A 72,089-nucleotide genomic window follows, 5' to 3' on the forward strand; every position below is an offset into this window, starting at 1 on the left:
TAACAAAATAATTATAAGAGAATAAAACAATCAAGCAAGAGACGTGCACTTTAAACACAACGTGCATAGAAAAAAAATTAATTGCATAAATCCAACAAGAAGCTATAGGATAAATTACCAAAGAAATGGAGAACGCTCAAATGGAAATTCATACCAAGACTCACCAATAAACTGAACATTAAAAATGTCATAGAATCAAATGCATAATCAAAATGAGTACACCCAAATAATGCAAGGACCAAGTAAATTTATCCAAATTGAAATATTAGGCACTTCCCACATAAAGTACTCTAAAGTCTCTTTCAGGCTTAAAATCACTTTTCAAAAAGTAAATGGGGTCTAAAGGTTTCTAAAGAGAAACTGTCTAAAAACATGAGCTTATAAACACAACCCCTCACATGGAAATAATGAGCCCAAAACATAAGATCATAAAATGATCACTCAACAACGTTTAAACAATGAGAAATACCATAAATAAAATTACGTACTTGTGAGGGGGTCGAAAAATAGGACGAGCGTGCTTTTCCGAAGAAAATGGCTCGAACGACTTTCCCTCGGGATGTGGCAATCGTATTAAGTAAAACTAGTTTTTGGGCCCGTTCGACGAACGACCTGGTTATATGTTGGTCGGGTAATGGAATTTAGAAGTTACGTTGTTCTTAAGTAGGTGTTAGAAGGTATTTAAACTAAAATGACAATAATTAAAACTTTAATATATGAAGTCTTGTATTTTTAATCATTACATTTTTCTGCTTATGTTCATCTTCTCTGAAAAAATAGATCCACTTTAAATCACTTATTACCACCAATAACATATTATTTGTACAAAGACCAAAAAATTTGCAACTGTTACAGTTTACGACTATACTCATGTTATCCAATTATGGGACCGACTTAACAAAGTCTAACTATTGAACTATACTGACAAAAATTTTCTTATAGGAGAACTAAAACTAATTGTAAGTTCCCCTAACAACAAAAATATACAAATAAAATCCACCTAAAAGTCTCAAAATGTCGATGCTGATTTACCCACCAGGCCCGGTCCTGACATTTTGAGGGCCATAGGCAAATATGGGATTTGGGCCCCTTCCAATAATTTTTTTTTTTTGTGAAATCTATTATATTGTTGAATTCAAATCAATAAAAACTTACTATATCTCCTTTGCAGGATCCTAGAATTTCAAAATCCGGATCTAGTCGATTCTTGAAATATTTCAATAAAATAAATACTCATTTAATTACAAGATAATTAATATGTGTAAAGAGATATTTTTTAAAAATAAAGGTTCATTTTGAGCATATAAAAATATTAATTTTGTCTTCATTAAAATGCTTATCTATTTTAAAACTTATAAATCCATAGTCCATCAAATAAGCATTTTTTTGCGACAAAGTTTAAAAAGAAAAGAAAAGAGTTAGTAAGAGGAGACGAACCCTAGACCTCTAGTAGATATCAAAACTTTAAAACCTACTTTCTACCAATGAGCCAAAGAAATAACATGGGTATTTAATGCGTTGTTTATTACTAATACTAAATTACTGGATAGATAATATTTTGGGCCCCTTTCCATCTTGGGCCCTAGGCGGTCGCACCCCTCGCCTACCCCCTAGGGCCGGGCCTGTTACCCACCTTTAATCATTTGCATGGAAACCATACATTATAAGATTATCCTTCTCTGCAAAATGAATTGCAACTAATTAAGCAAGAAAAATAAACAACATATATACTTCCAATGTGCTTGAGAAAAATCAAGAACAAAGTTCTTAGAGAGAGATAGAGGGGGGGGGGGGGAGGGGGAGGTGGTATTACAGCTTGAATTGCATACATGAAAATAAACAATAGAAATGTTGAATTAAAGCACCATATAATCTCCTGCCGTTTTAAAACGGATCAGTCAAAAAGTCTATTAGTGAGGTTAAATTTTGAATTAATTCTACCAGAGAAGGGCAGAAGATTTGGGGATTGAATTAAATTGACATTGAAAATAATTAAGCTCGGAGAGTTAATGGGAAGGTGAAGAAGAATGGGAAAGATGAAGTAGGGGACGGTAGTTTAGGCATAATCAAGTTGAGTATCGATGCTAATTTTTGGTAATCCCTCCATCCCGTTTTTGTAGTCCTGATTCTATTTTAAGCGTCCCAAAATTATAATCATGTTTCTATTTCTGGCCATTCAGTTTTCCACTTTCCCTTGTACTATATTAATTAAAAATGCACTGAAAACCCAACACACCTTCTCCATGTACTATATTACTTTATCCATGTATTATATTTTACTTTCTCATACAAATCAATTATCAATGTACTGTATTCTAAAATTCCGTGTACTATATTACACTTTTCTTAAAACCCGTGTTTTTAGTCAAATAATACTATAAATAAGGGATGGATGCAGTACAATTCTAGTAAATTAAAGAGACAGAGATTAGTAGTATACTACGTAATAACTAATGACAATAAAGTAGATTAATGAATGACCATTATATTTTTATAAAAAAAAGTAAATAGAAAGATTAATAAGATTGAGACATGTGTCATCAAAATAGTATTGCTTATGTGCCATTGAAATGGTGATGGTTATGCTTTTTAAATACTAGGTATTGATATTACACTTTTCTTAAAACCCGTGTTTTTAGTCAAATAATACTATAAATATGGAATGGATGCAGTACAATTCTAGTAAATTAAAGAGACACAGATTAGTAGTATACTACGTAATAACTAATGACAATAAAGTAGATTAATGAATGACCATTATTCTTTTATAACAAAAATTAAATAGAAAGATTAATAAGATTGAGACATGTTTCATCAAAATAGTATTGCTTATGTGTCATTGAAATGGCGATGCTTATCCTTTTTAAATACTAGGTATTGATTGGAACTAACTGTGGGCATTAGCTTCTTTTTACTAGTCTTTAAGAGTCGCCATTCTGTTTTACAACTACAATGAACAAAACTGACAAAACCCGATTATTGTGATATAACCGAAGGGCAGACATATTTGATTCACAACGGCTATAGGCTCCCTTGTGATCCATGACATGCGTTAGCCTACATTAGTAATATGAGTTGATTTTAATGCACAGATAATTAAGTAAAACAATGTCAAGAGGTGATTTAGATAAATGAAAGGTACCTAGATGTAATAGATTTGTCCAAGAATATCTGATTAGTCGTGAGCTATATAACAGATTATGTGAACAGTTTTATAGAGTGATGAAAGTAATAAAATGTAGATTTCAGGGAACACTAACCATTTGTCTCTACTAGCCTTCCTTTTATGCATGCTTTGAACTTCCCGATAACCGACTGACTGTAAGATGAGATTCTTCTGGAGTTTAGGCTTATGATTTGGACATAACTTTGGTAGGATCCACGCTGGCAGAGTCTGCTTAACAGTGTGTTAATACGACAGACCGTTAACAAATACATGACAGAATATTGCTTTGTTTAATACTCAAGTGTGGGGTGTATGGCGTTAATGGATGGTATTTAGTGGTAACTATGTTAATGAATGGTAAATGATTTTAATTGATGGTAATTTTGGATTTTAGGGGGTCATATTTATAGTGTAAGAAGTCCAAATAAGATAAACACTTGAAGAGTTTAAGTTTCTATGAAAATCAAATGGATGCGCCAGAATAAAGTGGCGTGTGAGGGGGTCGAAAAAGCGCGAGGCTAATGCGTGACCTCGTCCCTCATGGGTGTGACGATTCTTTTTATTCAATCAAGTGTAATTGGATTTCCTGTGAGTATACACCCAATTGACTAGTAATATAGGAGTCGCCATTCAGTTTTTAACGACAATGAGAAAAACTGACAAAACCCGGTTATCTTGACATAAAGGGAGTGCAATTATGTTTGACCACGACGGCCGTAGGTTCCCTTGTGATCCCTGGTGTGGGGATCTCTCAATATACACCCGCAAGGTAGAGATTGAGGGTTCGGGGGACTGTAACTACCGAGAGGAGTACTTCGCTCGTCGATAACTCCAGAGGCAGGATATCCTTACTAGCTCATCATAAATAATTGAAGGGACATGCGTTAACTATGAAACTAATCTGAATTGATTTTAGCAATATGCAACATATAATACTAATTCGATCGTGGTTATCTGATTTAAATAGCATTAAGGGACCTAGCATGATAATCCGATTTCCCAAAAAATATTATATTTGTTAGGCGTGATAGAACAATCAGATTAGGTTAGTTTAACAGTTCATAAAAAGGGCGAGGAAAGCAGTTAAATCATCGAAAAGGGACACATTACGACGCACCCTTGAGAGGTGCGTCACAGTTCTCAGAAAATTAACCACTTTGACTTTGCTATTTCTCCTTTTTATTTAACGAATCTCAATTATGGGACAGGATACGTTCTGTTCGATTTATGGATCGATTGCGACAGAACGCGTGAACAGTTTCGCAGCGAGAGGCTTAGGCTAAGGGTTGGAGTCAATACTCAGAATATAATTGTGTGTTGTTGTGTGTTCTTTCACGTCGAATTTAGGGGCCTATTTATAGGGAAGAGTTCGTGGAAAGATAGAATTGCAGAGTTCTAATCCATAAAGAATTAGGAAAAAACACGTCCCAAGTAATTTCGGCGCCCAGCTCTGGGCGTCAAAGATTTCGGCGCCCAGGGCTGGGCGTTGAAAATAGAGATCCATGCAACTTCAGCGCCCAGGGCTGGGCGTCAAAGATTTCGGCGCCAAGCTCTGGGCGTTGAAAGTGATGTCTGGGCCGAATTCTTTGTCAGATTTGGACTCTTAAAATCCGGAGTGTTTGAGACTTGATCGAGTCTTTTAGTGCGTATTAATTTTATGACGGGATGCGTATGGGCCCGTTACGAACTCTAGGCTCGTTAGGATTTTAATTAATACGTAACTCTTATTTGCGAATCATACTAGGAACAGGATTCTTATTGCAAATTCTATCTCTTTTAGAAGCTACCTTTTACGGCAGTTACTATTTTTAGCAGGTCTCCATAAATAGCAGGTTTCGGGTGAAATGAAATGGGGAATCGAGATTCGTTTATTTTATAGGAGATGCGTTGTCAAGTGGAGATTTACGTTTTCATCATCGAACCTTTCCCTTTCGGGAATGGGGAGAAAAGTAGGTGTCTACATGGCGCATGCATTCTTTGTGCTCGAATATTTGTAGTGCGCCTGGAGTGTGCCAGATTTATCAGTGATGAGTCACTAACAGCTCCTCTATTGTGCCGTGATTGGTTGAGATTCAAACACTTGCGCCATAATTTTATGACGCTGCAGTTTGAGCGCTGGAATGTTGCGGCGCGTGCCTGCCATGCGCTAGAATTTTCTAGCGCTGGTGTTCTGGCAGCGGCTAAGCAGGGCTTTTACTATAAATATCAGTTACTAAAAAAGGGGAATGTGGGTTTCGGGATTGCGTCAATCAACCACAAGTCGTTCGTTGCATACTTAGGAAAGCTTTGACACGCAGTGTTTGGTTTCATCATTGAACTCACCGCTTCGGGCCTAGGGACAAATGTAGGCTTCTACAGTTAGGCCCCACTTTGATTGAGTCTGAGTAAGACAATAGTCAAAGTATTGGTAAACGGAATGCGTCTAGAAACTTAATTGAATTAGGTCAATTTTAGGCGAGGGTCTCACGAGCCACCGAGTGATAACATTTGACTTTAAGGGTCATCCTAGGAATGTCAACAGTTCCCTCACGAGTCATTGGGAATTTTATTGACTTGAACCGATTCTTCTCAAGGAGTTATTGAAGATGTTCAGAGTGCGAATGAAGTTTTTCCAAAAAAAACAGATACTTAACTTAATTTTTAAATGGGGGTAAGAACAATTTACTAGAGGAATGAATGAACCTGAAAACGGGAACGAAAATTGGAGTAATGACACTTTATTAATGAGGAACGAATAAACTTCGAGAGAATATATTTTTTTTGTCGAGGATCGAATAAACCTCAAAGGGAATATATATTTTTTAACGAGGACCGAATAAAACCTCAAAGCGATATATTTTTTAACGAGGATCGAATAAAACCTCAAAGAGTATGTATTTTTTTTAAAGAGGATCGGATAAAACCTCAAAGCGATATATATATGTATTTTATTTGCGAGGATCAAATAAAACCTCAAAGTGAATTTTTTTTTTATAAGGAGGATCGGATAAAACCTCAAAGCGAATATATATTTGTAAAGAGGATCAGATAAAATCTCAAAGCGAATTTTTTTTAACGACGATAGAATAAACCTCAAAGCGAATATTTTTTTTACGAGGATCGAATAAAACTTAAAGCGAGTATTTTTTAACGAGGATCGAATAAAACCTCAAAGGGATATAGTTTTTTAAAGAGGTTCGAATAAAACCTCAAAGCGAATTTTTTTTAACGAGAATAGAATAAACCTCAAAGAGAATATTTTTGAACGAGGATCGAATAAAACCTCAAAGCAATATATTTTTTTAACGAGGATCAAATAAAACCTCAAAGCGATTTTTTCTGACGAGGGTCGAATAAACCTAAAAGCGAATATGTTTTAACGAGGATCGAATAAAACCTTAAAGTGATATTTTTTTAACGAGGATCGAATAAAACCTCAAAGAGAATATTTTTTTTAACGAGGATCGAATAAACTTCAAAGAAAATATTTTTTAACGAGGATCGAATAAAACCTCAAAGCGATATTTTTTTAATGAGGATCGAATAAAACCTCAAAGCGTATATTTTATTAACGAGGATCGAATAAACCTCAAGATGGAATGTTTATTTTTTTACTTCGAAAATTTAATAATAAGAAAAGAATTTTTAGAGAACCTTTACTTGAATGGGTCTCGGGGAAGGTCACGGTTATTCCCCGAGACTTCGCTGCCAGTAAGTGGGCTAACGCAACTTATTATTTATTTTTTTGGATAAATAATTTTTTGAAATACCGTTACTTTTCCCGCGGGAAGGGGGTAGTGAGTAACTGTTATTTGCAGAGTACGTAGGACTAGGTGGCGCGACAACTTCCCTTTTTTTTGTTTGTCTGCAAAATCGGTGTGCGCTAGAATTTTCTAACGCGCGTGTTAGCAATGCCAGAAAATTCTAGCGATGTCGTGTCAAGTGCTAAAATTTTATAGTGTTGGGTTTCTTTAAAACTCAGATTCCTTGAGCAATTCGCCATTTCTGCTGCGCGATTTTGAGTTCGCTCTTTCGTTTTCTCTCAAATCGATTGCTCGTTATGCTCGGTTTTTGCCGATTTCGTCACCAAATTTGTTCCCAAGTTATCCTAGATCATAAATATGTTAGTAATTTCAGATTTCACTTGAGTTTTGGCTTGATTTTGAGTAAAATTCGTATGAAAAATCATGCTCTAATTGAATTGGGGGTTTTTGATTTCGGTCCCATTTCTTAAAATTGTTTGCTTGTATGTGATGATTACAACATGTATAAGTATTCTAGCATGTTGAAATTTGCAAGTATGTTGATTTTGGGTAATTTTGAGCTTCCTCAAAATTAACCCCCAAGTGTGCCTACGAATTTGATGTTGGGACAAAATGTAGGTGTCCTTAGCTTGTTGCTTGCGGTTTACATGATCTATAAGTGATAGAAAATGTATTTCGTATTCGGAATTCTTTGTGGTCAATTTTGCATGTATGAGTTTATTACAAATTTTTAATTTAGAAGCATATTCATATTTAGGGAACAAAAATTGTTTGACTCCACTGAAACGAGTTCGTTGTAAATTTGTGTGCTCGGAACATTAGAATAGTATATGCTATCTACTAGGTTAAGGTATGATGCCTTATAGATGTTTTTTTATGTTTTTTGAAATTATATGTCAGATGGACACAATTCTTCTTCCGAGGAGCTCGATGTTTCGAATTATAGGGGAATACAGTTAAACATAATAACATGTGCGGAACAATCCCCAAAGCCAGGAAACATGTATAAAGCACAAATTAAGCAAACTTACATTCGAAGTGTGTTTTCCACAATAATTTGTCAACGAACACGAACAAAGAACTCCACTTGTCGTTCCTCTACTTGGTTCACCGACACGTTCAGATCCGTCTTGATTATCGTAGCTTAGACAATTGATCAAGATACTTTGCCTTTTGCGATGAACACACTATGGAGGCACAGAGAGAATTAGGGTTCTCTGTTTTCTCCTAGGGTTGTGTGTATTGTGTTATGATTGTGCTAAGTTGGAAAATTAGGTTATAAGGTTATTTACATAACCTTACTAACCGACCAAGCCAAGAGGCAAGGCCGGCTAGCAAGCTTGCACGCCAAGTCACACGGACACGCACAGCGAAGGGCCGTGGGCCGCGCTGCTGCTTGTGTCGTGGTCTCGGCCCGCTCGCACGCGCACATCCCTCGCCTCTTGGGCCTCGCTGCTACCACGCTTTGCTTGCTCGCCTATGCGCGCGCCCATGAGCCTCGAGTGCTTCATGCACTCGGCTCGTGGGCCGCTCCTCGTATTCGCGATTAAATATATTTCCGATATATTTATTTATCGTTTCGTATACGACGAATCACCGTCGTACGATATGATTTATTCGTCTCGCCTAGCTTACGAATATTCGCGATACGATATACGATTCTGATGCAAGGTCGTATCGTATAATACGTTTCCAACTTAAATCCCGAAAAGCTATTAAATGAATTTCCGATTCATTTAATCCGGTGATTTGTTACGTGTCATTGGTGTGACCTTGTAGGTTCAGTCAAGAGTAAGTTGTGAGTTCAATATCCATTAGAACTCACTGATCGGAAGCATTGCTCCAGCTAGCTGTTCCGATCACTTGATCTCACTGAATTAATTGTTCGCAATTAATCTGAACCTTGGTATTAGACTTAATGTACCTTGGGAGAAGGACATATTTCCTTCAATCTCCCACTTGTCAATTCAGACAAGTGTGCATCCACATTCCTTTGTCACTTAGTGTTACTTACTGAACATAAGGTAAGATCCAAGCCATCCTTATTAGGTCCAGAAGTGTTTCTCGGATTACAGAGTTCAACTGTCAAACTTTTGCAGAAGGTTAAGCCTAACCATTCTGAGCACGGCCATGCATTTTACAGTATCTATCCGAGAGGCCTTGTTACACAACAAACACCATATCCTATCAAAGATAGGAGGACAATCCATTCTTGCAATCTATGAACACTCACTTTGATTCATAGTACGCCCAATATCTTCTTTTATAGCCTCCTTTTACGGTGCGACGTTTAGCTAGTATCAAAGCGAACTAATTCTCAAACGAGCAGACATAATCGCGTAACGCTTTCGCTAGTACACGGAAGTGCATACCACGATTCTTTCGAATAGGCCCTGAAAGTAGAAGGAAGGCTGGAATGCCAACAGGTGTCTATTATTGAATTCATCCGACCCGTTAGTGCCCATTTTGGGAACGAATTCCATTGGACCAAGAAATGATACATTGGAAAAATCCCGCTAATCGCTTTTGGTTTCAAATCTTTGGGGTTGCTAAGTTCACGACCCGTGGGCCTTCTGCCTCCACGCGGCATTGCTCCGTCAGGCTTTCGCCCATTGCGGAGGTATAAAAGTTTAACTATAAAAAAGTAAGACCCATTCCACGCTCATGTTCTGAGGAACGGTTTCTAATCACCATTAATGAGAACTACCTATGACATGACTTTAATCTCTTAAAGCGTTCTCATGGTCAATCCGATACAAGATCCAATAAGTATCTATGCAAAAGATTCTGACATCCAGTCACTCTAGTTCAAGAAACAGAACTAAGTAATCTACTTGCAATCTAATCTTCATTAGTCATTGGTCGTCCACCTTTCAATGACCTGGATTAGGGATCCTTTGTGACTTCAATATTCAAGTTCACTTATGGGTATTTCTTTGTCGAAGAATCCATCTTGACATCCCATTTGAATGATTTAAATCACATGGACTTATCATTTAATTCTAAACCACAATTAAATGAATATGAAATAAATAAATTTCATAAATATGAAATGGTTAAACCAATTGTTTTAAACATAGATCTAACAGATGTTCTAAAACAATACTTAGAAAATCAAAGCCATTCTCCAACATACTTGATTCCCATGGTTGCTACATGTGCGTTGTGTTTCACTTGTGGCAACGGTTTAGTCAATGGATCCGCGACGTTGTCGTCAGTTCCAACCTTGAAAATCTCGATTTCCTTTCTTTCAACGATCGCTCGAAGTATATGAAATCGCCGCAGTACGTGCTTCGACTTCTGGTGGCTCCTAGGATCCTTTGCCTGGGCAATGGCTCCGCTATTGTCGCAATACAAAGCCATTGGTCCTTTAATCGAGGGGACAACACCAAGTTCTTCGATGAACTTCCGAATCCAAACAGCTTCCTTTGTTGCTTCTGAGGCAGCAATGTACTCGGCTTCAGTTGTAGAATCCGCAATAGTGCTTTGCTTAGCACTTTTCCAGCTTACTGCTCCGCCGTTGAGGCAAAACACAAACCCAGACTGTGATCTGAAATCATCTCTGTCGGTTTGAAAGCTTGCGTCCGTATAGCCCTTAACAATCAACTCATCTGTACCACCATAAACCAGAAACTGATCCTTAGTCCTTTTCAGGTACTTTAGGATGTTCTTGGCAGCAGTCCAATGCGCCTCACCTGGTTCTGACTGGTACCTGCTCGTTGCACTGAGTGCGAACGAAACATCCGGCCTTGTACAAATCATAGCATACATGATGGATCCAATAGCCGAAGCGTATGGAATTCCACTCATCTTTCTACGCTCATCAGATGTTTTGGGACACTGATTCTTGCTTAGATATATGCCATGTGACATGGGTAGATGGCCTCTCTTGGCTTCCATCATATTGAACCTAGCTAGCACTTTGTCAATGTAAGTGCTTTGGCTTAGTCCAATCATCTTCTTAGATCTATCCCTATAGATCTTGATGCCCAATATGTACCGTGCCTCTCCTAAGTCTTTCATTGAGAAACACTTCCCGAGCCAAGTCTTTACAGACTCCAACATAGGAATGTCGTTTCCAATAAGTAGTATGTCGTCAACATACAAGACTAGGAATGCAATTTTACTCCCACTGACCTTCTTGTATACACAAGATTCGTCCTGATTCTTGATGAAGCCAAACTTATTGGCTGCTTCATCAAATCGTTTATTCCAACTCCTTGATGCCTGCTTTAGTCCGTTGATGGACTTCTTAAGCTTGCATACCTTTCCTTGGTTCTTTTGATCGACAAAACCCTTCGGCTGTGTCATGAACAAAGTCTCTTTAAGAACGCCGTTCAAGAAGGCAGTTTTGACATCCATTTTCCATATTTCATAGTCATGAAAAGCGGCAATGGCAAGGATTATCCGAATAGACTTAAGCATCGCGACTGGAGAAAAGGTTTCATCGTAGTCAACGCCGTGAACTTGCCTGTAACCTTTTGCTACCAATCTAGTCTTATATATGTATACAATTCCCTCTTTGTCTTTCTTCAATTTGAAGACCCATTTGCATCCGATATGTGTGAACCCATCCGGCAAATCAACCAAATCCCAGACTTGATTTTCAGACATGGAGTCTATTTCAGATTGCATGGCCTCTAACCATTTAATGGAGCTTGGGCTTGTCATAGCTTTCTTATAAGTCATAGGTTCATCACTATCCAATATGAGAACGTCAAATTAAGTTTTCAGTCAAGAGGACGCCTGTCCATCTGTTCGGCTGAAAAATAGTTTTATTTGACCTACGAGGGGCAACAACGTTTTGAGGAACTACTCCCAATGGCTCTTCTAAAGACCTTGGAGGTTCATCAACTTGAACTGCTTCTAAAGAGTTCTGAGTTCGTTGTTCGTCTCGAATCTCTTCGAGGTCTATTATTCTCCCACTTGTCAATTTGGAAATATGATTTCTTTCCAAAAAGACACCGTCACGAGCAACGAATACCTTGTTGTCTGACTTGTTGTAGAAATAATACCCCATAGTTTCCTTTGGATACCCAACGAAGAAACATTTTTCAGATTTAGGTTGTACCTTGTCCGAAATTAATCGCTTGACATATGCTTCGCAACCCCAAATCTTCAGAAAAGACAACTTTGGAAGTTTCCCAGTCCATAATTCGTATGGAGTCTTTTCAACAGCTTTTGACGGAGCACGATTCAGTGTGAGTGCTGCAGTTTGCAACGCATGTCCCCAGAACTGTAAAGGAAGTTCGGCCTGACCCATCATTGACCTGACCATATCGAGAAAGGTCCTATTTCTCCGTTCCGACACTCCATTCCATTGAGGTGTCCCCGGAGCAGTCAATTCAGAAAGAATACCGCATTCTTTTAGATGGTCATCAAACTCGTGGCTAAGATATTCACCTCCTCGATCCGATCTTAGAGCTTTGATTTTCTTGCCATGTTGATTCTCTACTTCATTTTGAAATTCTCTGAATTTCTCAAACGATTCATACTTGTGCTTCATTAAGTAAATATAGTCATATCTACTGAAGTCGTCCGTAAACGTTATGAAATAGCTGAACTCACCTCTAGCTTTCGTACTCATAGGCCCACATACGTCCGTATGTATTAGCCCTAGTAGTTCGCTTGCTCTTTCTCCCACCTTTGAGAAAGGTTGATTTGTCATTTTGCCAAGTAAACAAGATTCGCATTGATCAATCTTCTCTAAGTCGAATGATTCTAGAATTCCTTTCCGTTGAAGTAATTCCATGCGCTTTATGTTTATATGGCCTAATCGACAATGCCACGGAAATGTGAGATCCGAATCACCAGTTTTAGCCTTTTTGGTATTTATGTTATAAATGTGTTTGCTCGTATCTAGCACATAAAGACCGTTTTCTTGTTGTGCTGAACCATAAAACATTCCATTCAAAGAAAAAGAACAACTATTGTCTTTAAATTAAAAACTAAAACCTTTAGAATCCAAACTTGAAACGAAAATAATGTTTCTGGTGATACTAGGAACATAGTAACAGTTTTCTAGTTCCAAAACAAACCCACTAGGAAAAGAAATAAAATAAGATCCTACAGCTAATGCAGCAATCCGTGCTCCATTTCCCACGCATAGATCCATCTCGCCTTTATCAAGCCTTCTACTTCTCCTTAGTCCCTGTGAATTGGAACATAAGTGTGAGCCACAACCAGTATCTAATACCCAAGAAGTAGAATTAGCAAGATTACAATGTATAACATATATACCTGAAGTAGAAGCAACGTTCCCGTTCTTCTTCAAGCAATCCCTCTTCCAATGCCCCTCCTTCTTGCAGTAGAAGCATTCAGAGTCGGCAGGAGAACGAGTCGCCCTTTTCTGTTTACCAGAACTGGCACCGTTGGACTTGGATGAAGGCGAAGCCTTGCCCTTACCCTTCTTGCCCTTATTCTTTCCTGATTTCTTGAAGTTCTTGCCCTTACGCACCATAAGCATATCGTGCTTGTTCTCTTGCTTGAGCGTCTTTTCAGCGGTTTTCAGCATACCGTGAAGCTCAGTAAGAGATTTCTCCATGCTGTTCATGTTGTAATTCAACTTGAACTGATCATAGCCATTATGAAGCGAATGGAGAATGATGTCAATAACCATTTCATTTGAGACGTCAGAATCTAGAGCTCTCATGTTCTCAAAGAGTCCAATCATTTTAAGAACATGTCGGCTCACTGGTTCTCCTTTCTTGAGCTTAGTCTCAAGGATCAACCTCTGAGTCTCGAATCTTTCGATTCTGGCTTGGTCCTGAAACATGTTCTTCAACTCCGAGATGATTTGGTAAGCATCCGAGTTAATGAACGTTTTCTGAAGTTCAGGACTCATGGATGCAAGCATCACACATTTGACATCCCTGTTGGCCTGAATCCAACGATTAAGGGTAGCTTGAGTTACCTCCGGCCCAGCCTCTTCCGGTAACTCTTCCTCAAGGACATATTCTTTTTCCTCATGCATAAGAACTATTTGTAAGTTCCTTTGCCAGTCGAGGAAATTGTTGCCATTCAACTTCTCTTTGTCGAGAATTGAACACAGGTTGAAAGTGTTATTGTTTGCGGCCATTTTGATTACTACAATCGAAAAGAATTTGCAATAAATAACCATTCATACAATTCAATAACTTTGAAATAAAAGAAAAAACATGCAATCATTAAAGCTATTAAAACATTTCATTCATGCAAAAAGCAAAAACATGGTCCAAAATGAATGAAACGATTCCAAGACCCCAAAAGTCCTAAATCCTTAAGCAGCTTTAGCATGTCTTAAGTAGTTTAAGATTTTAGGTAAGCAAAACCTATTGCTAGTAATCTCCGAATTACTCTTGGTTAATAAATTAATGCCATAATTTATCCCATTGCCACAACTTAATGCCATTGTTGTTTGAGTTGTAACCACAATCAACGTGCTCCTTTAGGACGCCTTACCACCTAAGTCAACTAAAATAGCACCTCGCTTTAGCGTAAACCTACTATCTTAGATCCCTAGATTTTTGTAAGTGTTGATTTGGAAGGCAATTTTTAAACTCAATATTACTTGGACCTAGTTGTTTCTATGTTGGTTCGATTATTTAGTGAACTTAAAACTAATCGATTCATAGGAAACAACCTGTTCATGCAAAGCATACATACATTCATACATTCACGCATAATATATATATAGAAGTGCGTAAATAAATGGTGATCTAGTATGGCCCAAAACATCTTGTCTTGAAGCATCCAATCTTCATCACCTCCTTGTTAGCTTGGCATTGTCTTGAATCTTCGTTCAAATGCTAACTTAAAGTTCTAAACTTAGAAATACTTGAAAATAAAAATTACATCAAAATTTCCATGGTGCGCAGACCATATTTAAAACTTTACATTCAAGATAGAACGGTACGCAGACCGTATTTAACTATCCTAAATTGGCCATACTAGTCACTTGGAGTACCTGCATTACATAAAATATATATTCTATGCATTCACCCATTCGTGTGCTAAAACGAATGGCCCATGTTAATATGCAAGTATTTACGTGAATTAATTAAAATTCACGTTCACATAAACGCGTCCTAAAAGATTAATCAATTTCCAAATTATTAATCCATAGACTTTATTCTAATTAAAATTGAATTTAATTAAAATAATGCGACCTACGAAAATAATTAAAAATAATTATTTCATTTTAATTTCATTTAGTGTCTCCCACTCAAACCAATAATTATTCCGGATAATTAATTATGAAATATTAAATTAAAACTCGCGGCATGGCCCAAGCAAATTAAATATTAAATTAAATATCCCGTTAACCCAAATTAATGCAAATATACGAAGCCCAACGAAATAAACAATTTTCAACGAAAAAAGTCCGATTACGTAGTCGGGCTAGGCTTGCGCCCAGCCCCATGCCTTGCGTGAGGCCCAAGAGCGCACGAGCAAGGCTCGCACACGCCCAGCCCCGCGCGCGCGTATCGCGTCCCCGCAGCTATTCTTGTTAGGTTATGATACATATGATATTACATAAATCATGCGGAAACAACCATTAACCCAGGAATACATATTATTTACACATAATCATATAGCATAATTTAGATGCATACTCTTTGTTGCGTGCCTTCCCTAGCTGCGCCCGAACCGAACAAGAATAAGTCTTTAGGACTCCAAGAGTCGTCCCTCCGTAGATAGTCCACAGCACGTCCGGATCCGCCTAAGATTGACCAACTAGAATCGCCCTTAAGGTACTAGAATTTTCGGCACTTTTGAGCAAGATGTGTGATTGAATTTTTCTCTCAAAAACTCACTTTGAATACTTTTTAAACTCGTTATAAATTGTGAACCCAGGCCACATATTTATAGGGGTATGGAAAGGGAATTGGAATCCTATTCAGATACAAATTAATTAAACCTAGAATCCTACAAGAACTCTAATTAATTAATTTATCTAATAGAATTAGGAATTTAATCATTAACCGAACTCTGCATGTTTTAGGAATCGTGCATGAACACAAACACTCACGCACACACACACGGCAGCCACGATGGGCCGCCCATGCGCGTGCGTGCGAGCAGCAGCCCACGCAGCGAGGCCTACGCGAGCTACAAGCCCACGTAGCTCCTGCGCGCGCTGCGCGCGCTGTGCGCGCTGCCTCGGCCTGCTGGGCCTGGCCTTGCGCTGGGCCTGGCGTGGCCTTGGCTGTTCGTGTGGCGCGCTTGGCTTGCTGGGCGATGGCCTGGCTTCGTGCTGGGCCCTCGTCCGGCAGGCCTCGTCCGATGCTTATTCGTACGATACGCTTCCGATTAAATTTCCGATTCCGGAATTCATTTCCGATACGAACAATATTTAATATTTCCGATTCCGGAATTAATTTCCGTTTCGAACAAATATTTAATATTTCCGTTTCCGGAATTTTTTTCCGATTCCGATAATATTTCCGATTCTGACAATATTTCCGTTTCCGGCAATATTTCCGATTCTGGCAATATTTCCATTTCCGATAATATTTTCCGATACGTACCATGTTTCCGTTTCCGGCAACATCTACGACTTGGATAATATTTATATTTCCGATACGATCCATATTTCCGTTTCCGGCAATATCATCGTTTCCGGAGTATTCATTTCTTGCCTGTGACGATCTCAGCTCCCACTGAAACCAAGATCCGTCGATTCCGAATATCCATAGATGGAGTATCTAATGCCATTAAATACTTGATCCGTTTACGTACTATTTGTGTGACCCTACGGGTTCAGTCAAGAGTAAGCTGTGGATTAATATCATTAATTCCACTTGAACTGAAGCGGCCTCTAGCTAGGCATTCAGCTCACTTGATCTCACTGAATTATTAACTTGTTAATTAATACTGAACCGCATTTATTAGACTTATCATAGAATGCATACTTGGACCAAGGGCATTATTTCCTTCAGTCTCCCACTTGTCCTTAGGGACAAGTGTGCATTTCCTATTTCCTTTGTCGCTCGATGCTTGCTCTTGAACATAAGGTAAGAGTTGTCATCCTTATTATGTCCAGAGGTGTTCCTCGGTTTCAGAGTTCAACTGATCAAATAAACAGATAATCATGGCCTATGATTCATCCGAGCACGGCCATGCATTTCACAGTTTCTAGCTCTCCGAGTGGCCTTGTACAACTTTTAAGCATCTCATCCCGATTTATGGGAGGACAATCCCAATCTTGCGATCTTGAGATTAGACTTCGTTTGATAGGTGATTACCTGAGCGTTGCCTTTATAGCCTCCTTTTACGGTGCGACGGTTGGTCAACGTCAAAGCAACCAGTTCTCAAACAAGTAATCTCAAATCACTCAGGTATTGAGGATTTAGTGTCTAATAATTTAATGAAATTTACTTATGACAAACTTTCATCTCTTACAGTAAAGTTTCATAGGTCTTGTCCGATACTAGTCTTCCCAAAGTAAGTATCTATGCAAATGATTATGACATTGCCATGTCCACATAGTTCAAGAAACAGAACTACTAGTCATCTTGCATTCTAATCGTCTAACGTTTTCTATGCGTCCAATTTTATAGAAAACTCCGATTAGGGACCATTTTCAACCTTTGACATTCAAGTTCACTTGATAGACATTTCTTAGTCACAGGACTGGTCCTGACAATCTATCTTGAATATATCGTCAAATTGAAGGGACTCATCATTTAATAAACCACAAATTAAATGGAAAAATGAATTCTTTTCATTTATTGTGAATGATTAACCAATAATGTTTTACAAAGATTTAAACTCTAAAACTTTAAAACATTAAACAGAGACATCAAAGCCATTCTCCAATATGCTTGATTCCCATAGCTGCAGTGTGCGAGTTGTGCTTCGCTTGCGGCAGAGGTTTAGTCAATGGATCTGATATGTTGTCATCAGTTCCAATTTTGCTTATCTCGACTTCTTTTCTTTCAACGAACTCTCGTAGAAGGTGAAATCTACGAAATACATGCTTGACTCTCTGGTGGTGTCTAGGCTCTTTTGCCTGTGCAATAGCTCCGTTATTGTCACAATACAGGGCTATTGGTCCTTTAATGGAGGGGACTACACCAAGTTCACCTATGAACTTCCTTAGCCATATAGCTTCCTTTGCTGCTTCATGTGCAGCAATGTACTCCGCTTCAGTTGTAGAATCCGCAATGGTGCTTTGCTTAGCACTTTTCCAGCTTACTGCTCCTCCGTTGAGGCAGAAGACAAACCCAGACTGTGATCTGAAATCATCTTTGTCGGTTTGGAAACTTGCGTCCGCATAGCCTTTAACAATTAATTCATCATCTCCACCATAGACCAGGAAGTCATCTTTGTGCCTTTTCAGGTACTTCAGAATATTCTTGGCAGCAGTCCAATGCGCCTCTCCTGGGTCTGACTGGTATCTGCTCGTAGCACTGAGTGCGTACGCAACATCCGGGCGTGTACATATCATAGCATACATTATTGAACCAATCAATGATGCATATGGAATCCCACTCATTCGTCTACGCTCATCAAGTGTTTTTGGGCACTGAGTCTTGCTTAGAGTCATTCCATGAGACATGGGTAGGTAGCCTCGCTTGGAGTCCGCCATCTTGAACCTATCAAGCACCTTATTGATATAAGTGCTTTGACTAAGTCCAATCATCCTTTTAGATCTATCTCTGTAAATCTTGATGCCCAATATGTACTGTGCTTCTCCTAGATCCTTCATCGAAAAACATTTCCCAAGCCAAATCTTGACAGAGTTCAACATAGGAATGTCATTTCCGATAAGTAATATGTTGTCGACATATAATACTAGGAAAGCAATTTTGCTCCCACTGACCTTCTTGTATACACAAGATTCGTCTGCGTTCTTGATGAAACCAAAGTCCCTGACTGCTTCATCAAAACGTATATTCCAGCTCCTGGATGCCTGCTTCAATCCGTAGATTGACTTCTTTAGCTTGCATACCTTTTTAGCATTCTTTGGATCCTCAAAACCTTCAGGCTGTGTCATAAACACAGTTTCTGTTAAAATGCCGTTTAAGAAAGCAGTTTTGACATCCATCTGCCATATTTCGTAATCGTAATATGCAGCGATTGCTAACATTATCCGAATAGACTTTAGCATTGCAACTGGTGAAAAAGTTTCATCGTAATCCATACCGTGGACTTGCCTGTAACCTTTTGCAACCAATCTAGCTTTGAAAACTTCAAGTTTCCCATCCTTGTCCTTTTTCAGTTTGAAAACCCATTTGCTTCCAATAGCTTGGTAGCCATCTGGCAAATCGACCAAATCCCATACTTGGTTTTCAGACATGGAGTCTAATTCAGATTGCATGGCTTCTTGCCATTGCTTGGAGCTAGGGCTCGTCATAGCTTGTTTGTAAGTCACAGGTTCATCACTTTCAAGTAATAGAACGTCATAGCTCTCGTTCGTCAAAATACCTAAGTACCTTTCCGGTTGAGATCTATATCTTTGCGATCTACGCGGGGTAACATTTCTAGATTGACCATGATTCTCACCAGATTCTTCTAAAGATCTCTGAGTTTCATCCTGAATGTCATCTTGAGCATTCTCTAGAGTTTGTTGTTCGACTCGAATTTCTTCGAGGTCTACTTTTCTCCCACTTGTCATTTTGGAAATGTGATCTTTCTCCAAAAAGACACCATCTCGAGCAACAAATACCTTGTTCTCAGATGTATTGTAGAAGTAATACCCCTTTGTTTCCTTTGGATAGCCCACAAGGATACATTTGTCAGATTTTGGATGAAGTTTGTCTGAAATTAATCGTTTGACGTATACTTCACATCCCCAAATCTTAAGAAAAGACACATTTGGAGGCTTTCCAAACCATAATTCGTATGGAGTCTTTTCGACAGCTTTAGACGGAGCTCTATTTATAGTGAGTGCAGCTGTATTTAGTGCATGTCCCCAAAATTCTAATGGAAGTTCGGCCTGACCCATCATTGACCTGACCATGTCTAGCAAGGTTCTGTTCCTCCGTTCCGACACACCGTTCCATTGTGGTGTTCCAGGAGGAGTAAATTCTGATAGAATTCCACATTCTTTCAGATGGTCATCAAATTCATAGCTCAGATATTCACCGCCTCTATCAGACCGCAGTGCCTTAATCTTCTTGCCTAATTGATTCTCTACTTCACTCTGAAATTCCTTGAATTTGTCAAAGGATTCAGACTTATGCTTCATTAGGTAGACATAACCATACCTACTGAAGTCATCAGTGAAAGTGATAAAGTAGCTGAAACCACCTCTAGCATTTGTACTCATTGGTCCACATACATCTGTATGGATTAAATCCAATAGTTCATTTGCTCTTTCTCCAACTTTAGAGAAAGGTTGCTTTGTCATTTTGCCAAGTAAACATGATTCGCATTTACCATAATCCTCTAAGTCAAATGGTTCTAGAATTCCTTCATTTTGAAGTCTTTCTAAGCGTTTCAAGTTTATATGGCCTAATCGACAATGCCACAGATAGGTGAGATCTGAATCATTCTTTTTGGCCTTTTTGGTATTTATGTTATATACTTGTTTGTCGTGATCTAATAAATAAAGTCCATTGACTAATCTAGCAGATCCATAAAACATCTCTTTAAAATAAAACGAACAACTATTGTATTTTATTAAAAAGGAAAATCCCTTAGCATCTAAGCAAGAAACTGAAATGATGTTTTTAGTAAGACTTGGAACATGGAAACATTCTTCCAGTTCCAAAACTAGCCCGGAGGGCAACGACAAATAGTAAGTTCCTACAGCTAATTCAACAATCCGTGCTCCATTTCCCACTCGTAGGTCGACTTCACCCTTGCTTAACTTTCTACTTCTTCTTAGTCCCTGTGGATTGGAACATAAGTGTGAGCCACAACCTGTATCTAATACCCAAGAAGTTGAATTAGCAAGTATACAGTCTATAACGAAAATACCTGAAGATGGAACGACCGTTCCGTTCTTCTGATCTTCCTTTAGCTTTGGACATTCTCTTTTGTAATGGCCTATTCCATCACAATAAAGACAGCTTGATGTGGACTTGTCCTGCTTTGATTTAGCATTGCCCTTGGACTTTCCACCTTTCTTGAACAGTCTCTTTCTAGCCTTGAGTAAATCTTTGGCTTCACAGTCCAGTATTATTTCAGCCTTTCTGACAAGGTGAACAAATTCTGCAACTGTTTCTTCTCTTGGTTCACTTAGGTATAGTTGCTTGAAGCGACCAAACCCACTGTGTAGTGAATTGAGCAAGACAGAGACTGCCATCCTTTCGCTTATTGGTGTTCCTAGTAGACTTAGGCGATCAAAGTATGAACACATAAGATCCACATGGAACCTCAGTGGGACGCCTACCCTCTGTTTAGTGCGAAGGAGCTGAACATGTGTTTCTTGGACCTCCATCCTATAACACCTGTTGGGAGAACTAACCTTTAGACCAGACATTGATTCAATCAACTCATGGACGTTCAGGTCCCTGTCCTCCGTACTTCCACGACAGATATCCCTCAGATTCTTGATGAGCGTAAAAGGTTCATAGGCTACAAACCTTTTAGCCCAATCATCAGGGATATTGTTCAGCATGAGACTCATAACCTTTTTGAGATCCGCATCCCAGGCGTAAAATCTCTCAGGGGTCATGTCTCTGGCATAGTAGCTTGGCATGGGATGTGACAGTACATACTCAAGTCCATTGAGTTTGACTATTTCAACTAGCTTAGCTTCCCATTCAAGAAAATTTGTCAGGTTCAGCTTGACCATAAGCTCAGAACCCATGATGATGTTTTGATTGTTGTTTGCCATATTAAAACTACAATTGAAAAGAATAAACAAATAAATAACCATTCACAGTTTCTCTTAATAAACTTAAATTCTAGCATACATGCATAATTCAATGTTTATTAAGCATTTTATTCAAGTTATGTGTTCCGGCAGGTGTGAATAAAATGATTCCAAGATCCTAAAACCATTGAAGAACTAAGCACAGTTTGTCGACTTAATTCTAGAACATCTTAGGTAAGCAAAAGCCTTTTGCTAATAGTCTAGAAACTATTCTTGGTTGATAGGTACGTCTAAGAACTTATTAGGTAAACCTATCGATTTTGCCACGACATAAAAGGACTCCTTACTTATATCGTTGAGTTTCACCAAAACTAACATGTACTCACAATTGTTTGTGTACCTTGCCCCTTTAGGACCAATAAGTAACACCTCGCTGAGCGAAAACTATTACTAGATTGATGTAAAGGATATCCAAGCAAGTGTATATTTTGGCATGGCACCTTTTAACTCAATTTTTAAGTTTGGAACTTAAGGCTCTTACTATGTTGGTTAGATTTTAAGTGAACTAAAATCCTTAATCATGCAACATAATCAAGCTTTTCATCTCATGCATTTTAAGACATATTTAAAAGCAATAAATAACTTAAAACATGCATAAGATTAAATGTGATCTAGTATGGCCCGACTTCATCTTGAAGCTTTGACTTCAAAGTCCGTCTTGAAAATCTCCGTGGGAGGCACCATTTTCTTCAAATAGGATAAGCTATAACTAATTACAACTATTTGATGGTTCGCAGACCATATTTGAATTGAAAAATAACTTTGGTACTTTAGACCAATTACATTCAAATTAATGGTACGCAGACCATATTTTCTATCCTATTTGGGCCATACTAGTCACTTCATAACCTGCAAAACAGTACATATACAATATATATACCATTCACCCATTCATTATCATGAATGGCCCACATAGCTGGTTAGTAAAACACATTATGCATCACGTAAACATTTGCAGCAATTAATCAAGGGCACCAATAATCTACCAATTATTCAGTCCTTATTAATTCTAATCAAGTTGTTTTAACCTTAAGGATTTGTAGACCTAATCAAGAGTTTATGACTAAAAAGCGCTCCCACTTAAACCAATAAATTCATATGCTTTACTAATTTTAAACATAAAAATGTATTTCTAGTCTAACCGGAAACATACAATTTTAATTAAAATTTAAAGCTCATATAAATTTATAATTGAATCCAAAAAGTTTAATTTAATTTCAGTCGTTATTTAAATTAATTCATGATTTTAATTTTAGTAAAATAATTAGAATAAATAAAATTTATTATAATTACAATCCAAGAAAATAATTTAAATTATTAATTTTAAAATTAATTAAAATTACGTGAACTGAAATTTTCAAATTAAACATTCAAAACGATCTAATCGTAACGCAAACACCCTACGCATTGCACGCCCATGGGCCGCACGCATACAGCCATTGCTGGCCATATGCGCGCAGCTCATGCGCTCGTCGTATAGCTGCTGCTCTACCAATCGCAAGCCATCGCACGCTGTGGTGCTCGCTGCGCGCGCGCCAGCGCTCGTCGCACGCGAGCCATCGCTCGCAGTGCGCGCTCGCCAGCGCTCGCTGTGCGCGCGAGCCATCGCTCGCTGTGCGCGCGAGCCATCGCTCGCTGTGCGCGCGAGCCATCGCTCGCTGTGCGCGCGAGCCATCGCTCGCTGTGCGCGCGACATCGCTCGCTAGGCGCGCGACATCGCTCGCTGTGCGCGCGAGCAACGCTGGGCGCAGCGCTCGTGGCACGCGAGCTTGCGCTCGCTGCGCGCGAGGCTGCGCGCACTTGCGCGAGGCAGTGCGCGTTGTGGCGCAGCTCGCTTGCTGCCCACACGCGACTGCCTTGGCTTGCGTTTCGCCCATGCCCATTTGTTCATAGCTCGTGGCACACGACACAAGGCAGGGCTGCTGCCTTGTGCTCGTGCACTACGCCCTTGCTCATTGCATTCGTGCCGCACGGGCGACGAGCTCCCTTGCTCGTCGTCGCATGCCCGCACTATACAACACCCCTTAAGGGTAACACGAAGCGTCCATTGCTTTGTGCGTGCAAGTTTTATGAACGAATCGCATAAAAATTTAAAATTTATATTTAAAATTAATGACAAATTAATAAATAATATTAATTTCATAATTTTAGGTCGAAAAATCGAAAATTTATTATTCAATTGATTTCCGATTTACATGGATTCAAGTCTAGGTCATAAAAATTTAAAATTTATCATAAATTTACAATTTTTATGGTGGTTTTTAATCATAGGTTTCTAATTAAATGGTGGTTTTTAATCATAGGTTTCTAATTTATCATAAATTTACAATTTCCTGGGTTCGGCAGAAAAAGACTATTTTTGTCAAAATTTTAGAATGCCTTTTACATGCGGAATTGACACAAAAATCACTCGATTTGGATGAGTAACGAAGAAACTGCCGAAAAACTGCGTACGTATAATTAAATAAACGCAATTTGCAATTAATTAACAATTACGAAAATTAATCACCCCTTTAATTCTTGCAAATTTGTAATATTTAACCATGTTTATGCAAATTAGATTATGAAAATAATAAGGGGCTCGTGATACCACTGTTAGGTTATGATACATATGATATTACATAAATCATGCGGAAACAACCATTAACCCAGGAATACATATTATTTACACATAATCATATAGCATAATTTAGATGCATACTCTTTGTTGCGTGCCTTCCCTAGCTGCGCCCGAACCGAACAAGAACAAGTCTTTAGGACTCCAAGCGTCGTCCCTCCGTAGATAGTCCACAGCACGTCCGGATCCGCCTTAAGATTGACCAACTAGAATCGCCCTTAAGGTACTAGAATTTTCAGCACTTTTGAGCAAGATGTGTGATTGAATTTTTCTCTCAAAAACTCACTTTGAATACTTTTTAAACTCGTTATAAATTGTGAACCCAGGCCACATATTTATAGGGGTATGGAAAGGGAATTGGAATCCTATTCAGATACAAATTAATTAAACCTAGAATCCTACAAGAACTCTAATTAATTAATTTATCTAATAGAATTAGGAATTTAATCATTAACCGAACTCTGCATGTTTTAGGAATCGTGCATGAACACAAACACTCACGCACACACACACGGTAGCCACGATGGGCCGCCCATGCGCGTGCGTGTGAGCAGCAGCCCACGCAGCGAGGCCTACGCGAGCTACAAGCCCACGTAGCTCCTGCGCGCGCTGCGCGCGCTGTGGGCGCTGCCTCGGCCTGCTGGGCCTGGCCTTGCGCTGGGCCTGGCCTTGCACTGGGCCTGGCGTGGCCTTGGCTGTTCGTGTGGCGCGCTTGGCTTGCTGGGCGATGGCCTGGCTTCGTGCTGGGCCCTCGTCCGGCAGGCCTCGTCCGATGCTTATTCGTACGATACGCTTCCGATTAAATTTCCGATTCCAGAATTCATTTCCGATATGAACAATATTTAATATTTCCGATTCCGGAATTAATTTCCGTTTCGAACAAATATTTAATATTTCCGTTTCCGGAATTTTTTTTCGATTCCGATAATATTTCCGATTCTGACAATATTTCCGTTTCCGGCAATATTTCCGATTCTGGCAATATTTCCATTTCCGATAATATTTTCCGATACGTACCATGTTTCCGTTTCCGGCAACATCTACGACTTGGATAATATTTATATTTCCGATACGATCCATATTTCCGTTTCCGGCAATATCATCGTTTCCGTAGTATTCATTTCTTGCCTGTGACGATCTCAGCTCCCACTGAAACCAAGATCCGTCAATTCCGAATATCCATAGATGGAGTATCTAATGCCATTAAATACTTGATCCGTTTACGTACTATTTGTGTGACCCTACGGGTTCAGTCAAGAGTAAGCTGTGGATTAATATCATTAATTCCACTTGAACTGAAGCGGCCTCTAGCTAGGCATTCAGCTCACTTGATCTCACTGAATTATTAACTTGTTAATTAATACTGAACCGCATTTATTAGACTTATCATAGAATGCATACTTGGACCAAGGGCATTATTTCCTTCAATGCTGCCCCTGCGCTGCGTGTTGTGCGTCGCGTGTGTGCTGGACGTCGCATGACTCGCGCCTTGCTTCGTCACAGCCCCGCAAGCAATGTCGCCTGCCCCTTCCCTCTCCCAGCGCGCACGAGGCACGCAGCGTACCTGCTGCTGCCCGTGTTGCATGCGACTCGGCCTAAGCACAGCAGCCCGTATGGCTCGACGAGCCATACGTCCACCATACTTGTGTTCGTGCTTGGTTCATGATACGGACCAATTTAATTAAAATTAAATTTAATTTCACGAACTTGCATTAATTTTATTTTTCAAAAAGTAACGATTTTTATTTTCGAAAAACAACGATTTTTAACGATTTAATAAATTCCAACGACAATCCAATTTCGTAAAATTATTAAATCAAGGGCTAACAATATTCAAACTTTTAAGAACAAACGAATCAACATTTAAAGTTTGAACTTTTAATTAACAAAATCCGAATCTTTAAATCGTTCATAAACAATTAAATTTCAGATTTTTGATAATTTGGTTTAAGTGCGATTAAAATTAACGAAACCATTCAAAATTTTAATCCAATAATTTAAAATTAGCCACTGATCCATGAAATTATATCCCCTTTCCCAATTAACACTACAAGAATTTGTATCTTTAACGACAACCTAATTACGACGGGTCAAAAATCCCGTCGCAAAAGCCTTTTGCGACGGGGCTAACAACCAAACAATGACGGGAATAACCGTCGCAAATGTCTTTTACGACGGGTTTACGACGGATTTACGACGGGATTTTCTATTAATGACGGCCCCCTTTTATGACGGGTTCGCGACAGGAAATCCCGTCGTTAATCAACGATTATTGGCTTTTTGCGACGGGATTTCCCGTCGTTAATATTACATTTTCTTGTAGTGTAACCTAATTATTAAACCAAAATTAATTAAAATTCAATTAGGGTTTCAAATTTTACGAATTGGGGAAAGGCAAAATTAGGGTTTATACTTATCGGAAAAATCTTAAAATTTTTACAATAGATCAAGAATATACCCAGCAAGAATGTGTCAAAATTTCAAGCAATTGCGAGTAGTATAGGTCGACCTTTTAATTGAATTACTGTCCGACACTTTTAATTTTTAATGAAAAATTAACAAAACGCCCAAAAAAGACACTTCGAGGCCTGTTTTTGCAATTCCGTTCGCATGAGTTGATCTTAGAAAATCGTTTTCAATCAAATTAGGGTTTTAAAACTCGAAAACACGAACATTTTTTTATTTCGGACCTGATTATTACGCAATTCATCCAATAATTCGTAAAAATTCCGAAAAATCAACAAAAATTCCAAATTTTTCGACAGATGCAAAAACAATAATAATCATGCTAATTCATGCTTTGAATACATAAGGCTCATGATACCACTGTAGGGGAATACAGTTAAACATAATAACATGCGCGGAACAATCCCCAAAGCCAGGAAACATGTATAAAGCACAGATTAAGCAAACTTACATTCGAAGCGTGTTTTCCACAATAATCTGTCAACAAACACGAACAAAGAACTCCACTTGTTGTTCCTCTACTTGGTTCACCGACACGTTCAGATCCGTCTTGATTATCGTAGCTTAGACAATTGATCAAGATACTTTGCCTTTTAGGATGAACACACTATGGAGGCACAGAGAGAATTAGGGTTCTCCGTTTTCTCCTAGGGTTGTGTGTATTGTGTTATGATTGTGCTAAGTTGGAAAATAGGTTATAAGGTTATTTAAATAACCTTACTAACCGACCAAGCCAAGAGGCAAGGCCGGCTATCAAGCTTGCACGCCAAGTCACACGGACACGCACAGCGAAGGGCCGTGGGCCGCGCTGCTGCTTGTGTCGTGGTCTCGGCCCGCTCGCACGTGCACAGCCCTCACCTCTTGGGCCTCGCTACTGCCGCGCTTTGCTTGCTCGCCTATGCGCGTGCCCATGGGCCTTGAGTGCTACGTGCACTCGGCTCGTGGGCCGCTCCTCGTATTCGCGATTAAATATATTTCCGATATATTTATTTATCGTTTCGTATACGACGAATCACCGTCGTACGATATGATTTATTCGTCTCGCCTAGCTTACGAATATTCGCGATACGATACACGATTCCGATGCAAGGTCGTATCGTATAATACGTTTCCAACTTAAATCCCGAAAAGCTATTAAATGAATTTCCGATTCATTTAATCCGGTGATCTGTTACATGTCATTGGCGTGACCTTGTAGGTTCAGTCAAGAGTAAGTTGTGAGTTAAATATCCATTAGAACTCACTGATCGGAAGCATTGCTCCAGCTAGCTGTTCCGATCACTTGATATCACTGAATTTATTGTTCGCAATTAATCTGAACCTTGGTATTAGACTTAATGCACCTTGGGTGAAGGACATATTTCCTTCACGAATTATGTAGTAGAGCCTCGTGTACGTGGTTCGCGTTTGATGAGGCGTGAGCCTACGCACCTGGCCGCTCGGGCTGCTGGTGGTGCCTCTACTTCACAGGTGGCGGCGGCTACCGGAGAGGACGAGTCGGATCCTGAGGAGGAGCCCGCTTGGTTGGGTCCTCTGGAGTTCGATGGGGTGGACTTGCACTACGATCCGGGGCACCATGTGGTGTCGCGAGTCTAGACAGGTAGGGCGGTAACATATACCTTTTGTCGGCGCTATGGTGGGTCCATTTTTCCCGTCCATTTGGACAAGCTAGATAGGAGGACGCGGAGGGCAGTGGAGGCTTGCCCTTTTTATTAGACCGTGCTTGTCATGAGGTAGGTGGTGCGCTCTAATGCATCTAGGCGATTCCTGCGCCTGATCATGGAGTGGTGGTGGGATACCACCAACACTTTCCACTTCCCTTGGGGTGAGATGACTATACTTCCCTTACCGTTTTTTCCTTCACAAGTACCTCGATCTTTCTCCCGGGGGATGGGGAGTTGCCTTCGGAGAGTGTAGTCACAGAGTCCATCGGTGCGGAGCTTACTGCTGAGGTGAAGAAGTATGGGGGGTAGGAGATGCCTTACTTCCTGTTGGCGACAGTTTTGACGGAGGGTCGCCCTTTCGATGATTTTGCAGAGTTGTATGCCTGTATATTTTATCTACTATTTCTGAGTTCAACTATCTTGTTGAACCAATCTGAGAGGGTTGACCACTAGTTGATTTTGTTATTGCGGGATCTTTCCGCGATGGGTTCGTTTTGCTTGGGCTAGCCAGCTTATGCGAACTTGATCATTAATATGAGTGTGGCTGCGAGAGTTCTTGACAGCCTCAATAGGAAGATAACTTCCATTTCCATTTGAAGGAAGTAATGCCCTTGGTCCAAGTTTGAATTTAATGTATTTATTGCTAAGTCGAATAAATGCGGTTCAGTATTAATATACAATTTAACAATTCAATGAGATTAAGTGATCTGAATGTCTAGCTAGAGGCCGCTTCAGTTCAAGTGGAATTAATAATATTAATCCACAGCTTACTCTTGACTGAACCCGTAGGGTCACACAAATAGTGTGTAAACGGATCAAGTATTTAAGTGAATATAATTGATGAGCAACATTTATGTCGCTCTTAGCCTAGGATTTCATTTCATTTTATTAGGATTTACTTAGTTTTATCATTTTTAGTTCGTTTATCGCGTTTTGCATTAAGCGTAACATTATCTCGTCTTGCGTATATTTTAGTCGTTTTTGCTCTAAACGTGACTTTTATGCTCATTTTGACAAGCGTAGGGTCCTTTGGAGTATTAACATGTTAAGTAATGTGAATTTAAGCTTAGACGACAATTGAAATGATTTACTATTTGTAAAAATGTGATACAAATTAATAATGTGCTTTCCGAATTAATAAAGTGCTATCCGAATTGTCGATGTGCTTTACGATTTTATAATGTGCTAGGCTATTTTCTAATGAGCTATACGAGCTCCGCCCAGTCAATCCCTTTGATTGGCAAGGTAAGCATATCAAGTGGTATTTTCGTAAATAAATTGTCAAAATATACAATCTAAATATTTACATATACAATCTCTTTTTATATTAGAATTATTTTCTTTTATTTTTATTTTTCTTGAAATATCAAATATGTTGTACATTGCAATCTTTAGATTGTATATTTTTCATTATATTTACGAAAATGCCACTTGATATGCCAATCAAGGGGATTATTTTGAAATTTCTCTAAGATATACGATGTTGTTTGCATGAAGTGACGAAGCATCACAACCCCACTACACGAGCCATAGCACAGAAGCAGCGACCAAGCAACAATGCAGCCATGGCAGCCTTGTACGCCCACGCGCAAGGGCTGTGCGCCCAAACAGGTCGTACGCCCACACCTGAACTCATCGCGCCCGCACACTCACCATTCTTGCACTTGAAAAGTTCCTGCTTTGGAGTTAGAATTTGGACTTCCCGTGCAGTGCGCCCGCACCGCCGGCCGCCGCGCCCGCACTGGCCACCGCGGCAGACATATTTAAAGCAGCAGCGCTGCGATTTTGAGGGGGTTCGATATTAGATTTTTCAGAGCTGAGTCGAGCAGCGGCGATTTAGGATAGAGAATAGCGATAGATTACATCAATTAGAAACTAGATTCGTAGCCTAGAATTTGAATTTCGTTTTCCAGATTTTGATTTCTTCTTCGCGTTTTCGTTCATAATTTCTGCTGTTTTCGTTTTTTTCTCTTTTTGGTTCGAGCAATAGAACAGCAGCAACAATATTGAGAGATCGATAGCAGCTAGCAACTGGATTTAGTAGTTCAGATTTTCTATTCTTATCTATTTTCAAACATAATTTTCAGTTTCTCTTTCTCTTTTAGTTTGAGTTTTGTCTTGTTGTGAAACATAGAGATAAGAGGGGAGAAATTGAGGGAGACCACTGTTCCTTTTATTCCATAAACAATGGGGTATATATACATACAATAGAATAATGTTTGTTTGGAGAATAATAAATCCTAAGATCTAGAATATTCTGAAAATATACTAGGGGTATAATGGGCATCCACATAATATTCATAACACTCCCCCTGGATGTCCATTATTGAAGATTATGCCTCGTTAAAACCTTACTAGGAAAACCCTGTGAGATAAAAACCTAGTGAAGGAAAAAGAGTATATCATTCTTCATAATAAGCTTGAGATGTTGTCTCATTAAAAACCTTACCAGGAAAACCCAGTGGGACAAAACCTTGGTTAAGGGAAAAAGAGTGCAACGCGTATTTCTCCCCCTGATAAATACATCATTTGAGATCTTCTGGTGCTATCAATCCAATATTGTTGAGTAGCTTCTCAAATGTAGTAGCATGGAGTTCCTTGAAAATTGATTCTCCAAATTTTAACTTGAAATCTCCAATTCTCCACTTGAACAGATGAAGTGAACATCTTTATCACCAATGCTTTGTAAATAATACTTGTAAGATCATTTTCTTTTCTCTATCTCATTCGATACGGGTTTTTTTTTTAGTTTCTCGATGCATAATACTTTAGCTTCACCTTAGATAGTTACATTTTCTTGTACAAAACTTATCCATACATATTGGACGTATATACCTTCTTCTGGAGGTCATAAATGGTAGTTTTCAATCAATAATGGTCAAACTTTCTTTGGTCATGAAAATACATGATAAATAACAATATCATCGTCCAACTTGGAGGTATAATATAGCTAATAATGTTATTTATACTATGGTTCTTCTGGACCATAAAATAAAATCCATCATAAGGATATTACATACTTTTATCTTATATTTTAAAATGATTTATATTTGTACAAGAATTCTTCTTTGAATAATTGAGTATGTGTATTTCATAACTCTTACGTATTCAAACTTCAGGTTGAATTATCATTTCAAAAACACTCTTTTAAAGTTTTGATAACTTCTCATCAATGTTGTGATATTCATATGCAAAATCTCAGGGCTAGATGTTTAAGAACATCATGTATAAGTTCTTCAGGAACTTTTCTTATTTGCATGATTCATAACATACTATTAAATCAATATTATATTTCTTTTCAACTACTAGCCCAATGAAGCAAGAATCTCATCTTATAAATTTCCATAAAGTTGCAAATCCGTCTTACCATTATATGGATTCATATTTCATATACGACATCATAATAGTTTTGAAAGATGTTATATGAAATTATAACTAGATAATTCTATATCATATCATGATAAAACATAAAACAAACTAAATGTATGATAAATGATGCATTTACCTATTAACTACATATGTATATGAATGTAGGACTCAAATGCAAAACACTGTTTTGTGTGGATATTTCAAATCCATAACTTGTTGGACTTCAGGCCCATGAGCTCATTTGATCATTATAGTTATGTCTACATCGAAACAGACATACATTTACGATCCCCTATTAAAAATCCATTATTTCTCGCATATGCATTATATTTCGGTTCCATCATCTACCGGTATCATCAAAATTCTTCAACATATATTTTTCATGCTATTCATCAATGATATCTGAATACTTATTCAATAGGTACCATTCATTTTTTCTCACGGGCCATCTATTATTTTTCAAATATCGATACCACTTCAAGGGTATTTCATACACTATATAATTAATAGTGTTTTCTTTATTTTAAAAAATATCATCAACTGCATTATCTTGCCATCAATTTCATATAATCAATATGTTGGAACCGTATATATAATCTACACTTCAGGTGTAGAGATTTAAATAAATATTGGCAAGATATATATTTCTCAACACTTACTATATGTATCATCGAGCACTATGACTATCATACACCTTTATTCCTTTGAACATATAACAATTTAACACAATCAAGTCATAGATATTTATGTCCAAACATACTTTGAGGACATAAAGCTGGCATGTACACTTACTCATATGGGGATCAATTTATTATCTTTCAATTTTGCCAACTTATTCTTGCTCGTCTCCCCCTAAGTTGGGAAAATATTTTCAATATGTTACGGGGCATAAAAAAATTTCACCAACTAAATATTAAACTTTTCAACCTGTATTTTGATAAATATTACATACTTTTGTTCTCTTCTAGAGATCAACATTGATTATGGGGAGTAGATATAATATGCAGTTGTTTTCTTCATATTTGCTCTTTTCGTGCTGACGTATGATTACCCCGATCAAGAGATTTATGATGCTTATTTATGATACTTAAATCAATCACAAAATACTTGTAAACTTATTGGTGATCTTCAAGTCACCTACTATCATTCTGGTGAACTTCAAATCACCTATCACTATAAAAAATTTCAAAATCATTAATATCTCTTGTATTTATTTTCTCAATCGATTCATTATAACTATTCGATTGAAATACAACTCAACCTCATCATTTTGTCCTGCCTTTGAATATATACACAAATATGAGGGAGTGTCAGCACATAAAATTTTATTTGATAAGAATTTTCAAATTCTCATGACGGGTGTTCTTAACCCCGGATGGCCTGGATTATCACATCATGCGTATATAATATCATATAAAATATTTCATTCAATAACTTCTTGTTATCTTCTCAAAGTGATCATTGTAATTATAGAATACTATAATTTGAACATATTGTGATGTGATATAACGACACAAACTGGTGTCTCAATTATAACGGCAAGACAATATAAAATAAAAATTATGGAAGATAGCATGTCCTCTTCAAGAGTATCCATTACAACTTTGGTACATATCACAAAAATATACATCTTCAGAGTGTAGTATAGTACTCATGCTCATAGAGCGAGTCAATAAGACATGATCAAATATTTGTACCAAGTTTATATACTACTAATTTTATTATGTTGAGAGCTATTTCCCACTAATCCTTGCATGTATTCATGTATAAATTTGGTTTGGAGAGTCCTACAATGTTTACTAGACATATGTTTTCATACACCATGTTTATCTATAATTTATTCCCTTTTGATGGGTGCTAATAAAGCTCAACAAGATGCTTTGGTGTAATGGGCCAAACATTTGTTCATTTTTCCTCTGCAACCAACCAACTTTCACATGCTTTTCATCATTTACAATCTCACTTCTGGTGTGTATATGTGTATTTTGAAATTATATTTGTACTCATTTATTCACCCATGATTATACTATATCTTACTTTCATATCCTCGATCATCACTATTGACATTAACTTCACTATCTTTAGTCATACAATTTCTCATTCACTTTTGGGAATGGTTTACCTAATTGAACGTGATCATAATACTTTTCTTCAGGATTTCGTAATTGTCTCATCCACCAAAAAGACAATATATAACTATTTAAAAACACTCTTAAATCTCTCTCAAAAATATCGTGTCTGCAGGACCACACTATTTCATGAAAGAAATGTAGGGTATCATGACAACAAGATTAAGAAACTATTATAGTTTTCTAAGTCATATTTTCTTGTACTTCTCCAAAAGGTCTGCGGGCCTTTAATGGTCAAAAGTCTAAACTTAAGTCGTGAACCTATTTTGACTTGTAAACAACAGTCAATGGTATATTCGCATGTCAACATATAACACCCTTGATAAATAATTTTCTTCAAGGAAAAGAAAATCCCACATATTCGTTGTTTTAAATATTACTAGTCTTATATGCACGCGATGCGTGCGAATATAAAAAAATATATTTGACCCCTTAAGCGTATACTGTAAAATCAAGATCAAATCATCAATTTTAAAAAATAACACAAAAATTTCATAATTCTTTGTTTTATCTTAAACGAATTACATAATCGGAAGAAAAAAAAGAATCTGATAACATAAATCGAGGGCTGAACTTTACAATGGCAACCCCTCCTACTAAATTCCCGAGTACTCCCCCAACTGAAGTAGCCATCAAAACAAATGACTGAAGCTCCCCTGAGGAAGATGATTGCTCTTTCTTTAAATAAGTAGGTTGTTTACTAATCTCGGAAACCATAGAATCATTAGCAACCTCAGCTATAGAGGCACCTAAGTTGCTCAGAAGAAGATAGAAAGTTATGGTGATGATTGAGATGCCTGATGAATAAAATATTGCCACTGGTAACCATGCGAGAATCTGCAGAATAGCTGCATCCAAAAACGTAAACAGTTAACAAATTTATAATGCAGCATTACAGCAGGGATTGTAAACCAAACGAATGATGAAATCAGTGTCGCCGTTCAAAATACTGTAACAATCAGTTGCATAAAAATTGATCATTGAAATAAATGCGACACATATCTATTCCCTCATGGCCTCCTTCCTCAACAAAAGAATAAAATTTTCTCTCATAAGAACACAAATAATTAAACAAACATCCATTTTCCATCTAACTTTTGACATGAAATTCAACTTTCGCAGTAATTCGAAAAACCAATATCCCAAACCATTAACATGCCTTTAAGTGTAAATTTTAGCTACCTTTGTTTGTAAATCCCGTCTACATCAATTTCCTCTCTACTATACACCCAATAGGATAGAATGCCACAAAGTAATAACAGTTATGACCACCAGTCGAAAATTCAAAATCTCCCATCTGCATTTCAGTGCCCAGAAAATAAAATACTCAAATGTTCTCAATAAATTCAACAAAACAATCAAGTAACAAAATTATCAGAAAAATAAATATTGAGCAGCTGAACAGTATCATCAAATTACCCACCTCGATAAAACAAAACATCAAACAGTTGAACAATTAATTAATCAAATTCAAAGCAGAAATTAAATTGAAGGGAATGGAGTACCCAAGCAGCTGAATTTGAGATAGAGGTGAAGACGAAATGATGATCAGGATTAATGGTGAGTTCAGCATGGATGAATAAAAGGATGGATTGTTTGATTGAATCAAGTCTGGTGATGGGTCATTCATTTGGTCCGGTGTTCTTCATTTCTGACACAATTTCTGTGTTAACGTCAATGCAAAAGTGTATCTTCTTTATAGTACGGAGTTGGCTTCAATTTGTACTTTGCTCCGCCGCTTCCCCCTCCGCCTCCACTGCCGCTGCTTGAATTTTCAGCAGCCAGCAATATCTAATGAAACCATACAAACTTGTCTAAGTTAACATTAGCAGTTATTATGCACAAATCTAATCAGAAAGAGTAAGTTAAGTCATTCGACATAGTTATAGCAACAGAATAGATACCTTTGAACGCCTATGTTTCTTCTGAGCATCTCCGCTCTTAGGATCATGATCAGGACTAATAAAATCAAGGAGATCCAATCACTGTCAAATGAACCAGGTTTAAATTAGTCACTACCTTAATACCTTGTTTAATTGACAGACACACTGGTTTATAGATTATCAAAGATGAATCTTATTCATAAGTTGCATCAATGTAAATCTGCTGTTGGAGAAACAAAGTAGTCTCAGCCTAAGTGCTAAGACCCATCCAATAAGCCAATCAATCATCCAAAAATCAAACTACTGCAAACCACATATCAGATTACTCCATGTTTGACGATAATAAGAAATCGTAGATATCCATTAAATTCCAAAAATTTTCATAAAACAACAAATTTATGGATCATACTTTAAATCCTGGAAGTTTCCCAAATTCTCAGGCAAATTTTATCAAATTCTATCTCAATTACCCATCAAAACCCAAAATAAATTCTACAAAACAAAATTTAATACACATAAAAATACACATACACAAAAAACCAATTAATTTCTACATTTGGATCATGGTTTTATCTGATCAGAAACATTAAATCCTACAAAATTTCCAATTTTCAGACAAAATATATCAACTTCCATCTAAATTACCAACCAAAGAACAACATTTATTTTGCAGAACAAACATTACAAACATGCTTTGATTCCCAATATTTATTTTGCAGAAAAAACATTACAAACATGCTTTGATTCCCTTTCAGATTCCCAATATTCTACACCCAATAACACACATTTTGTCGCATTTTACTATCATGCTGGGGTTTTCTTTCATTACCCATTAGATTTCCCCTTTCAACTGTATACCTTTGCTTTGATTCTTCTCTTTTCCCCATTTATAAAAAATAATAATATAAATAACTCCAACTAAAATTAAACCTTCAAAAAATCTAAAGCTCCAGAAAAGAAAATACCCAGTTTTGGCGAAACCTGTGAAGAACCGGGAGGACAGGAGGTTCTGACACTGAATCCAACACCCCGTTTCTACTTTTTGCTCTGTAAAAAAAAACATAACAAATTTTTATCAGCAATTACACAAATCCCATAAACTCAAATTTCTTAATTTCCCCCCAAAGTTCATCTTCTTTGATAATATATCAAAATTATACTATAAATGGAGGAAACTAAAACCAAAATCCGATGAAACAACTAACCTCAGACAGCAGGCAATATCAAGTTCCATGCGCTGAGAAAATAAGAATTTAAATGTATGTCCTTCTGTTCCCTCACACATAAAATGAAGCTGAAATTACATACATGACGATTACGAAGCACATGGACAGTTTGGGAAGCAAGCCAATACACTCCCAAAGAGTGCTCAAATCTGGAATGAACAGCCTAGGAAACACCTATGACCTGCACCTGAAACCAAAATAATTTTTGTTTAATAAATGTAGTAGAGACTTTGGATTTTACAATTCATCAAAGAAACATGTCTTAAAGAAGGTGATGAGGATCAAACTTGTCATATAAGAATCAATTCCCTTCTTCCCCTATCTTCACTTGTTTGTAGACATCAAGCAATTGCTCAATCACCTTCCCATATACGCTTTCATGAAGCAGCTAAGAAAATAGAAAAGGAAAAGAAAAACAGAGGAGCGTGCGTGAGTGTCTCTTACATACTACTCTTGTGAACTGAAACCTGTCATTCAATAAACAAATACCATGTAATTACCAGCCTACGGCAGGTTGTACAGCTCTGACCAGCTGTACCAACAGCCGCAAAGACAACAGAACGAATAACCAGCTTAATGTCAGCATCATCCATGACAATTATGGCATTATTTCCACTCAATTCAAGCAAGCATTTTCCAAATCTTTCAGACTGGACAACTCTTTCTGCAAAATATGGACAAATCTCAAAAAGTTAACTTTCCAATCATCAAAGTTTCACAAATTAATCACCAAATTCAACATCAATATAACATAATTACTCACTGTAATAAACAATCCAATGAATAACAACATGAGAAGACTAAAATCCTTTTGAATTTTCAGGTCAATTAAACTTCCACACATCAAAAGCAACCATTTCAAGAGAAACCCAAATCAAGCCGTTTCCAAAAATTTCGTTCACAAACCAATTCAATTAAATTCCAAACATAATTAACGTGATACAATGGCATCAAAAACCGTAATTAGTCATCAAAATGAAGTAAATAGTGAAGGAAAAACAACTTACGCAAGATTAAATCCCAAATATTACAAATTTGAAATCGATCTTCAATCATTGGAGCTGGAACAAATTAAACCCCCAAATATTACAAATTTGAAATCGAAAGATTTAAGAAATGAAAGAAACTGAGTGATTTACCTGAGAGAGAGAAAGAGCGTGATTTGGAACTCGATTTCTTCCCCAAATCTTAAAAAATTGAAATCGAAAGAACTGAAAATTGAAAAAAAAATTGGAAAAAACACATCAAATCAACAAAATATCCAGAATCAATTCGAGAAAAAAATGAAAATTTGAACAAATTGTTGAAATCTTACCCGGATCTCCAGAAGATCAGACGCTGATGGTGATGGAGACGGCGAGAGGCGGATCACCATTGTTTAGAATAGAGAATGGGGTATGGGGAAGAGGATGGGAGGAAGAAGATCGAAGAGGAAGGAGAGAGAAAACGGGAGGGAAGAAGGAGGGTTAGGGATGCCGAAGTGTCGAAGACCTAGGAGAGAGAAAGAGAGTTATGGAGGGTTTAAGGATTCCCGTATTTTACAGGAAAGGTTCGAAATTAAAAAATTTGAGGGTATTTTGGTATTTCACATGGGGGACACGAAAAGTTATTTTACTATTTTAACCTCAGCTGTTCCTTTATATAATAGAGATATAGTAAATTATTATAAATTCTTTCAATTTCCCTAATTTTGTTCTTCAATTTTGGGCCAATTTCGATTATCAATGGTAAAATTCTTGCTCTCCTCTTTAATTGATTCCTTAATGCTTTAATTGCTTGATTAGTTTAGTTTATACTTTGATTTCATTGTTTGATTTTAGATTGAACATTTTGAATGAATTTTGTTGGATTTTGGCTTTGAATTTTCATGTTTGATTTAGTTGATTGAATTAGTTAGATTTGATTAATTAGTTTCATGATTAGGGTTCGTTTTAGTTTAATCTTAGTTTTAATCATGCTATTTGAATAGTCATAATATAAAGATTAAGGTTGAAGCTTTGTATGTAGAATTGGGGATTTTGGAGATTATTTTTGGATTGATTTTGTGATTAAATTGATTAATTGATGTTTGATTCCATGTCTAGTTGGTTTAGCATTAGTTAACCTAAATTGCTAGAATATTGGAGTGTTTGGTTTTGAATGGGCGCGAGAGCGTGATTCATTGCTTGCATTACTTTGGCTTGATCGTTCGTTCATAATTTCCTCTTAGTGTCTTGATTGTAGTAAGAGCTAGATTAGGATTAGTTGAGTAGTGCTTGTTGAAGCCACAAATTGGTCATTACATTCATTCATTAGTCATTGCATGTCATGAGCATTTAGGATCTTTGGAAATCCCAATTCAAATTCCATTGCTAATTCCAGAAATCTCTAGAGTCTCTTTACTTGCCAATGTTTCATACATTTTGATTTCAATAGCTTCATAGTTACATACATGTATACTTTTCCGCTTGAGCTAGCTTGTGAACGCAATTAGTTTGAGAAATTGAAATATCCATTCTCTTGGGACGATCCTTATGCTTGCCACTATATTCAATATAGTTGGTTCTTTTAGGAGTTTATTGACTGAGTGGTGTTCGTCAACGACGCAAAAATCGCTTGTCAATAATACTCATTAAGTACTCTATTTATGGTCATTTGGAAATGATGGATCTTGGTTCTAGTGGGAGCTAAAATCATCAAAAGGCAAAGAAAGGAGTCTCCCTTCCGGTAATATCTTCATTTCCGGCAAATAAGGATGAAAAGCGTAAAAAAGAATAGTAATCCAGAAATAAAACCGGATTAAACTAGAAAAATTGCATTTTTTTTTCCACGCGTTTTTTTCTAGTTTAATCTGGTTTTATTTCCGGGTTAAACTCTTTTTTACGCTTATTTTCCTTATTTTGAGTTATTGCCAACTAAAACTCTGTTTTCAATCTTTTTTAGTTAGAATGCAACTAAAACTCCGTTTATTGCTTTTCTATCACTTTTAGGAGTTTAATTGGAATGCAACTAAAATTCTCCTCTTTCAATCTCTTTTGGGGATTGAGTTGGACTGCAACTTTGCCCCTGTAGACACCTAATTCGTGTCTCCCCTAATTGGATGTTGACGAAACCATTATTCTTGCTAGGTGGTTGGTGCAACTCCGTGCGGAAGTCCCAATTGTTAAGATATATTCTAAAATCCAATATCCAAAGTCCAAGTCCCGCGCCCGTTCCCATTTAGGAACTCGGTACAAAATTCAATTTCCATAATTCAAGTTCAAAATCCAAACACAATCTCACCCAATAGACCTCTCTATTGGTTTTATAAGGCCATTTCTAATCACAATGCCATTAAGCAATCCAAAAATGGGCGCCGACCCACAAAACCGAGCATGTCGGGCCACATCCCGTAAAACCGAGTCCAAATTCAAATCGTGAATACAAAAAGATGGTTTTTTAGCCCCAAACCTTTGCCTTAATCTCCAAGCAAAGCGCTAAAAACCAAATCGTACAAAAGGTACGATGCCAACTATCAAAAGGACGGTGTCATCGTCCTTTTTTGTCGGCTTCTGCCACACGTCAGTAGCGCTAGGCGCTACCTAGGCGCTAAGTGAAGGAAATAATGCCCTTGGTCCAAGTATGCATTCTATGTTAAGTCTAATAAATGCGGTTCAGTATTAATTAACAAGTTAATAATTCAGTGAGATCAAGTGAGCTGAATGCCTAGCTAGAGGCCGCTTCAGTTCAAATGAAATTAATGATATTAATCCACAGCTTACTCTTGACTGAACCCGTAGGGTCACACAAATAGTACGTAAACGGATCAAGTATTTAATGGCATTAAATAATCCAACTATGGATATTCGGAATCGACGGATCTTGGTTTCAGTGGGAGCTGAGATCGTCACAGGCAAGAAATGAATACTCCGGAAACGATGATATTGCCGGGAACGGAAATATGGATCGTATCGGAAATATAAATATTATCCAAGTCGTAGATGTTGCCGGAAACGGAAACATGGTACGTATCGGAAAATATTATCGGAAATAGAAATATTGCCGGAATCGGAAATATTGCCGGAAACGGAAATATTGTCTGAATCGGAAATATTATCGGAATCGGAAAATAATTCCGGAAACGGAAATATTAAATATTTGTTCGAAACGGAAATTAATTCCGGGATCGGAAATGTTAAATATTGTTCGTATCGGAAATGAATTCCGGATTCGGGAATTTAATCGCAAGCGTATCGTACGAATAAGCATCGGACGAGGCCTGCCGGACGAGGGCCCAGCACGAAGCCAGGCCATCGCCCAGCAAGCCAAGCGCGCCACACGAACAGCCAAGGCCACGCCAGGCCCAGCGCAAGGCCAGGCCCAGCAGGCCGTGGCAGCGCGCACAGCGCGCGCAGCGCGCGCAGCTGCGAGCAGTGGGCTGCGAGCATTGCTGCAGCTCGCGTGGGCTTGTAGCTCGCGTGGGCCGTGCGGCCGTGTGGGCTGTGCGCGGGCATGGCCTGCACGCTTGCGGGTCATGCTCGCGTAAGTGTTTGTGTTCGCATACGAAACCTAAAACGTGCAGAATTCGTTTAATGATTAAATTCCTAATTCTATTTGATAAATTAATTAAATAAGAGTTTTATTATACTTCTAATTAAATTAATTCGTATCCTAATAGGATTCCAATTCTCTTTCCATACCCCTATAAATATGTGGCCTGGGTTCACAATTTATAACGAGTTATTCAAGCATTCAAAGTGAGTTTTTGAGAGAAAAATTCAGTCACACATCTTGCTCAAAAGTGCCGAAAATTTATAGTACCTTAGGGGCGATTCTAGTTGGTCAATCTTAAGGCGGATCCGGACGTGCTGTGGACTATCTACGGAGGGACGACACTTTGAGTCCTAAAGACTTGTTCTTGTTCGGTTCGGGCGCAGCTAGGGAAGGCACGCAACAAAGAGTATGCATCTAAACTATGCTAAATGATTATGTGTAAATAATATGTATTCCTGGCTTAATGGTTGTTTCCGCATGCTTTATGAATTGTCATATGTATCATAACCTAACAGTGGTATCACGAGCCTCTTATTATTTTCATAATCTAAATTGCATAAACATGGTTAAATATTACAAATTTGCAAGAATTAAAAGGGGTGATTAATTTTCGTAATTGTTAATTAATTGCAAATTGCGTTTATTTAAGTATATGTACGCAGTTTTTCGGCAGTTTCTTCGTTACTCATCCAAATCGAGTGATTTTTGTGTCAATTCCGCATCTAAAAGGCATTCTAGTTTTTTTCTGCCGAACCCAGAATTCTCAAATTCGAAGCCTAACTATGACTTTTCGAAGGTTTTAGTTTTTCGAATGCAAAATTTCGTAAATTTAAGATGTTAAATTAAATATTTGCGATTCTTGTTGATAAATCTTGAATTTTTGATTGACCTACTGTATATGTTTAACAAGTTTGAATGCCTAGCCTTGTTAATTATGCAATCTAATTTGTAATTATGATTAATTTGTTGAAAATTAGAATAATTTAGAATTAGTTTGATTTTCATAATTAATTATAATTTAATTAGAAACCTATGATTAAAAACCACCATAAAAATTGTAAATTTATGATAAATTTTAAATTTTTATGACCTAGGCTTGAATCCATGATAATCGGAAATCAATTGAATAATAAATTTTCGATTTTTCGCCCTAAAATTATGAAATTAATATTAATTTATTAATTTGTCATTAATTTTAAATATAAATTTTAAATTTTTATGCGATTCGTTCATATAACTTGCACGCACAAAGCAATGGACGCTTCGTGTTACCCTTAAGGGGTGTTGTATAGTGCGGGCATGCGACGACGAGCAAGGGAGCTCGTCGCCCGTGCGGCACGAATGCAATGAGCAAGGGCATGCGCGCGAGGCTGCGCCCAGCGTCGATCGCGCGCAGCGAGCAATTGCTCGCGCACAGCGAGCGATGGCTCGCGCACAGCGAGCGATGGCTCGCGCACAGCGAGCGATGGCTCGCGTGCATCGAGCGCTGGAGCGCGCGCAGCAATTGCTGGCGAGCGCGCACAGAGAGCGATAGCTCGCGTGCATCGAGCGCTGGCGCGCGCGCAGCGAGCACCAACTTGTGCGATGGCTTGCGATGGGTAGATGCAGCAGCTATGCGACGAGCGCATGGGCTGCGCGCACATGGCCAGCGATGGCTGTGTGCGTGTGGCCCATGGGCGTGCGATGCGTAGGGTGTTTGCATTACGATTAGATCGTTTTGAATGTTTAATTTGAAATTTTCAGTTTACGTAATTTTAATTAATTTTAAAATTAATAATTTAAATTATTTTCTTGGATTTTAATTTTGAATATTGTAATTATAATAAATTTTATTTATTCTAATTATTTTATTAAAATTAAAATCATGAATTAATTTAAATACGACTGAAATCAAATTAAAATTTTTGGATTCAATTATAATATATATGGGCTTTAAATTTTAATTAAATTTGTATGTTTCCGGTTAGACTTGAAATACATTTTTATGTTTAAAATTAGTAAAGCATATGAATTTATTGGTTTAAGTGGGAGCGCTTTTTAGTCATAAACTCTTGATTAGGTCTACGAATCCTTAAGGTTAAAACAACTTGATTAGAATTAATAAGGACTGAATAATTGGTAGATTATTGGTGCCCTTGATTAATTGCTGCAAATGTTTACGTGATGCATAATGTGTTTTACTAACCAGCTATGTGGGCCATTCATGATAATGAATGGGTGAATGGTATATATTGTATATGTACTGTTTTGCAGGTTATGAAGTGACTAGTATGGCCCAAATAGGATAGAAAATATGGTCTGCGTACCATTAATTTGAATGTAATTGGTCTAAAGTACCAAAGTTGTTTTTTTAATTCAAATATGGTCTGCGTACCATCAAATAGTTGTAATTAGTTTTAATTATAGCTTATCCTATTTGAAGAAAATGGTGCCTCCCACGGAGATTTTCAGACGGACTTTGAAGTTAAAGCTTCAAGATGAAGTCGGGCCATACTAGATCACATTTATCTTATGCATGTTTTAAGTTATTTATTGCTTTTAAATATGTCTTAAAATGCATGAGATCAAAAGCTTGATTATGTTGCATGATTAAGGATTTTAGTTCACTTAAAATCTAACCAACATAGTAAGAGCCTTAAGTTCCAAACTTGAAAATTGAGTTAAAAGGTGCCATGCCAAAATATACACTTGCTTGGATATCCTTTACATCAATCTAGTAATAGTTTTCGCTCAGCGAGGTGTTACTTATTGGTCCTAAAGGGGCAAGGTACACAAATAATTGTGAGTACATGTTAGTTTTGGTGAAACTCAACGATATAAGTAAGGAGTCCTTTTATGTCGTGGCAAAATCGATAGGTTTACCTAATAAGTTCTTAGACGTACCTATCAACCAAGAATAGTTTCTAGACTATTAGCAAAAGGCTTTTGCTTACCTAAGATGTTTTAGGATTAAGTCGACAAACTGTGCTTAGTTCTTCAATGATTTTAGGATCTTGGAATCATTTTATTCACACCTGCCGGAACACATAATTCGAATAAAATGCTAATGACTTGTTTAAATTGCATGATTGCTTTCATTTTCAAGTTATTATTCATGATAAATGTTTAGACTTTGCATGCTTCAATGTATGTTTTAATTATTGTTTATAATTAAATATCTTGCACTGCAGTAAATCCTTTTAGAAAGGTAACAGTAAATTTCCTCGATTGGTAGTGAATCCAAGAACGATTCACGGAAATGAGAGAAAGTGAGCAATTTAAAATGTACGTTTCTTATAGCGACTTTTATGGTTGTTTTCGAACATCAAAGTCGAATGGCAAACCAATTGGTGCTTGTGAATTCAAAATACAATGTAGTTTTGAGATCATAAAGCATTGAGCTTAAAACGCTCAGCTTTACCAATGGTTAACAACCTAATATCTTTGTCCATTTAATTCTCGAATGAGTCTAGTCCCTAGACATTCGAATAGATCGATGCTTAGAGAACTTTAGAAGCTTCTGGTAAGATCATCTAGTTGAAACAGAATGTTCAACATAAATTAAATGGTAAAGAACCTTGTTGGGGTGACATTGGACATGTCTAACAAAGTATAAAAGTCAACACTAAAGAATTCAATTCTTAAGACTATAAGAAAGGGTACAAGAAATAGGAAAACGAGGAACAAATGAAAGGAATTACGATTCCGTTTCTACCTATAAGTTTATGTTTAAAGAGAAGTGACCTAGCAATCAAACTTCCTTGGTATCATATACCGCTTGAGGTTCTTACTTCGGTAATAACTCAAACAATGGAAGCTAGGATACACTAATGACCTACAAGTGGGAAATGAAGCATGGCATTGCTACATTAATTGTAGGGTCATCTAAGTTTGTTTTAAGTCCTTTCAAAGGCTGGAACTTAATGGCTATTTTGTTCCATAATCAGCATACCTAAATTTCTGCTTCAAACACAGAAAGACTCACATTCAAGAAAAACAAAAACAATGTTTGTTTGTTTATTTGAATGAAATGGTCAATTACAGGTTGAGTCAATATGCTTGATTAAAACAAACAACTCTTTAAAGAACCTTACTAGGTTCAAATCAACCCCTTGATTTGAGTTCCACTAATCTTTGGCATTGTTGCTTAGACCATATCAACAAGTTAACATTCATAAGCTCTATTTTGATGGACTTTAGAAAGTTGATTGATTTCTAGATCATTTTAAGACAACTAGTCTTACTTGTTGAAAGTAACAAAAGATATGAACTATTGTTAGAACGCCTAGACAATAGAGTTCAAAGCTAAAGAAAGATTTTATGACTTTATTATTTCACATGGATTTGAGTGAATATAGGTTTATTTACTCAAATGTGATATAAGTTGAATCTGTTTGGCTAGTTCAAAGATTCAGAAGTATAAAATCCACTTGGCAAGAAATCATAAAGATCTAGGTTAGATCATGTTGATGATTACTTGAGACCAAATATGATCATCAATGATTGTGTGTTGTAATTTCACAATCTAGGTCCATAAGATATGGCATATCTTAGTTGGAATAATCGAAGTCAATTAGTACTTGATTCGATCAATGATGGATCATAAAGACTTTTCCTATAATTTCTAAAACAAAATGCTCAACTACCACCAAACTAAACCAAATTCGTCAAAGCTATTGAAAAGTAATTTCAGAATAACTTTTCATAAAATATATCTAGAGAGTTGCAAAACTCAGTGGGAGCTTAGTGTTTTTCATTCGACAAACTAAGGCTCAAGTATAGATATATGTTTCATTATGATTTATTCAAATGAAACACAAGGGTATTGTTTCTACCATGAATTTTTGAGAACATAATGTTTGTTTGCTCGAAATAATGTCCTTTTGGAGATTCGTTTCCAAAATGACAAGTGGGAGAAAATAGACCTCGAAAGTCTTCGAGGCGAACAACAAACATAAACGGACATTCCGGAGGCTTTTCGAAGTGCTTCAGAAAATCCGAACTTATTCTGTAAGGACTTTACAAGTGGCTTTAAAGAATAGACATCTCTTAGAAGACTTTACAAGTGCTTCAAGGAGAATAGAATATTCAAAGGACTCTCAAAGTGCCTGTTGATATTCTATTGTTTGATGTTCTATACCCAAGTAGGCATAGAGTTCAAGTCACTGGAACTATGAGATTCTTCTATTAGATAGTAAAGAAACATAGAGTTCTGGTCAATGAAACTATGATATTCTTCTATTAGATAGTGAAGAAACCTACAACTTGCAGTCAAACTATTATCATGTAAATTAATGAGTTTGTGACCTGTAAGAAAGCTATGACGAAACCCAAATTCCCTAAAATGGTTAGAGGCCATATATAGACTCAAATGTTTAATGGTTAGAGGCCATAAAACATACTCAATGTTTTGATGACAAAATTAAAATTTTATTGATTTGCAAGAATAGTTTCACACCTATTGGTTGCAAGTTTGTTTCAAGGATAAAAACCATCAAACATGAAATTGTGTTCACACACAAAGCTAGATTAGTTGCTAAAGGTTACAAGCAAATTCATGACATGGATTGTGTTGAAACCTCATGCATAATCGTAATGCTCAAGTCTATATTCAAGCAATGATTGCATATTGGTACATATAGCAATTGGATGACAAAACGTATTCCTCAATCAAATGTTGGAATAAACTATGTACATGGTATGTCATAGGATTTGTGGACCCAAATAAATTCTTGAAAAGAAAATCTAGTTTATAAAATCTAAGTACAGATTTAAGCAAGCAATTGGGAATTAGAAATGTATTTTAGTGAAACTAATAAGTATTTTAGTTTCATAAAATGTACATGATTCTTATAGATATATAAGAAGTTTAGTGGGAGTACATAAAACTTAATTGGTCCTATGTGTATCACACACATATCTCTCTATTGTGAAATAACATTCAAATGCTAAATTCTTAGATTTGAGATTATTCATCAATGACGGACCAAGGCGAAACTTAGTTCATACTGGGTACTAAGATCTATTTACAAAGATCTTATAATATTGTTTTGGATTAAGTAATGGCATTTACTAAATCAAACACGAAAGACTCCATTGGAGATATTCGACCCATGTGAATAAATCTAAGTAAAGAATGTTTGAACTATGTATAAGCATTTACTAAGTTAAAACATCAAAGGATCTAAGTGAGATTCTTCACCTATATTTTATGTCAAAGAATTTAGCTGGATTCAGTATCTACTGAAATTGAATGAGCTAAAGTTACATGAATAGAATTCAATTGGGAATTATTCTGCAAAAGAATTTATCATGTATGATATAATATGAGGATCGCCAAAAACGTATCGTATGACTTTAGGCATGACGAACATATACCAATCTCTATTGATCTAAGTGAAGATCAACTAGATTGAGATCAAGAATACTTATGGTACTTGAAAAGGTACATAGGAATAGTTCTTGATTCAAGGAAATAAAGATATGCTAAATATTGATGCTACACGCATAAACACTGGAAAAGGATCAAGCAAGACCCTTTGGAGTTAACCATTGATAAGGACGAGCTATAGAGCATCGTGTTTTGAAAATGGCAACATGGGTTGGAGACCATGAGTTGTTGCATGGGAAATTAAAATAATAATTTCTATGTTCTAAGATATAGTTGGAGAGTCTTCCACATATCTATGAACTGCTTGGATAGGTAAATCCAAACAAAGCATCACTAGCAACCTATACAGTTGAAGTAAAAGTAATTATTGCCTAAGAAACAATAAAACAGGGTTGTTTAAAGTTCTTCACTGAACTTGGGTAGATCACCTATCTGCTGGCTTGATGGTTCTTCATTGAAAAATGCGTAGAACCACTCTTGAAGCAAGAAAAACGTCTGCTAACTTGATGGTTCTTCATTGCAAAATGAGTAAAACCACCATCGAAGTAAGAAAGACTAGATCACATAATAAACAAACTCGAAAAGATCTTATCATCATATCTCGAAGAACATTCGATGAAAAGGATATTAAGATTGGCAAAGCATGATAACTAAACCTATGTAACAAGTGAGAAACAACACTCACATTGTAGCACTGGAAATCAAGCATAGCTTTGAATTCCATGAACTGTTTTTAAAGATGGGTTTGAGGCCCATGGTTGTAAAACAATGGGGTTGAACATTTATCATATATGAAATGTATTTTCATATTCCATTTAATCTTGGTTTAGTATTAAATGATGAGTCCCTTCAATTTGACGATATATTCAAGATAGACTGTCAGGACCAGTCCTGTGACTAAGAAATGTCTATCAAGTGAACTTGAATGTCAAAAGTTGAAAATGGTCCCTAGTCGGAGTTTTCTATAAAATTGGACGCATAGAAAACGTTAGACGATTAGAATGCAAGATGACTAGTAGTTCTGTTTCTTGAACTATGTGTTTGTAACACCCCCAATTTCCATACCTGTTTAGGTCTTATAGCGGAAGCATAAAATAATAAATTAAGGGTATTACCGCCACATTTAGGTTACAACCCAAATGTAAGGCTATATTATCCATCAATAATCCAACCTTTATAAATAAACCAACATTGTCATAATTAAATAACTTAAACCAACTACCCAAAATATAGTTACAAACTGAATTAAATAAAACCCAACTGATTGTCTTTAGGTGATTTACGTTATTAATAACTTGCTACTAGTTGTTGTGAAACGGTCGCTCAGGACGTGCCACGCATACCTGTAAATTGGAAAAACATATACAGAAGGGAAACCACAAATCAGTGGAAATTGAGTAAGTACTACTTCACCCTGTAAAACATTTTCGAAAACCTTTTTCTTACTTTGGAAAACATTTTATCTTAAAAACATTTCATGCACAAATAGCACGTAACAAGCACACGCACTCAGTCCATAATTAACAGTTAATTAATTACTTAGAGGTAAGAGAACAAGATAATTCCACCATAATTGTAGTTCGAGACTACCACCCTAATGGATGTAACCACCAAAATAGGTCTTAGTCCTTAAGTGTGCACACCCCCCAGTGAGTGTTTTTAACTCAAAGGAGTAGATTAAGCCTAGGTCGTGCTAGTTAGCTTCGACCAAAATATTAAGACACATTGTGTCGTACCACCAATATGTTCACCACCTTAGGGGATCCTACCTAAGATGCCTTACCAACCAAGTGTATTTCACTGTAAATGGTTATTGTTAAAGGGGTTACTCGTGGCCATATAATACACGAAAAGATCTAACATTGAGCTATATTGCACGAAATCATTTAAAAGCATCTCGGCTTTCATTATTAACAAGTTAACTATATGTGATCAACTATATTGCTTCTCATTGTTTCACATTACAATCCCTGTGATATAGAGAATTACTATACATGATACATGTACGTCAGATACTCAAATATTGGTATTGTTGAGCTTTGGTTATTAGTTGTCACTATATATCCAAGGTGAAATACGTCATGAATAATCAATCACCAAAGGCAGAGAACCCACATAGTTGGAAGACGGCGCAATATATTTTTCACCAAAATCATAATACATATACGGACGTCACATACGCACGTCAAAATCCAATTTTTACAGGGTTTGGCAAAACAGTGAACATAGTAACTTACCTTGATAAGCAAGCCTCACAAATTACGCACACGAACAAGAACACTAGTGGGTATCCTCACGATCTACCTACTCTATAAACAGCGTAAAATAGTCGATGTCAATATACGTAAGAAGTGGTTCGAAGGCTTTATTAATAATTAATTAGAGTTAGTGTAGCGAAAGTAATCGTATATGTTCTCGAATGAGGTATAGAAACATACTCATTAAACTCATATTACCATTATATTCTATGCGTGTATTTAAGGTAGTAGTTTAACTTATAATATTAAGTCCTTAATCTTAAGTGGATCAAATAGGAGAAGTTGATTAGTAGTTTGTTGCACATGGGTTCTCAAAGAAGAGCATTAATCATTAAAACAAGAGGTTGAAGGCCGTTAAAAGAACATCAACCTGTTACACCAAAATAGAAGTAATACGGAAGAACAAGGTTGATTTCAAAAGGTCACATTACCTCCGTTTACTGACGGTTTTCAGAATTTACAAACCGGATGCGAAGAGGGTACTGCAAACTATGAGACGATGTTTTTCGCGGTGGTTTCGGAAGTTGTTTGATGGTATTTCGGTGAAGCCGAAAGTAGATGGGAACCAATCTCGGCAATTGACTTTTGTTTTCTCTGGTTTTTGTTTTCACGAGTGCTTGAGGGGTTGCAAAAACTTGAGTTATGAGGCATGAGTCGGTATTTATAGAGAGGGCACACTAGGGTTATCAATTTGAGTGGTTAAAGATTCTAATGAGATAAGGGTGAGATTTTACGGTTAAGATACGGGTTGACTACGAAATCCTACAATCATGGTAAATTAGTTAGGATATTGTGCTTAGAGGTATATTCCTCCTAGATTTTTGCTCGATACGGGTAGGACGCTACAATTGACGAGGATGATGATATTGTTTACTATATGATTTATTTATTTGTTGATTGGTAGAACTATACGTGGATATTAACAAAAGTATAAGTTAGGGCTAAGGCTATAGCTAGAACCAACGTATAATAGGCTAAGACTCATCAGTGCAAAGTTGTTTAGAGTTTACTTTCTAGCTAGTTAGTGTTATAAAAGTACTACTTAGATAGTTAGTGTTATAAAAATATTCCACAAAGTAAAAGCTAAGTTTATAAATTATACTATTATATATTATAAATCTATATTATTATATGACTAAGGATATAAATCTAAGGTTGTATATAGTATTTTCCTTAGTGAAATATGGGATATTACAATCTACCATCCTTAAAAGAAGTTTCGTCCCGAAACTTAAAATTAGAAAAAATATAGGTTATTACAATCTAGCATCCTTAAAAGAAGTTTCGTCCCGAAACTTAAAATTTGAAAAACAAAAAACGACTTTAGTTGCAAAAGCTTAAAATAAAAATTATACCAAATTTTACTATATTTAAAGTAATGGGGATATACTTTCCAACTTAAAAAGGAGTTCGGGGATCACATAATCACATCGCATAGATCACATAACTAACACATAGAAAGAGATACTCTCTTAAATTAAAAGGCTTGTCCTATACTTTTAACTTCACTCTTAATTAGTCATTTTAATCCTAGACAACTCAAACGCTGAGATGTGAAGATCTCTGCGTCAATTCCAAAGAGCGATTAGGCTCTGATACCATTTTGTAACACCCCCGATTTACTAACTAGAAATAAATAAGAATATAAAAGACTTTATAATAAATTGCGGAATCTTACACCTAAATCGGAGGTATCACCGCCACACTTGATCACATTGTCAAGTGCTAAGGCTTACAAAACTCAAACTATTACAACTCAATTACTAGGTGATCTATTTACAACTATACAACTGTTATAAAAGATTAAACGGTAAAACTTGAGCTCCTTTAACTTCTAACTGCAATCCTTCACGATCAATCTGCGCCAGTCATCTTGACTGCTCACCATAGAGGACAAATTCCAAAAGGGTCGTCGCAGGGCCACCATAAGAAGAAGACATGGCCACAAACACACATAGCAAATAAACACACACACGTCAGCAAAAAGCTGAGTAATCACCTGTAATATAACAATATATAGTAATAGTTGCTCACTTAAATAATGTAGTACGAGACTACATCACACAAATAATCCCAAAGATATCATTAACTCAATACACTATAGATATTCTCTTCGACTAGACCTCAAATGAATTGATATGATCTTTTCCTCTACTAAAATTACTTAAACCAATATATACGTGCCTTGCTCTTTGTTCTACACCTAGCCTTTGACATGGGTAATTTGAATAAATAAACCAACCAGTATAAAAACTTGAAACTCTCAATAGCTACTAGAAAGACTCTCTGAGTCAAGGCCACTTTTGGACCAAATCCCACTTTGGGGATAATAAGAAAATAATAAAGATTGTATCTTGCTCCTCTACTAATGGTTATCATCTCCTTACCAACATGCCAAGAACTAAGGTCTATAACGTTGAGCCTCAATCCAATAATATAATAATTCTCAACCGTCTTCTCATAATATGAACAATATGATCGATACCCATATAGGATTAAATAATATACTCCTTAATACTGACACAAGATCCCAAAATAATATTAATTCAGATCATAACTTAGTATAGAATTAATAACCCAACACATTCATCCGTACTTATACCAATCATCAATTTGTAAGTCTAAATCCCAAAAATAATATGTACTACTCATATATTAATCGCAATAGAACACTAACGCCTAATATAAATGATACTCACAAATTAATTCGTCTAAATCTCACTATTTGACTTCCAGGAACAACAAAAGCAATTGCAGTGGCATAAACAACTACATACGCACAATCCATCAATACAACAACTAATATATACTACTCAAGTAACAATTAAAACACTACATATAAAATCAAAAGAACAACCATATAATCACACCATAATATGTGAGATTAAGCGTGCGTGATTACACATAATAATTCATAAATATGAATAACTCAATAAACTAGGTCTGTGTGATTACAACTAATAATATACACGAATCATTAGAAGGGATTAAGCGTGATTACCTTCCCGGATAAAATACCAAATAGTAAAATTCAAGGAAATGAAACACAATCAAGTACGGGGTGCGGCTGCTGCTCGATCAATATTGATATGACCCGCATGAGTGTGTGGTGGTTCGAAAAGTTTGATAAAGAAAATTAAATATGTGTGAGCTAATAGATCATGTGCTACAAAGGAAGATTTGATGATTTATGAAGAAGATGAACAAAGGAAAATAGTGTTTATGATTGTACAAAACTCACGCACAAGCCACGATAAAAACAATGACGGCTAATCACTACTTTATTAGAAATAGTTAGGGTTTAAACTGTATTTATATTTTTTCGTATATAAGGGTCCTATTAAAGACAAAAAAAAAAAAAAAAAAAAAGGTTTTATAACTTAATAAAAATAGAAATGCATCATTTAGTTTAGAAATGCATCATTTAGTTTAGAAAAGCTCACTTAAAAAATAAATATAACCTCATTCTAGATATAAACATATTTTATAAAATCATAAAATATTAGGGTATTACAATGTGGACATGGCAATGTCATAATCATTTGCATAGATACTTACTTTGGGAAGACTAGTATCGGACAAGACCTATGAAACTTTACTGTAAGAGATGAAAATCTGTCATAAGTAAATTTCATTAAAATTATTAGACACTAAATCCTCAATACCTGAGTGATTTGAGATTACTTGTTTGAGAACTGGTTGCTTTGACGTTGACCAACCGTCGCACCGTAAAAGGAGGCTATAAAGGCAACGCTCAGGTAATCACCTATCAAACGAAGTCTAATCTCAAGATCACAAGATTGGGATTGTCCTCCCATAAATCGGGATGAGATGCTTAAAAGTTGTACAAGGCCACTCGGAGAGCTAGAAACTGTGAAATGCATGGCCGTGCTCGGATGAATCATAGGCTATGATTATCTGTTTATTTGATCAGTTGAACTCTGAAACCGAGGAACACCTCTGGACATAATAAGGATGACAACTCTTACCTTATGTTCAAGAGCAAGCATCGAGCGACAAAGGAATTAGGAAATGCACACTTGTCCCTAAGGACAAGTGGGAGACTGAAGGAAATAATGCCCTTGGTCCAAGTATGCATTCTATGTTAAGTCTAATAAATGCGGTTCAGTATTAATTAACAAGTTAATAATTCAGTGAGATCAAGTGAGCTGAATGCCTAGCTAGAGGCCGCTTCAGTTCAAGTGGAATTAATGATATTAATCCACAGCTTACTCTTGACTGAACCCGTAGGGTCACACAAATAGTACGTAAACGGATCAAGTATTTAATGGCATTAAATACTCCAACTATGGATATTCGGAATCGACGGATCTTGGTTTCAGTGGGAGCTGAGATCGTCACAGGCAAGAAATGAATACTCCGGAAACGATGATATTGCCGGGAACGGAAATATGGATCGTATCGGAAATGTAAATATTATCCAAGTCGTAGATGTTGCCGGAAACGGAAACATGGTACGTATCGGAAAATATTATCGGAAATAGAAATATTGCCGGAATCGGAAATATTGCCGGAAACGGAAATATTGTCTGAATCGGAAATATTATCGGAATCGGAAAATAATTCCGGAAACGGAAATATTAAATATTTGTTCGAAACGGAAATTAATTCCGGGATCGGAAATGTTAAATATTGTTCGTGTCGGAAATGAATTCCGGATTCGGGAATTTAATCGCAAGCGTATCGTACGAATAAGCATCGGACGAGGCCTGCCGGACGAGGGCCCAGCACGAAGCCAGGCCATCGCCCAGCAAGCCAAGCGCGCCACACGAACAGCCAAGGACACGCCAGGCCCAGCGCAAGGCCAGGCCCAGTAGGCCGTGGCAGCGCGCACAGCGCGCGCAGCGCGCGCAGCTGCGAGCAGTGGGCTGCGAGCATTGCTGCAGCTCGCGTGGGCTTGTAGCTCGCGTGGGCCGTGCGGCCGTGTGGGCTGTGCGCGGACATGGCCTGCACGCTTGCGGGTCATGCTCGCGTAAGTGTTTGTGTTCGCATACGAAACCTAAAACGTGCAGAATTCGTTTAATGATTAAATTCCTAATTCTATTTGATAAATTAATTAAATAAGAGTTTTATTATAATTCTAATTTAATTAATTCGTATCCTAATAGGATTCCAATTCTCTTTCCATACCCCTATAAATATGTGGCCTGGGTTCACAATTTATAACGAGTTATTCAAGTATTCAAAGTGAGTTTTTGAGAGAAAAATTCAGTCACACATCTTGCTCAAAAGTGCCGAAAATTTATAGTACCTTAGGGGCGATTCTAGTTGGTCAATCTTAAGGCGGATCCGGACGTGCTGTGGACTATCTACGGAGGGACGACACTTGGAGTCCTAAAGACTTGTTCTTGTTCGGTTCGGGCGCAGCTAGGGAAGGCACGCAACAAAGAGTATGCATCTAAACTATGCTAAATGATTATGTGTAAATAATATGTATTCCTGGCTTAATGGTTGTTTCCGCATGATTTATGAATTGTCATATGTATCATAACCTAACACTAAGCGCTTGCCTGCTTGTCCTGTAGCAGATTAATCTCCTATACAAACCCCTCATTTTCAGCGGAGGGAGAGAGGAACTTTTTAATACAAGGTTGTAATCCAGAAATTTCCTCTCAACAAAAAATACAATTCAATCTTCAAAACTTCAAGAATCCTACAATGCTATCTGAATTGTCGATGTGCAGGTAATCTAACCCTAACCCTAACCCTAACAAGGTAATCTGAATCCCTATTCTAAGTTACTATGATTTATTCTAATCTTCTACCTTTCTAGTCCAAGATCCAAACTCCAATGATGTTTTTGTTTGAGTTCATACTCATTCTTGAAGTCTCTTTCAAATGATTTTCCAAGCACCATTTCAATATTCAAATGCAAGTTTCATGCTTTGTTTTAAAAAATGATTATTAAAATGAGGAACTTTCACTTTTGAAATATTTTCTCTTTACAACAATCATCATACAATCTTAAAAAATCCAAACCTTTTCAAAAGTTCAAGGATGTTTATGAAAAGTGCAATCCCTTTTCTAAACTAGAACATATGAAAATTCAAGTTCATAATACAAAAATCAATGTTCAAGTTCAATTATGTTTAAATAAGAGCACACTCTCTTTAAACTAGAACATTTCAAATCATGGAGTATGTTAAAGATGAGCTTTTTTAGCATGAAATCTCTTAATATTTGATGTTGAACCGCCTTTTTCAAGTTCAAGTTCTATTTCAAGTTCTATTTTAATGTTCAAAATCAATGACACTTTAAGATGATCAACTCATCTAAAGTTAAGAATTTTAGTGAATTGAATCCGTGTCGGGCACACTTATTATTTAGAAGTTGCTTGGCGTTCGGATTTCAAATACAATAGTGCTATTTCAATATTGCAATTTCAATAACGCACCTTTATCCGCTTAATTTTCTTAAGTGATCATTTCTATTACTTTTGCTCTTATTATTACTATGATTGCAATTTCAATATCGCACCCTTTACTCGCTGTTTTCAAGGAGATTTTGTTTTGCACCCAAACGGTGTTGTACGCATTTCAATAATTCCTTTTCTACTTGTACTGAGGCTTTACTTGTTTATTGCATTCATCACCCAACATGCTAAATACAACAAAACACAAAAGGTTACATCACGCATAACGAATATAATTTTTGGACAAACCGACATTAGGTTCCTTAAATTAACTTTAAATCAAAGTGACCACGTACAAGTAGCAATTTCAATGATTCTAAAATACATGATTCAACCAACCTAGTGCCATGATTAGGATTTCGCAAAACAGTCCTTGTCTTGTATTTGAATGTATTTCTAAAAGCCTACCAAAATAAGCGGTTCGTTCCCGTACCCGAATCTCACACATTCGATTTCAAGATTCAATGCCTTGTCCAAAAAAAGAGTCAACTTTGGTCCTTACAAACGGGACCCTTAATATGTTTGGTGGCGACTCCATCAAAGTTCAATATTTGAAAGTCGTAGGGGTCTTTACGTACATTTTTATATATTGAGTTTTGATATTTCAAATGTTCAAAAGCAGTTAACGTCACTAGGGCAACTCTAGATTTTGGCTCCCTTTGATCGGGTGGGGTTGTTTAATGAATTTAATGCTAAGTCTAATAAATGTGGTTCAGTATTTATTCACAAGTTAATAATTCAGTGAGATCAAGTGATCTGAATGCCTAGCTAGAGGCCGCTTCAGTTCAAGTGGAATTAACAACATTCATCCACAGCTTATCTTGACTGAACCCGTAGGGTCACACAAATAGTACGTAAACGGATCAAGTATTTAAATGAATATAATATTCATTAAGTACTCTATTTATGGTCATTCGGAAATGAGGGATCTTGGTTCCACTGGGAGCTAAAATCATCACAAGGCAAAGAAAGGGTATAGCCAGAAATGAAGATATTACCGAAAATGGAAATATGGTTCATGACGGAAATATAAATATTATCCAAGTCGAAGATATTAATATGGTTTTTGTTTGTTTTTATAGGATTTCGGATGGAGTTGAAAATGGAAAACAAGTTTGAGTGAAAATGCAGAACGGTGCGCTCGCACCCAGTTTTGGTGCGCGCGCACAAATGGGGGCGAAGTTACAGGAACTTTTGATTTTTGAAGAAATGTCGTTTCTAGGCCAGTGCGCCCGCACCAACTTTGTCCGCGCCCGCACAAAAATGCTCAGACTTGCAGGAACTTTTGAAAATTTCAGAATTTGCATTTCTGTGAGGGTGCGCTCGCACAATTTATTGCCGCACCCGCACACTCTTACGTAGTTGGTTTTTCATTTTCAGTTGAGCCTCACTGCGCCCCGAACGCATCAGAGCCACGCTCCCGCACCTGTATTGTCGCGCCCGCACCGAAGACGTTAATTTGGATTTCCTATTTTCTCTCACTCATCGGTGCGCCCACACCCGTTTTTGGTGCGCCCTCGAAGACCCTTATTTGTGCGCCCGCACCTGTTGGCCGCGCCCGCTCGACGTCCGGAATTCGATTTTTTTTAGAAAACAGAAATTCTTAACTTAACGCTTTTTTTTTAGAAAACGGAAATTCTTAAACTTAACTCTCGCTTTTTAGAAAATGGAAATTCTTAAACTTAACCCTCATTTTTTTTTAAATGAAAATTTTAATTTCCAAAATAACTTGGATTTTTTTTCTTTTTCAGAAATAGGAAACTCCGATGAAAATGATTGGGGTTGTGACCGGTTAGTGGATCATGATTATTTCCGGAGAGGTCGTGGCCTGCCGATGGGCCAACGGAACTTATTATTGTTCTTTTGAATATAATAATTTTGAAAAAAAGTTACTTTTTCCGCGAGAAGGATATTCTAAAGTATAACGGTTGATTTGCAGTTGGGCGAAGGCTAAGTGGCCCGAAAAGAATATGTTAGAGCATCTGTGTGCGTAGAAATAGTTTAGCGGTGTGCTGTTATGCGCAAGAAAACATTTGCGCCTAAGTGGCGAGCTTAAGAAATTTCTTGCACTTCTCGTCTTTAAAATCGAGTTTCCCAGGAAATTGTTCGTCATTTCTTCTGATGCTCGACATTTTCGTGAGTTCTTCTTAACCTTTCTTGCTTGTTTTTGCTCGGATTTGCTTTTACTTTTCATTGTCCTTTGGAGCAATGATCGAACTGTGCGAATTGATATATGTTGAGTTATTGTCATGCATGTTTGCTGTAGTACAAGGATCCGAGTTTTTAGAATCTCACTACGTTTGATTTCCCTTGTTAGTTTGGGGAAATTTTTCACGTACCAAGTAGTGAATCTTGCTTAGAATTTAGACGAGGGTTATAGCAAAGTAAGGTTCGTTTTATGCAACTGGACATTAGGATATGTTCCCTATGACGTACGTATAGCATTAGCATCAAGAATTTGTGAGAAAGTCGACGTTTGGAGCAGTTTTGAAGTGCTTTTCTCAAGCCCCCGAGCATGGCTACGGGATTGGCTTTGTAGTGTAATGCTTGGCATATGATTTTTCATATTCATGACGTCTTGGATGAACATGATTCATCCAACTACTGAGAGTTCATGAATAGTTTGAATCATACTTGTTTAGTCTAAGGTATATTCGAGGAATGAGTAGTAATTGCTACTCGTTGTTTTGCTTTGTAGGTGTCGTGTTAGGAGACATTTCTATGGTCAAGGTAATTAGCAGGTCAAAGTCTTCTTTGACCAAAGCTTAAATGGCTCCCTTCTAGCCAAAGTGAGAGTAAGGCTTTCCGACTTATACTCAGAAACAGACATGAAACAAGACGCATGCATATTTCTAAGTCAACGATGTCTTTTTTGCAGATTTAGCGGATTTAAGTCACTAGAAAGATATCAGTTAAGATTGCATATTTAGTTCCACATTACTCGGAATGGGAAACTCTTGTGTGTTTAATCAGTCGTAAATAAGAAGAATGGACGTGTTGTCTAAGTTAGCCCCCAGTATAAAGCAGAGCAAAGTTTTTCCATCTTTTGAATTCGGCATGGGAAAGTGCATCTAGACTTATTTGCTGCACAAGAAAATGAATGAACTCTCTAAAATAGAGGAAATTTCCAACTAGTTTTGAAAACAGAAGATTTTGAAAACAGAAAGGAAGAGAAGGATCCTTATTTAAAATTATATTCAGGAATGTTCAAGGAAGTCATTTGACAATGCGGTCACATGGTTCAGTATAGCCTAAGATCAAACTGTCTCATCTTTTTATGTTATTTTTTATGGAAGCTTCACTTGGGTTGCTGGCTATAGTACTTGTAGATTACTTGTAAGAAATATCAGTTTCTCAATTGGGGATGAAGTTTAGATGCTCGAAGTTCAAGAAGGTGAAGGACATTCTAGCAAGAAGAGATGTCAAGGGATTGTAAGGATAGTAAGTGCTACCCTTTGTTGTTCATAAAGAATAATTTATTGTCTGTCTTAGTTCTTTTAGAAATGTTTAAGAAGAAATTTTATTTTTCAGTAGATGCAGGAAACAAGTCATTTCAGGAAGTGAATGCTATGCCTAGAGAGGCAAGTTGTTATTATTTTTTTGGCAAAGTAATTAGGTTGATAATATAATCGTGTTCCTAATTAACAAGACTTTTAGCACTTTTTCATTTAATGACTTGAGTTGAATGTTATGGCTCCGTGTTTTATTCACTTTTAGCTGTAATGGTTTGAGTTCGTTTTACTCAGAATAGATGTCCAAAAGGAATTTGGACTAAAGTAGTCGCACCATTAGGGATCGCATACGTATCTAGGTTGGAATCAGGCCTTACGTAGTTCTGGTTTTTTATTCTGAGTTATTCTTTTATTATAAATTCAGCTTGATTTGCGCGAAATTGCATCAAAATAAATGAATTATGCATGGATGTAAAACTATAGGAAAATTCCAAACACTTAAGCACAGGCATTGGAAAAAATCCAGCGCACAACTTGCCCGCGCTATAATTTCCTTGTGCTCACATGGCAAGCGCTAGTAATTTCAAGCGCCAGGCGGTTAGTACGCACCATGGTTGTTAAACTCCCGATTCGAATCTTACGATTCTACGATGCAAAAACACGCCACCGATCCGGATCTTAGGTAGGATCTTAATGTGTGTAGGATCTTACGATCCTACCTCGATAAGAAATTTGAGTGGTGGGATCTTAATACGATCCTACGATTCTACGATCCGATCCAACGATCCGATCCAACATACAATATTTTAAGATACTCCGTAACAAATTTTTTATTACTAAACCGTTCATAATCACATATCATTAGAAATATCATACTTTTCTATCAATAAATTAGTTATAAAAAAATATCTTATTCACTTAAAAGTACAGAAGTTCATATAATTTCAACAACCTTGCGCATATCTTATTAATTTCTCTTGTAACTACACGAGTATTAATCTTATATGAGCAAAAATTGATATTTAAGTATTAAGATTACATGAATACATGATTGTACATTTCATTTTAATAATATAACCATTATTTTTACTATTTAGTAGGATCTTACGATCCTATGATCTGATTCTCCCGATCCGATCCTCCCCCCCTTCATCGATCCAAAGTAGGATCCCGATCCTGACAACCTTGGTACGCGCGGTTTTTACAAGATTCACTTTACTTTCACGTTTCGTTTTCTAGTTAATTTTTCAAGGCTGATTAACTTCTTACTGTCGAGTGTTTGGTGCTCGGTTTTCAGGTATCCCCGAGTGGGGAGTTCTTTTTATTTTTTTCATGCGATTTAAGAAATATATATATATATATATATATATATATATATATATATATATATATATATATATATATATATATATATATATATATATATATATATATATATATATATATATATATATATATATATATGTTTATCACTTTACTTGAAGGAGGGCATTTCTGAGGTTGTAATGTGGTTAAGCTTTGGGTGGAAAAACGGTCAAGGCTCAAAATTTCCCAATATACCCTCAGTAGTTTGACAATTGGACTTGGTGTTTGATCTTGTTTGGTCTTTGCAGAACTTCGTCGTTTTTCATTATTCACATTTTAGTTTAAGGACTTTTGACTTGACTGGTTACTTCACAGTATTCTTGGATTCTCGTTTATTTTGGAATGGTCCTTGGTGTGCAGTCCTTTTTACTTGATTAGTTCCTTTTTTCAGGTATGCATCTTATGGTCCGTACTGTTGTCATATTGCGTTCCATCCCCAGGTTCGGGTTAGTGCGGGTTGAATAAAAAGGCTCATTTTGACGATGTTCAACATGGATAACAATAAAGGGGATTAATTGTTGATATTTTTAAAGGTTGCAAGTTGCCTCTTGTGTTGGTGGATTATATCTTTCAGAAATCATTAATGGACCGAGTGAGCACCCAGTTGTTGGTCTTGTATGTGGACTGAGATGGATCGTTTCCTTTTGAAGTTAGTGGGCTATATTAGGCCCGGGTGAGTGAGCGATTGGGAACTCTTTTATGTAAAGTGCATAATAAGTTTTTCCATTTGTTTCTTGCATCGAATAATTTGCCTTTTTGTTCATTCATTGCTTTTAAAACTGTTATGGTAATACAATCAAGGATGTACTTTAACAGGAAATTTTTATCGGTCTTGGATAAAAGTACATGATAAAAACGCTTGAAAACACTTTAGCCTCTTATTATATTTTAGGAACGGAATGGAATGTATGATGACATAGAATTAGGTCGTAGTGCTAGATTCTAGGTCTAAGATTCTTTGAACTTTGATTTTGCATCTTCGAGCCTTGGATAATCTTTAGTCTTAAGTGTCAGCCAACCGTCTAGTTTGTAGCTTCGTGTTTCCAGTCGGAGAGGGATTTATTTATGAGTTTATTATTCTGAACATCCTAGTAGTGGAATGTTCAATTAAGAGTGAAGGTCGGGATTTTACAGATTTTGAACATTCTTGTGTAGAACGTTCAATCCGAAAGAAGGTAGATGTTCCATAGTTGTCCTAAATGTTGCTTTATACCAAAGGAATTTTTTGAGAAATCAATTATGTTTTAAACACTAAAAATAGATGTTTAATATTAATTGGAGTGTAGTACTCTTCACTTCATATCTTACACGGGGAGGGTCATGACCCTGTCCTCAATTAGATGTTGTTGTTCATTAGGTTTCAACAATTTTTTGGGGGTGGAATGGCCTTTTCCCTATTTGGACTGGAAGTTGAAGAAAGCAGATTTGATAAAGAATTTTTGAACGATTAGATTTTATGTTGTCAGACGACATCTCTTTGAATTATTCTCGATTTAGTTAGGACCTTTAGAGAAGAATTAATTCTTTTACAAGACATTTGATTTGCGAATTGTTTTTGAAAACTGGAAAAGAGATAACTGTTTTTTTTTTGTTTAAAGTTGGATATGATCACTGATAAACGTTATTATGTCGTTAATCAATAACCATCTAATAAAACAATATTTATAAGAACACCTAAACTAACCAACTATATCAACTATAGCGGTAAGCGTAGGGATCGTCCCATGAGAACGGAGATATTGAGATTAGCTAAACAAGCTAGTTTAAGAACGTGAAGTTTGGAATAGTAAAGAATTAAGCTAATCAAATAATTAAGAGAAGAAATCAAATGCGAATAAACTAGGGAATTGGGGTTAGTCTTGGGTTTATTAGGGAAGGACGAAGGTTCAAACACTTTGATTTTGCAAAGACATGACAATTAGGGGAAAACCGGAAAATGTTGCATTCGCCACCTCTCGGATAGAGTGCATTAAGTTGACTAGTCCAAGGGAGAGCTTTCGCATGACCCCTACACTAGATAACTAAGAATTAGAAGTATTTCATCCATATGCTCAAACTAATTCACAATATCTTGCCAAACTAACATGAAGCATTCCAATCAACTAAATAGAAATAGCATTTGCAACTACTAATCTAACTAGACATGGAGATCCTAATCATCAAATTAAAGTTTAATCACAACATCATCATGAATTCCCTTCAAAAATCCCCTATTAATTCCCAAGCTTCACCCCTATCCCTAGAAAGTAACTACTCAAAAGCCATGGAAAGAGAAAACAGTCTAAGTATGGAATTCAAACAAAGAAGCATTCTAATTAAGCAAAAACGAAATTGAAATCACCAAAATCTTGTTAGCTATTAGAGAATTTATGTGTGAAGAAAATTAACAACAATAACAAAGAGAACAAAATAGAAGAGAAAAATTGAAAGAACAAGAAAAAAGAGGAAAGAAATTACTCGAGGTTTTAAAAGATTCTACACTTGGAGTTTGATTATCAAAGCAATAAGACTAGACTAAGTATTTCTCTCTAAAATTTTTTAAAATCTGGAAAATAAGAACAATATTAGGATCCCCAATAAATAGAAAAAGACATCTATTTATATGCTTTCCTAATTTAGCATAAATTACAAAGGAGATTCCATCCCCCGCCACTGTGCACGCGCACGTAATAAGAACTATAATAGGATCCCCGAAAAATAGAAAAATACATCTACTTATATGCTTTCCTAATTTAGCACATATTACAAAGGAGATTCCACCCCCGCCATTGTGCGCACAAGAGGGTACATGGGGGCGCACAATTGTTGGTATGTGTGCGCACGATGCAAACACCGAAAATCCCCGTCCTGTGCGTGTGCACACAATATATGTGCGCACACACCCTTGTGAGACTAAATTGTTGAAGGCCCTTAAACATGCATGTGCGCGCGCACAGGTTAAGGGTGTGCGCGCGCACAGGCTAAGGGTGTGCGCGCGCACAGGCTAAGGGTGTGCGCGCGCACGTATCTTTAAGGAGCAACTGATTGAATTTCAGGGTTTTGTGCGCGCGCTCACCAATGTCCTATGCGCGCGCACATGCTCTGTTTCTGCCTAAGTTTGAATTCCTTCTTCGTGCGCGCGCATATTTGGCACCTAAGCGCGTGCACAACTCTGTTTTTCTACTATTTCTTCTTGAAAACCATGGAATAATCCGACGAAACCTATGCAAGACCAAAGCTAGTAAATAGCATATTAATGGATATAAAAGTATGAAAAATCAAGAAAGAAGTAATGAAAATGATGAATAATTCCTAGGCTAAGAGCGACATAAATGCCGCTCATCAAACTCCCCAAAGCTAAATGTTTGATAATCCTCTAGAAAACCAAACATGAAAAATGGGAAGGAGAAGAGCTCATTATTAAAAATCTAAAATCACGAACAAGAACTACAATAATGCACACTAACTCACTTTCTTAGGAATCACGGTTGCATTTAAGCACATACGACAAGCTCTTTGAACCGCACAGTCGCTCATGAGGACCAGTAGCATCTCGCAAGGGTTTTCTAAGAGATTAACCCATAACTTTTCAAAAATGGCCAAGTGTAGACACCTAAATCGTGTCTCCCCTATGGGATGATGACGATACTATTATCCTTGTTAGGTGGTTGGTACAACTCCGTGTGGAAGTCCCGATTGCTAAAACACATTCCAAAGTCCAAGATCCAAAGTCCAATTCCCGAGACCGTTCCCATTACGGAACTCGGTACAAAATTCTATTTCCGAAAATCAATTTCAAAATCCAAACACAATCTCACCCAATGGACCTCTCCATTGGCTTTACAAGACCTTTTCCACTCAAAATGACACTAAGCCATCTAAATTCGGGCGCCGACCCACAAAACCGAGCAAGCCGGGCCTCGTCCCGTAAAAGCGAATTCAAAAACCCAAAAACGGCTAGTTTTTAGTCGCAAAATCAAAGCCTTCATCATTAAGCAAATACTACATGCCAAAGTTCATACATTTCGTACAAAGGTACGTTCACAAAAGACAAATGCAAGGACGGTGTCACCGTCCTTGCGTTGACGTTTCCTGTGCCACGTCAGCGGCGCCAGACGTCGGCCTTTGCGCTGGGTGCAGCTGGCATTTGGAGTTTAGCCATCTAATTTTCTATTTAAACCCTGATTTCAAAGCATTTTCGGGCAACAAATCAGAATCTGAACGTCCTAATTTCGAAATTCATTCTCAAAATCAAAATACAAAAATCAACTTTCAATCCTCAAATTCTTATACAATTTCAAGTGTTAAAGAAATGGGAGCTCTAAAAGGAATTCCAACCTAACCCTATCTAGGTAATTCCGAATCCCTACTCAAATCTACCATGTATTCTATTCTCCTACATTTCTAATACAAAAATCTAATGATGTTACCATTTAGGGTTCATGCCTTTTGGTAACTAGGAAAATCATACAAAGGTGTCATCTTTGGGGAGGTTTCATACTTGAAACCCTCTCCAAATGATTGTCCAAAAACACCATTTTCATTATGCCATACAAGATTGGATTTTTCTTCCAAAATGATTAGTAAAGTTGACACTTTTGCTCTCAAAAGTGTCACTTACAACAATCACACATTTTTACAAAAATAAACACTTTCTATGATTCAAGTACAAAGCTATGGATTCCATGATGTTCAAGGTTGTTTGTAATCACTTCCTTAAACTAGAATAATTTTCAAGTTATGGAGCAAATTAAAGGTGAGGCCTTTTTAACATTAAAAGGTCTAATCTTTGAGATTCAAGACTCCTCATTTCAATGTTCAAGTACAAGTTTCAGTTTCAAGATTCTATGATGTTTAAGGTTGTTTGTAATCACTTCCTTAAACTAGAATCATTTTCAAGATATGGAGCACATCGAAGGTGAAACCTTTTTGACATTAAAAGGTCTAATATTTGAGATTCAAGACTCCTAAGTTCAATATGCAAGATTCAATATTTCAAGTTCAACTTCTATAACCAAAATCTAAGACACTTTTGGATGAGGAACTTGTCCTAAAGTTGAGATTTTTAGACTTGAATCCGTGTCGGACGCACTTATTATTAAGTAAACGTTTGGCGTTCGGATCTCAAATACAATAGTACAATTTCAATATCGTCATTTCAATACCGCATTTCAATATTGCACCTTTCAATAACGCATTTCAATATCGCACATTTCCATATCGCATTTCAATATCGCACCTTTATTCTTGCTATTTCAATTCCGCACTCTTTACTCACCTTATTTTAAGGTGATGTGGTTTTGTATGCACCTTCAATAATTCCTTTACTTATTGTGATGATGCTTTACTTGTTTATTGCTTTCATCACCTCACATGCTAAATCCAACAAAATACAAAGTTACATCACGCTTAACAAAGATAATTTCTTGGGCAAATCGGCCTTAGGTTCCCTCAAATTAACTTTAAAGCGAAGTGGTCACAATACAAGTAGAAATTCTATGTGCTAAGTTCAAAGTTCAAACCCACATAGTGTCATGACTAGGGTTATTCGAAAATGCTCTTTGCCATGTACTCGAATACAATTTTTAAAGCTCGCGGAATAAGCATTTCGTTCCCTTGTCCGGATCTCACACATCCATTTCTAAGATTCAATGCCTTATCCACTAAAGAGTCAACTTTGGTATTTCCAAACGGGACCCTTAAAATTGTTTGGTGGCGACTCCTTCGAAATCCAAAAACATACAAAGCCCTCGTAGGGGAAAAAAGGAAAGTTACGAGAAAAAACCCCCTACAATTCTAGCGACTCCCTGGGGAGTTCTGATTTCAAAATTGATTATGCGAGCATGCTTTGAGCAACAAACCACTACCATGCTCAAGTTCTGGATGCCAGCTTCAACGCTGGGCGCAGACCCCTGCACCAGATGCCGCTGCCTGCATCCATCACAGTGGCTTCTAGTGGCTGGTTACCCATGCTGCCCAAGTTTTCGAGTGGGAGTCAGTTCTGGTTTTGATTTCGAAGGATCGACACTCCCTAACCTTGAGAGCGAATGTCAAAAAACGAGCTTTTCAAATACAATTTTCGAGTACAATTTTCAACTTTCAATTTTTAGGCATGTCATGCATATTTCGAAAACCATATTTGTGCAAAATGAATTTCTACCTTGCCCAATACGGATGTGTTCTACATTCGGGTTAGCCCCGAGGGCAGCGAAATGGTGACTCTCCATATTGTTCCTGACCAAAGTGTGTGACCATTTCCGCGCCTACCGAAACTTGACATTTGCTTGACATTCCCGATGTCAAGCATGGTGGTCGTCCGCTGACACACACGTCCCTTAGGTGGATGTGCAAGTTTTTTCCGGATCCGCCTCTTAGTCAAGTACCCTTTTGACACCTAAAGCCGACCACTTGCATCATACAAAACTTAGACCGACCTTAGGTTGAGAACTTTGCATGTCGCATTCATATCCATGTTAGTGTGACACCGTGCTATTTGTGCATTGTGTGGACGTCTTTGCATGCGTGAATGACTAACCTCGAGTTCTAGCTTTTCCAAAACCATTAGCCTCCAACTAGGAAACCTAACCCCCAGGAGCATCATTCAAACCTCATGCATCTAAAATCCCCGATTTAGGGTATTTAAGGAGTGTCACTCCCTTTGATTCAAAACCCTTAAACACGCCTCACGCGCAAATGCAAAATTCAAAAATTCCAATCCAACGGCGTTATAATACCGGATTTTCTAGTCCAAATTTCAAGTTCCAAATTCAAAATCCAATCCAACAGCGTCATAATGCCGGATTTTCTAGTCCGATTTGAAATACAAAATCCAATCCAATAGCGTTATAATGCCGGATTTTCTAGTCCAATTTCAAATACAAAATCCAATCCAACGGCGTCATAATGCCGAATTTTCTAGTCCAAATGTCCAAATTCAAATACAAAATTCAATCCAACGGCGTCATAATGCCGGATTTCCGACTCAAGCATTCAAACCTCCCATCACATGTTCAAAACCTCAAGCTCAAATGTCCAAACTCATGATGGCGTAATGCCAAAATTTCGACTCAATCTTTCAAACCTCAAGTTCGAATTCCCGATTACAAATCCTATATTCAAAATTCTCAAATTTCTAATCCATGATGGCGTAATGCCGGATCTTCAAGTCCAAGGTTCCAAATTCAAGGCCTCATAGTCTATACAAAACACATCTTTTCCAATTCCAATTTCAAATCCCAAATCATATTCGAATTTCAAATTCACTTCCGAACTACAAAAATTCTTGCCCTCCATTGTTCCCATAGACAAAATTCAAAAATATTTTCGCAATGGGTTGAAAATCCCTTGAAATAATACAAGTCCAATTTCCAAATTCTATCATGGGTTGAAAATCCCTAGAAATAGTACAAGATCTAATGGGTTGAAATTCCCCTAAAATATTCCAAATCCTATTGGGTTGAAACTCCCCTAAAATAATACACGTTCAATCCCCCAAAACAATTCCCATGGGTTGAAAATCCCTTGAAATAATACAAGTCCATTTTCTACATTCCTATTGGGTTGAAATTCCCTTGAAACTTTCCAAATTCCAATGGGTTGAAAGTCCCCTAAAATATTCAAAGTTCCATTGACGGGTTGAAAGTCCCTTGAAATAATCCAAACCCCATACAAATTCCATTCGGGTTGAAATTGCCTAGAAATAATACAAATTCGATTCCTCAAAACAATTCCAACGGGTTGAAAATCCCCAGAAATAATAAAAATTCCAACGGGTTGAAACTCCCCTAAAATAATACAAATTCGACCTCCTAAAACATTTCCAGTGGGTTGAAAGTCCGTAGAAATAGTACAAAATCCAATGGGTTGAAATTCCCCTAAAATAGTCCAAATTCGAATGGGTTGAAATTCCCCTAAAATATTCCAAGTCCTATTGACGGGTTCAAATCCCCTTGAAATAGTACAAAAGCCATTTCTCCATCTCATGGGCTGAAACTCCCTAGAAATAGTACAAATCCAATTTCCGAATTCTATTCCCGGGTTGAAAGTCCCTTCAAATAATACAAATTCAATTTCTACATTCTTATCGGGTTGAAATTCCCCTAAAATATTTCATACTCTATGGGTCGAAATCCCGTTTCAATATCCCAAGTTCTAGTACAAGGAGGAGGCCTCCACAAAAGAATGAAGCTCCTTTCAGAAATACTTCCAACGGGTTGTGAATCCCGATACTAGTGCAAATTCTTATACAAATCCCGCTAGGTTGAAACTCCTTCCAAATATTTCCAACGGGTTGCAAATCTCGAATACAAATACAAAATCCAAAGTCCCGAATCTTCAGAGTGGCACTTAGAGTCAAGTCTAGGTCTCATTCATTGCATGCATATCATATCATGTGTTGGGAAGTCCAAGTTCTAAAGTCATGTCATGTGTCCTAACTAGGAGTCCAAAGATCTTGTGGGTTCGCCGAAGAGGAGAACGGTTGAAGAGTACTCCATCAGCCCTAGCATCCCTCATAGCCGGCATCGAACAAGCAACAAATTCACCTTCTACAAATCAAGCTTCTAGTCCCTTTCAAGAATCAATTCAAATGGCTACCATTGATCAAATCACTCAGCTCATGGCCGCCTTAGCCAACCTCAACACCAACCTGGAGAATGTGAGCAACCGTTTGGGTGTGGTGGAGCAGGCCGCACCCCCGGTCGACCTGACCAAAAAGATCGAAAGCAAGGTTAACAAGGTCACCAATCACGAGAACTATTTCGACACTTCGATGGAAGACAATCTCAAGGGGAGGGCAAACTTGCCAGACAAATTCTTTGCCAATGATATTCCGAAATTCAAGTCGACTGACAATCCTAGGTACCATCTCCGAATTTCAGAGCTACAATGGCCATTAAGGGTGTTGATCTTGAGTTGTACCCCGTGGTGTTCCCAATGTCCTTAGACCCGGTCTGTCAAAAGTGGTATTACTCCCTCAAGGCCCATCAAACTAGCACTTGGGAGGAGGTAGCTCAAACATTCATGGAACAATACCAGCCCAACATCCAACTTCAAACCACTCTTCGAGAATTGGAGGTTCTCAAGCAAGGACCCCAGGAAGCCTTCACTAACTACCTCAACCGGTGGAGGGAAATGACATCCCAAATGGTAGCTCGGCCGTCCGAGAGAGAATTGGTCAAGATTTTTATTGCTGGGCTCCTTCTAAAGTACAACACTTATATGAAGTACCTAGGCCTGGAAAGTTTCAAGAGAACATATGACATCCGGGTGGACATAGAAGATGACCTGATGAAAGCACCGGTGGCACCAACTCCACAAGTTGAAAAGTGGAAGGGCAAGAAAGCAGAAACTGTTAAGTTATGATACATACGACAAAACATAAATCATGCGGAAAAACCTTAATGCCAGGATTCATATTATTTACACATAATCATTTAGCATAATTTAGGAGCATACACTTTGTAGCGTGCCCTCCCTAGCTGCACCCGAACCGAACAAGAACAAGTCTTTAGGACTCCAAATGTCGTCCCTCCATAGATAGTCCACAGTACGTCCGGATCCGCCTCAAGTTAGACCAACTAGAATCGCCCTTAAGGTTACTAGGAATTTCGGCTATTGTGTTTGCAAGTGTATGGCTGATTTTTCTTTCAAAAACTTACCCTTTGAATAATTCAATTGTGTCAATAAATTATGACCCTAGGCACTTATTTATAGAGGTATGGAAAAGGAATTATAATCCTATTAGGATATTAATTAGTTTAATTAGAATCCTGCTAGGACTCTATTTAAATAATCATTATCTAATAGTTTTAGGATTTAATCATATTTCGAATCCCGATTGCTTTAGGATTCCCGCACGAGCATTGCACGAGCACCGTACACCCGCGCAAGCCTTGCGGCCCACGCTAGGCGCACAGCGCTCGGCCCATTGCTGTTGTGTTCTCGCGCGCGCGCCCCAGGCCTTGGCTGGGCCTGGCCTTGCGCTGGGCCTGGTCGAGGCTTGGCGTGCGATGGTGCCTGTGGCTCGCTGGGCGATGGCCTAACTTCGTGTTGGGCCTTCGTCTAGCGAGCCTCGTTCGATGCTAATTCGTACGATATGCTTCCGATTAAATTCCCGATTCCGGAATTCATTTCCGATAAGAACAATATTTAATATTTTCGATTCCGGAATTAATTTCCGTTTCGAACAAATATTTAATATTTCCGTTTCCGAAATTATTTTCCGATTCCGATAATATTTCCGATTCTGACAATATTTCCGTTTCCGGCAATATTTCCGATTCCGGCAATATTTCCATTTCCGATAATATTTTCCGATACGTACCATGTTTCCGTTTCCGGCAACATCTACGACTTGGATAATATTTATATTTCCGATGCGATCCATATTTCCGTTTCCGGCAATATCATCGTTTCCGGAGTATTCATTTCTTGCTTGTGACGATCTCAGCTCCCACTGAAACCAAGATCCGTCGATTCCGAATATCCATAGATAGAGTATTTAATGCCATTAAATACTTGATCCGTTTACGTACTATTTGTGTGACCCTACGGGTTCAGTCAAGAGTAAGTTGTGGATTAATATCATTAATTCCACTTGAACTGAAGCGGCCTCTAGCTAGGCATTCGGCTCACTTGATCTCACTGA

At 37.3% G+C, this 72,089-nt stretch overlaps 3 long non-coding RNA genes across 3 annotated transcripts; all 3 read right to left on the reverse strand.

The window, feature by feature from the left end:
* Positions 1-34,531: 34,531 nt before the first annotated feature.
* LOC130462388 (uncharacterized) lies at positions 34,532-36,015 on the reverse strand. The gene is made up of 3 exons (XR_008922479.1): positions 35,868-36,015; positions 35,469-35,754; positions 34,532-34,811 (listed from the first exon to the last, which is right to left on the reverse strand). It is a non-coding gene; the product is annotated as an uncharacterized lncRNA (long non-coding RNA).
* Positions 36,016-37,264: 1,249 nt separating this feature from the next.
* On the reverse strand, positions 37,265-38,597 carry LOC130462456 (uncharacterized). The gene is made up of 4 exons (XR_008922690.1): positions 38,388-38,597; positions 38,212-38,283; positions 37,573-37,736; positions 37,265-37,460 (listed from the first exon to the last, which is right to left on the reverse strand). It is a non-coding gene; the product is annotated as an uncharacterized lncRNA (long non-coding RNA).
* Positions 38,598-49,115: 10,518 nt separating this feature from the next.
* On the reverse strand, positions 49,116-50,828 carry LOC130463871 (uncharacterized). Its single transcript, XR_008924065.1, has 3 exons — positions 50,644-50,828; positions 50,192-50,263; positions 49,116-49,297 (listed from the first exon to the last, which is right to left on the reverse strand). It is a non-coding gene; the product is annotated as an uncharacterized lncRNA (long non-coding RNA).
* Between the last annotated feature and the right edge of the window lie 21,261 nt (positions 50,829-72,089).

Source organism: Spinacia oleracea, chromosome 6, assembly GCF_020520425.1.
Source record: "Spinacia oleracea cultivar Varoflay chromosome 6, BTI_SOV_V1, whole genome shotgun sequence".
NCBI lineage: Eukaryota > Viridiplantae > Streptophyta > Magnoliopsida > Caryophyllales > Amaranthaceae > Spinacia > Spinacia oleracea.